This window comes from Phaseolus vulgaris, chromosome 3 (assembly GCF_051622355.1).
Source record: "Phaseolus vulgaris cultivar YP4 chromosome 3, ASM5162235v1, whole genome shotgun sequence".
Lineage (NCBI taxonomy): Eukaryota > Viridiplantae > Streptophyta > Magnoliopsida > Fabales > Fabaceae > Phaseolus > Phaseolus vulgaris.
The window spans coordinates 50,802,266-50,874,354 of NC_143500.1; the positions used below are offsets into that span (position 1 = coordinate 50,802,266).

Consider the following 72,089-nt stretch of genomic DNA (forward strand, 5'->3'; position numbering starts at 1 on the left):
TTTGTAAAACGTATCTCCCTATTGTACCTGAAAATATGTATTATTCAAGGTTAGCAATAACACTTGTCAACTTGTTGAGCTGTTGAAACGTTGAATTCAAGGATCTGTAATGCGTACCTGGAGAATCGATAAGGGTTTTTTTAAATAGTAGAACATAGATCAGCAAATAATATAGTGGTCTGTTAAAAGATATTGTATCGCATAAAGTCCTTAGCATTGTTGATGACAACTACTCACGGTTGGTTATATGAATTCACTGATTCATCGTTAATGGTTTACAACATGGTCAAGAAATTCTTTGTTGAATTTTTTTTATTTGAGTTCTATAGTGACAAAAATTAACTATTTTTATTGTTGAGGTTATAAAGATTTCACACCAGTTAACTATTTATCTTCCTAATTTGTTAATATTATGAGCATGATAAAGTTATACATTTGCATCCTTGGTTAATTTAGTATGATATTATATATATGTTTACAAAGATATAATAAATACAAGAATAAGTATAAATGCATTTATTTATTTGTTTTAATGAACTAAATATAAAATGTCTTTATTTAACCATGAAATACATTTTAGTTTATGATCAATTATAGTTCTTTATTATTATACTAACTAATTTTGTAACTTCATTTAATATTACTACTTTCTTATTTAATTCTTGATCATTGCATGAAGATGTGAAGTTAATATCAATGCTTGTGTTTATGGTTCTTTGTTTTTTTCTCCTTGTAAACATATAAGTTCTTTTCTCTGTGATTTTGAGACTTGTAGTTAAGTTATGTTTCAACAATAATGTAAACTAGATTATATTGTGAATAGTGTTAAAGATATACATTGTTTCCAGGAGTTGTTGTCCACTCTCAAACCGCGTGCTCTGCACTAAAGGATGTTGATGCTGCGTCGCGCTACTAGTCCTTCGCAGTGATGGTTATGCTCCCTCATTTCACCACTCACCTGCGCCACTTTTCTTGCCAGTGTTTGAATATTCTTTATTTTATTTTTATTTTTTTTTATTTTATTTTAATTTTTTTAATAAATTTATGAATGCAACGTGTTGATTCTGAGTCTGAGGGTGTCCGATCCTCGACAATTTGGATTTTATTTTATGATGAATTAGATAATATTTGTATACATTAAACGTATTGCATGTATCTATGTGTTGATAGTTAGTAGTTTAGGATTTGAGGAAAGTTCATTTAGTGAATATTTGATGGAGAAGTCATGCATTGAAGAGAAGAGAGATAAATTTGGACTTGGCCAATAGCCAAAGGAAATTGGGGTCCACCAAAATTCCAAAAATCCACCATTAACTATTATTTAGGTATTTTGACGTTTTAGTTCTCATACTTACACTTGTCAAAAAATTCAGAAATTTTGCATGATGCTTCCTAGTATAAATTAGAGATTTATCAAACCATGATGATTATATTACATTCACAAATTTATGACTCATACATTACATTATATAATGTTATGTGTGTTCTAACATAAAATCTTATTATTTCAGTGTTTATTCTGGATATAACATGTTGAGTGGGAGGAGAAGTGCAAGTGCAAGTGCACAAAGAAACTCACTTGGATGCACCTTAAGGTAACCCATGTATAACACTTTACAATGACATAAAACTTTTTCATATATTTATAGAACTTTGTAGACGACTTTCATATTTAAATTATGATATTACATGTATTATTGTTATGGAAATTTGATAGTTTATGCAGGATTAGAGTATATATATAATAATATTTTTAAAAAATATATACTTCTAACAATGGTCCCCACTAGAACCGTCTTTAAAAAGAATTTATAACGACGGTTACCCACTAGAACTGTCTTTAAAAATGTATTTTTTTTTCATAATTATATTGGTAGAATAACGACAATTTTTAACACGTGTCGTTAATGTGATTTTATAATAACAACGGTTTTATATGGTTTTTTTAACCGTTGTTAATGAATTTTTCTGTACTAGTGTAAATCTTATAATTAAATAAGAGGTTATTCTTGTGAAGACATATTAAAGCTTATTTGTTACACATAAATAAAATTGATAGTTTCATTTAATTTTCAGTTCCTAAACTCTTATAATGTATTTGGATAGAGAATTTTAAGAGAGTAATTCATTTTTTCTAGAGAATTTGAAATGTTTTATAACAAAAATGTGTTGTTTGGGTAATGAATTTCAAAAGAAATTAAAATTTTATAATTTTATTAGAGTAATTGGATTGCTTAAAATTAGACAATTTCAAATTTCATCTAAAAAGTAAGAATTCATATTTTCAAATTCATGTTTTGATTTTCATAGTTTCTCGTTCGATTTTGGTTGGAGTGTTATTTATTTAACTAAGACCGAGACATTGTCAAAAATATTACTTTTTCAGTTGATGTTAATGAAGATTTTAATATTTAAATAATTTTTAGAATTTGGTTATGATTGAAACACTTTATCTAAATAAGAAAATTAAAATTCACCAAATTTAAATTTCCTTATCCGAATAAAATATTAGAAAATAAAACAATTTAAAATAAGATCCGTTTAAATTAAATGTATTTGAATCTCTTAAAAATGATAAAATTTTCATTCCAGATACAAGGTTAACATATTACTAACATACAACAATGACAAAAGGTTTCAATGAAAATATATATATATATATATATATATATATATTTTGACCCATTCTTTGTTTCTTTGCTAAAAACTTAGAATTTGTTTACACATTTGCTTATGCTCTATAGCTCCTTTCTATAACTTCTCTTCTATTTATAACACATTGATCACATTACACATGTAAGGAAAGTATAGCAAATTCTTAATTATATATTATGATGTATTATACAACACAAAATACTTTGAGTAATAACTTAATTTAATTTACCAAACAGTCAAATATTCAAAGTTATAATTTACTTATTTGTCTTTTTTTTTTAACCTTGCTGTCTCTCAACATGAATCAACGGGTGCATCTTAAGTTATTGATATATGTTTTGAAGTAATCAATTCAGAACTACACGGTTATCAGTTATCTATAAAATTGTAACGGTGTTGTATTTTGTCAGTCTTCAAATAACTTGTCAGAAACGCAAGGATACATAATTTTGTTTCTCTGACAGAAGAATCCATCCATTATTTTGTTTTAGAAAAATGAATTTACTTCGACAGAATGGGAGAATGCATCCTAATTCCATCCATATTGTTTTGGATTTTTTGAAAAATGGGGGCACCCAACAAAAGAAAAAGTGGGTAGTACGCAAGGGATCACTCAATGAATTAGGCAGTGTAGCAAAGTACTTGAGGGTTAATTAAAAACGAAGAAACTTAGTGATTTAGTAGCTTTTAGCATAATTAGTCCACATAATGGAGAGGCCCGTACAGTAGAATTAAGAATAATAAATGAAAAGATAAAGAAATGGTCTTTTAAGGTGCATAGTATATGCACAGTGGTTTAAGACCACCTTTGACCAAAAGGTTAGACCTCCTTAGAGGAGACAATTAGAGGTTACAGTTTGTAGGCTGAGATGTTATGATACTGACAACAACTCAACTTTCTTAGGGTAGCATGACTTAATAGGGGTTTCTCTTACAATACAATCTCCTTTTCTAAACGTTGGTCCACAGCCTCCACCCTCGTTTTACCACTTTATTTCTCTTCCTCTCATCCTTTTCCTTCTCCATATTCCATTTCTTCAATCTTGGTACTTTCAGGCCTTACCTGCCACTGCCAACACAAGATCCCGTCAACAACAAGATCACTAGACCAATCCCAATCCCCCTACCCATTCAAACTCTCTCTCTCTCTCTATGGATCACATTTCAACCAAAAATATATACTATAAGAAAGTGAATTGTCCCTAACCCCCAAGTCAGAGAAAGACAGACATTCCAGTTGTATCTTGTTGCTTTTTAGGAATGCAATTTTATGTGTTCCCAAAGTTTATCATGCCAATTATTCTCTTTTTTATTTAATCTTCCTCACTATAACTATACTCCTCTGTAATATCTACTACATGCTACTCCTAGTACTATAATAATTATACTAACAATAATAATATAATTTTTTTTGGCTAACCTGCGTTATTTAACACATTTGCATGCATGCATGCAACCAAATCCCTCCCACGATACCCACGTGGCATCTAGATTCACGATATTATTTTGTTAATATTATATTAATAGTTGGCAGTAAATCACATTTAGGATTTTCGTCGAATTAGGTGTTAGATAGATACGATTTGGTAATTATTATTAGTATTTTTATTTCTTTTTTTATCACACTCACATTGGGAAAGTGAAACACTGTGACAGATGGGTCCCATGAAATCCAACAATCATGATTAGGGAGAGCATTACATGTAAGACCGTGTAGAACTGCGGTTGTGAGGCGGTGACCATTACTTGCACCACTCGCATGCACGTACACTCTCCTCTTCAACCCATACACTATTACACAGTATTATACATAAAAACAGTAACGCTCAAAATACCATCATAAATATCATTAATTTATTTAGGAAATTACATTATACTCCATTAAATTTTAAACAATTTCTATAAAGTATGCAGTTCTCAAAATATATATAAATATTTCTCCTGGTTCGAGGTTCTCTCTGATAATGATTAATAGCAACTTTATTTGTTTAGGATAAACAATAGTATGCGAGAGATAGATACATACATTCCTTCACACGTCACATGCGAAGCAGACAGAGCAGAAGAGGAAAGGCTCAAACTTCGAAGTGAAAAAATGGTAGCATATGGTGAAGATAATGTATAAAACCATTTTAGAATACTGTTAAAAAATGATAATGTAAAAAGTTAAGAGGGTGGTGAAGTATGGTTATTAGATTAGATTAATGGAAGGATTTTAAAAAAGAGTAAGTATTCAAGATTTGATAAAACTGTATGAAAGAGAGAGAGAGTGGTAGAGTATGATCCACGTAAGATGAGGTTGCGTGAGGATGTAGAAAATGTGTGTAAATGAAAACATAAGCCTTGTCTTGGGCTAATCGTAGTTTACAAAGCGAATAGAGAGAGCATCTTTTGGAAAGCGGTGGTCGTCCCCGTTTGTCGAACTATGGTTCATCAATCTCTAGATGATCTGATTCTCTCTCCTTCTCTTTCTCTCTCTCCGTGAATGTTTTTTGAATCTTTTGATCGAATGGGGTCGATATTCCAGAGGAGGGTGTGTTGGGTTTGGCCATGATGAATGTGGGGTCCCTTATGCGTTTTTTTATTCATTTTGAAGACATTTTTGGTTGGTTTTAGTAATTTATTTGGATTTGATTTTTAAATTTTTGCGAGCCTTTATTTCTTTTTGGTATAGGAGTTTCTATCTTTGACCCATAGAAATGTGTTGTTGTCTAGTGGACTAGACACATAAGAAGCCAAGTAAGAAGCCAGGCAGAGTTGCTTTGATGATTGCAGGGTATCTCATTTGGGATACCTTTATCTCTTTCTCTCTCTTGGCTTACTTTTTCCCAGTGTGATCCAAAAACCAATCCAAATCTCAGGATCTTCTCTTCTTGATCAGTTTTTCTTCTTCTTCTTCTTCTATCTACGGCTACTAATACTGTTGCCCCCATCAGCAACTGCTCCTAAAAAGCAATGTTGGTGTGATGGGGGTTTGGATTCGGGGCATGAGGTTACTATCATGACAATTGACGAACTTAGCTTTGTGTTTGGATTCACGTGATTCCTACAGTACGGATGGAAATAACTGGTCGTTGTGTTGTTGTTCCTGCAGATTTGACGGATTGAACGGCCTATAACAACTAACGGAGATGTTATCTACTTATCTATCCTACAATGCTCATTCCTCTCTTCAACTTCAAATCATAATAATAATAACTCTTTGCTTGCACACATATGTCCACTATTACTAACCCCATCAAACAACGTCACCATCAAAAATAAAACCAAACTAAAACTTTTATTCATTTGTTAAGCCATCAATATATCAGTTTACACCATCTGCATCTTCTATGCCTATAATTACATCACGTTATATTTTGAACTGATTCTGCTAAAGACTCAACACATTTTAATTTGACTCGGTCAAACTACCAATACAACTAATGAAGCAAAATAAAAGGTAAATTGAAATACAGACATTTTATCATCTAAGTTATAGATGATCAGGGTAGTATGTAGTGAATTTATTAATTTTGATAATAAGAATAATATTAAAGGGTTGTTATGAAATGAATATTTGTTTTGATTTGAAAGAAATGAAAAGATGAAAAGAGTGGAGAATATGAAAGGTTTGGTAATTAATATATGGTATTTAGGAAGAAGGAGAGAGGAGAGAGTAGAGTAGGGGTATGTGGTTAATTAGGAGTATTGGGATTAGAGCGTGTTTGGGAAGAGAAGAGAGCGTGGGAGTGGGAAGGTAGATACACTCAACGCTATACTAACACACTACTATTCCATTTTCCTTGGGGGATGGCAGTGGCAGAGATACGGATACAGACAGAGGTTTTGATGTATTGGGTTTGCGACTAATAAAGCCTCGTGATCGGAGAAGGCAGATCCGTGGAAGAATACTGTTTCCACTGTCACGTGCCCACTTTTGACTACCCAATGACCAAACCAAACCAAACACTCCCTCACCACATCACACTTCCTATGCTACCCCTCTCTCTGCTATAAATTAACATGATGCATGAGAAATTTTTATGCAGAGTCACAAACAGTGCCGCAGATAGAAACTCTCAAACGCTTCCTTCCACTCACTCCCTGACTACTCACTCAGTACCACTCTTCACCCTTTCTCTTTCTTTCCCCCCCAACACATCCCCAGCCACTGGGTCCCTCTCTGTTTTTCCATGTCTTTATAGTTTTCATTCATGCCCCACTATATATATATTATTATACATTTGTGCATCTCTCTATTCGCAGTTAACGACAACGTGGACTGCACCTGCTGACTCGTATTTCGCCATTTTATTAGCTTATAAAGCTACCTGACAACACCCACTTCTCATTTCTCCCGTACCATTTTAACTCTTTCTTCCCACTGCTTCCTACCCTCTTTACATTTCAAACGTTTTATCATTGCATTTCGCACCCACACTCCACTTTCCCCCTTCTACTCTTCCTAATCCCTTTCACTCTCTCTCGCTCTCTCTTTTCCCTTCTTAAACCCCAACACTCGCATCATCGCATCGTCTCCCCGACCCTCGCCTACCATAGCAGAGGACCAGTCCAATTACAATGATGCATCGTTGTTGCGGGAACTCCCAGGGTCACGTGATGGGCACCTGCACATGCAGCATGTTTCACAGTGAAACAAACTCCTACTCGATGCTCTTTTCTATGCCCAACACCCACGGTCCCTATGATGATTACGAACACGACATGTATTCCTCCTACACGCCCTCTCCTTCTTCCGTGGACTGCACGCTCTCCCTCGGAACCCCTTCCACGCGTTTCACTGAAGGCGAGGAGCTACGAAACCGTCACGAACCTCGCTCTTCCGTCACCAACTTCTGCTGGGACTTGCTGCAATCCAAACACACCACGCAATCTCAAACCAATAAATCCACCAGAGCAACCAATAATGGCGGCTCCAACAACGACCCTCTCCTCGCTCGTCGTTGCGCCAACTGTGATACCACTTCCACTCCCCTCTGGAGAAACGGTCCTCGTGGCCCAAAGGTATATCCATTGCTTCATTACCCCAACTCACTTCTCTTCACCTTAAATTCTTCATAACAACTCTTAACTTCACATTCTTTATTTTGTTAATAACTCTTATTTAAGAAACTTCATTTTATTTTATCATTTTTAATTAGCAATAGAAAATGTTACAAATGAATAATATATAACACTACCACTTTTTATGTTAATTGTTTATATGAAAGTTGTGCCTTGGTAAATGGAACTGGACATATTTTATAAAAGTAACATCAAAAGCTTCTACTTGGTAACCAGGTTTAAAATTACGCTATTTTTAATTGTTGTAAAGAAACATCAAAAAAATAAGTTGGTGTGTATATATATACATATATGTATATATATATTTAAATCATTGAATTTGCAAAAATATTTTTAGTACTAGTATTGATTAACTAATAGTGTTATGATACATTGATAAGCCCTTTATTTGATGTAGTTTGAATCCGATTTTGTTAACGTTTTGTTTGAATTGAATTGATGCAGTCACTATGCAATGCTTGCGGGATCAGATATAAAAAGGAAGAGAGAAGGGCAAGCGCTGCAGCCGCCACGTCTGCGACAGTTCCCAGCAGCGTAATGGAATCGTCGCGCTCTTACGGCAACCAAAGCAGTTCGTGGTACGCACACTCGCAGATGGGTAACGAGTTACGTTTCATGGAGGATTCTGACGATAGAGATTCGGACAATGGCATTCCGTTCTTCTCATGGAACCTTAACGTTCCAGACCGAACGAGCCTCGTGCACGACTTCACGAGATGATGAACGATTGCGATATCCTTAATACGTTAATAATCATATGGAGAAAAAAAAATGACAAAAGCGAGTAGCAGCTACCTTGACGTTGGAAGACCACACAGATGTACGTCGACGTTTTACGATGGTGATGTAGATGTTTTTGATTGCGATGGTTGCATTATGGTCTCGTCAATGTGATGTTTTTTTTTTGACCTTTTCCTTTTTGTTTGGTTCCTTTTCTCCGTCTTGCTGCGAAAGATGGAGTGAGAAGGGGATAATTCTATGTTCTTAGTTTGCTTTTTCTTTGGTCTTGGTTCTTTAACTTTCTCTTTCAGTTACTTGTTAATCCTACCTTTCTGTTGCTTCACTTTCCCTCTCGAACTCTCCGTTATATACTATATTATTCTATTCTGTAGTGATGATGACCATGACACTGTTGGCATGTGGACCGTTTTATTTGCTTGATGCAAAGCCATTATATCTTTATGGTCCATTTTGTTGTGTTCTAAGACGAAGTGGTTCCCCCCTCTATCACCTTCTCGTTTTTTGAGTTTTCTATATCAACAGCCATGGAAAATAATTGCTTAACAGGGAAGACAAGTAAATATTAATATAAAAGTCGTATCAATTTAATAAAAAAATATATAAAGTAGTTTTACTATTCATTCTTCTTGTTTTAAGATAATAACAGTATTATTTCTATGAATTAATTTAGTTATCCATGTGGAGAGAATTTGAACGGCCATTCACTAGTTGATTTTGAAACACTTTGGGAAAGAGAGAGAGAGAGAGATGTTAGTGCATTTAATCGGGTTTTGTAATTCTGACGGTTGGATATGTATGTTGGATCACTGTTCTCTCTGAACCGGACACCCTGCGGTTCAGAACAGTAAACTGAAATGTCTTTTTGAGCACTTCATCGAATCCGTCCGGTTAGAGTTGCATTATATCTGACTGCTAACTATGACTACTTTTTTTCATCATCAAAACAACCATCATTGAGATACTATTTCATCTGCGATGCCACGGACTCATGAAAATGGTCTTTTCTGATAATAACAAAATCAATATTTGCTTTTCTAGCCATTTTCTTTTCAAATATCGAATAACAAATAGTCTATTTTTAAGGAAAAGTTTTAACGGATGCTGAAGTGAAAGTACCAATGTAATGGTATTTCAGAATGGCGTTATTTCCAGTTACAACAAAAATATATAATGGCATCCTTCATGAGGGTGCAATATGGCAACATTAATATCTAATGCAGCACTAGAAAAAAGAGTGGTGGAATGATACAATCTACCAAACAAAGGTAACCATGTTAACATGCCGCGCAATTATTGTATCAATGCCCAAATAGAAATGCTATGGTATGATTAATGCAATCGTTTCCGCTGCACATGTGCTCGAGGAAAAAGGGTACTGGCACATGTAATAAATTTTGATGTTAACCTTTCAGCATCCCACTTTGCTATGTGGTTTTGTTGTACCAAAATTTCATTCACGACAACGGTTGAACCCCAAAATTAAACTACAAGAATTTCACTTTTATTATCACTTATTATAAGTCTTAATCTTAATCTCAAATTAATCATGTTTCAACTGCTAAAGTGCTAAAGAAAATGAGTGTCTTTACTACCTAATTTCTTCCACAACAGGACAAGATAAGCCTATGTAAGTAAGGATCAAATCATAGTTACATTTTTTTTTTGAACATTTAAGAAATACTACTTGAAGATAAAAAGTTCAATATATATATATATATATATATATATATATATCTTAATTGATATACTATCATACATTTTATAACCTTACACACAAAATATTAACTAAAACCCATTATTTAATATGATGAGTCATCTAGACACCCTCCATCTTAACCTCAATTGCATAAAAATATTTCTCCTTAAAAATTATACATTTATGTAACCTTATTGAGATTATGAAATTCCAATATCTCTTCAATAGTGTGTGTGATTTGATTGCTGACTGGGCAATTATCCTCCAAATTAGATCCTGTAAGATATTAATATTAATATTGTACCGTGGTATTGGGTAATGAAAAAGATTTCTTTGATATCGAAAAAATAAAATTGACAACCTATTATAATAATAATATTTTAAATTAAAAATCATAAAGATATTAATTTATTAGATTGTTAAGTATATGTTTTTTATCATTTGTGTGTCAATCTATCATCACTTTTGGGTAATTGTTCCACCTGATGCAGAGAACACACCTGCTACAATAATTAACATAAACCTATTTCTGTTTAGAGGCAACGATTAGGGTATAACAATTAATTCCAAAAGAAGAAAACATAGCACGCAATTTATATTTTACCTACAACTAGGCTTTTAACTATACCATGTGTACCAGTTCTTCTTCATCAAACTTACCATTTCTAAACGCCACTACATTTCTATGATTTTTATTTTTTTTTATAAAATTTTTGTGTTAGATCATTATGCAACTTGACATCTCAGCTAAGCTGACACCTCAAGTAACAACAATCATTTGTTATCACATGAAAAAAAATATTACTAAAAAAAAAAAAAATACAAAAATATGGGGGGACTAGATCAAAACCCATATGTTAACACAAACATATTATACCTATTCATAAAGAATTCTAAGAACAGACTAGCTAAGAGTCTATTATACCTATGAAAAGATTCTCTATGAATAAATCCTAAATTAGCCAACTTATCAGCACACGCATTCTCACGAAAAATATGAGTTACCCTAAACCTGATTGTCCCACAAAATTAAGAAGACAAGTATTTAATGATTTTTTTTTAAATTGTATTACATTTCTATGATTTATGAATACTAATCACATGATTTTTCAGACTTGATTATGTTTGTTTTACATTGTATTTTATCGATAAAAGATTGACATGTAAATAAACAACTATTTTTATTTTTTCTCCTATTTAACAATTAAATTTTTACATTATTAACCATTATATAACTAATATATTTTTTGTTTTCAGAAAATAATGAAGTAAAAAAGTTAGAAGTGAGAGGTTTTCTGTGTGCCTCGTTTAACATGCGTAGTCAATCCTATGGCGGTCAGAAAATAAACTCAAGAAAAACATGAAATGACACGGAATGGGTAAAGGTCCATGCATGTATTGAATGGAAGTGTTTTATGCACAAACCTTGGATACTGGACTTTCTTTTTATTTTTTATTTTTTCGAGTATAATTTATAAATTAAAAATTATTATTATTATTTTAATTCAAATGAGCCTTATATTTAACATAGTTTTTAAGGTATAATTAATAATTAATTTAATTGATTAAACTATAAAAAATAAATGAACATATATAAAATTAAGGATCAGACCAAATTACATTTTTTTTAAATGAAGAATAAAATAATAAAAATCAGGGAGAACAAAATTATATATAAAAAATAATAAAGAGAAATCAAACTTATAATTTAGCTTATTTATTTTGTCTTACAGCTAATGATGAAAAGTATCTCTAAATGCATCGACATGTTTATGAAAAGAAAAGCCTATATTGCAAAAGCCGAAGATGAAAATGAAACGTTAGAAAGAAAAGAAAGAGTATATATGGAGGAGGATGAACATTGAAACAACACAACACATCTACTATAGCATTGACAATCATCCTCCAAGTAGTCAAATTTTGTAAAGTGCATCTCATTTGATAATGGTTTAGACCCTCTTTCTGATATGAATGTTTCGGTTGTGATTTTTGTCTTCAAAAAACATCATTAGAAATTTTTTTTATTGATTTGACTGTTAAACATATATATATATATATATATATATTATTATTAAGAAGAAGTAAATTTTAAATTTATTTTTATAAAATAAAGTTTATACTAATAAATATATTATTAAATATTTTTATTTCGGATCGATGAGGATTACACTCATAAATATGCTAATAAATTTAAAATCCACTTAATTTTGTTTTTTTGTTTTGAAATAGCTTAACTCAATGTTGAGACATTGTATAAGAGTCCTGTGTATTATGCCTACACTATATAAATATTTAAGATATATATACACATATATGATATCGCATATAATAATCAAATAAAAAGTCTATTGTACTTTTTTAAGTTTTATTAAAACTATATTGTTTGTTTAATATAATAAAATTATTTATTTATTTGTGTTTTTTTATTAGTAAAAAACAATAAATAAATATAGATCACTTTAAAAGGTGATACAACCTTTATATATAAAAAAATAGGACCTCACATTCCAACTAATTTCAAGCTCCCAACAAAAACTACCAATTAATCCTTATCCCAAAAGTTGGAATACCCCAAGTATTCTCATTTATATTATTCTTTATTGCTGATTAAAAAAAAAAAAAAATCCTTATCCCAAAAAAAATCATATCTACAAACACCCACCATTAGTAACATCCAAGATGTACCATCCCAACAAACTCCAAAAACACATAAAACATAAACAAATCACCAAACATAAATCATCAACAATTAGAGACTCATAAAAGTCCTCTTTACAAATAATCCACTATCTTAACAAAAACCAAAAATAACCTTTTTACATCACAAATTTTCCACCTTAAAATCTCTTTATCCTAAAATAAGAGACAAAAACTCCTAATGAAAGCAATTCTCTTATCCCACTTAAGAAGACAAACTGCTTAATGCCCTTTGATCCTGCCTGTTGACCGGAACGCTGGAAACTGCCTCGTCAAAGGATCGACATGCGCACCGCTTCTCACCTCCGTTCCTCTTCGAGATCCACCTCAAGAACCTGCAAAGAAACAGAGCGGCGCCGCTGCGGCCGATCGCACTCCAACGCTCAAGTCAGTGACCGAATCACCAAATACTAAGAGAACAAGAACCGTGCAAATCCTCTCTCACAGTCAGCTCTACAACTCGCAAGCGTAAAGAGTACATACTGAACGTGCGTACCTCAGAAAGTTTGTTGAGAACTCTTATATACCTGGTTGTTTTCTCTCTCCTGGCAGTTACAGACCTGGACACGTGGCTTGCATCCAGTCGTACACGTGCCATCATCTGGAGCCTCCTTGACTTGGCGCTGCTTCTACTCTCATTTTGGCTAAGTTACTTATGCATGGTACTGCCCAGTGCATAGCTAACTTGGGAGTGCGATCTCTACTGGAGTTGGCGAGTTAGGGTGTCCTCATACACCTTCCCTGTGGTCTCGCCGGTCGCCCTCATAATTTGCTTCTCCTTCATCTTCGGCGATGTGCTTTCTCCGGCGATCTCCAACTGCTTGGTCGCCCGAGTTCACATCTGGCGACTTCGTATTTAACCCGGTGATCGCCTATTCTGATATGCTGGAGATCGGAACACGCCAACTTAAGTACTGGCGGCTTCACGAGCCCCCCGACTTCCTTCCCTTCTGCCAGCCTGGCACCTTGCCAACACGCCTATACTGTAGCAGGATGCCACGTCATCACTCCCGACTACCAGGGCGGTACACAAGCCCCCAGTCTTAAGCGAAGACTTGTCTAGCGAAAAGATTGAAAGAGTCACGTCAACACCGGTCTACGTGGCACTGACGCAGAATTCCAAACGGTTGTACCTTCTGCTTTTCTGACGCTCCACCAAACCCCTCACTCATCGCTCGACACGTGGCTTCATCAACGGCTCTCTTCAGCTGCCGTTTGCGCTTCCTAAACCCATTTCGAAAAAACCCTTAAACCTATTTTCACTCAACACTGTTCCATCACTTTCCCTCGCATTCACGAACGCTCTAACTTTCTTCTGCGGAAAACTCTCAGCGCTCTCCAGCATTCTGAATCACCATCAACCTTCATCGTTTTCCTGATCATCAAAAGGTACCTACTTTCCTTCTTCTGCTGGTTTTCCTTGCATTTTAACCGATTCGCATCATCCTGTAACTTCCTGGTGCATACGCTGTGGGTTGCTTTTCCATTTCTCCTTCTGCGTAACTTAGGGCTTCGTCAATCGTCGCAACGAACCTACATTCGTTCGTTTTTCACCTTCCTTCTATGATCGAGTCAGCCTCTGTAACCCCTGATCATTTTTCCTTTTCTTCTTCCCGTGCAGCTGCAACCATGACTCGCACAAAGATCACCCCGAATCCTCCTCCTTCATCAAGAAACCCCCCTTCACAAGCACACGATCCACCACGAGTTCGTGGCGCTTCATCTTCCCAGGCTGAGAGGCATGCGTCTTCCCGTCCTGTCCTGGCCCAGGCGACTCCACCTACCGCCGGAGGAGCCCCCGTTCCCCTGCCAGACTTCAAAACCTTGTATCCCTGGGCCAACTCGACCCTTCTGAGGGAGACATCCTCTGTGAACACTGCGGGAGCAGTTTTGCGGCTGACTAAGGGGGATGAGCTTCATCAATCATTTCACAAGGAGCACGACGAGAAGATGATGGTGCTGCCTTGCCCCCCCGATCGGCCTGTTTGTGCCGATGACAAGGTGAGCGCCGACGGGCCCTTCTGCTTCGTCTACACGACCTTATTCAAGAAGGTGAAGCTCAAGTTCCCTTTCACCCGATTCGAGAGGGAACTCCTTACCGAGCTCAACATTGCCGCCGCCCAGCTTCACCCCGACAGCTGGGCGTTTGTTCGAGCTTTTCAAGTGATGTGCGACCACCTGGGGTTGCCCGCATCCGTGGATGTATTCCTGTTTCTCTTTGAAGCCAAGCACCCAGGAGACCGCCTGTGGGTTAGCTTGAACGCGATTGCTGGGAGGTCCATCTTTGTTATCTTCCAGCAATCCTACAAGGACTGGAAGGGGAAGTTCGTCCAAGTGCGCGCTAATGACAAGGATGCCTCCCTTCTCGACGGCTTCCCCTTGTACTGGGTGGACAAGGGGAAGAAAGAGTCCAAGAGCTGTTTCAGGAGACCCAGAAGTCCTGACAGCATGGGAGCATTGGACAGAGATCTCTGTCTCTTCTGGAAAAGGGTGGCGGACGCCAACATTACTTTCCTTACCACCACCTTGATCTGCTTCGAATTTTACGAAGACCAGCTAGAAATTCGAATAGGTTAGAACATTAAAAACTGTTGTTTTAATACTGCTTCTGTTTAGCTGTTTCTGGGCGTCTTGTGCGTTATGCGCAAGACTTTGGTTTTATCTTTCCTGCACGTATCATCTGCTTTGCTGTGTACTACCTTATGCACTTATTTTTTCCTTGAGTTAACCCATGCATTTTCGTTCCATGCAGATAACATGTTGGGCAAAGGCATGCTCGCTGAACTGAAGGCGCTCGCCCGAAACCACGGGTTGGCGACGGGTTCTCAAACGGTGCCCAACTCGGTGGTGGAGACAGCCATCGTCCAAGGGCGATCACCACCCAAGGAACCTGCCCAACGCAAGAAATTGGTCCTCAAGAGACCTAAAAGGAAAGCCCCTCAGGTGATCCACGAGGAAGAGGAAGAAGATGACGAGGCCACCGAAGACGGTTTGGTCTCAAAGAGGAAAAGGGTGGCACCTTCTTCACCGCCTGCTCCACCCCCTCTTCCAACCTCAACACCTCCATCGACGCTTGCTCCTCCTCCATCATCGCCACTCCCACGGGCTCCTGCCTCACCAGTCCAAGCGGTCCCACTGGCCACTGCGCCACCTGCAGTTGAGGCCCAAGAGCCAAACTTCATGGAGGACCCCCCAAGCGCCTCTACACCATATGTGTCAGCTGGAGGGGGTCTCCCTTCAAACGCCTCAGCTGCAGAAGTTGCTCCAATCGGGGATGAGGTTGCTCACACCTCTCCGATTCTGATCACCGAATCCCCGATTCCGTCGCCACGCCAGGAAGCGCCTACTGAAGAACCCGCTAAGGAAGGTGGCGACGAGAACCAACAACAGGCTCACCTGGTACCTCTACAAGCAGCAAACATCCCTTTGGAGGTCACAAGGATGTGGGAGCCTCTAACTGCCAAACTGAAGACCATAACAGAAGATATCCCAGCGATCATAACCAGAGCTGTGGAGAGCTCAACCAGGAGGCTCCAAGACGACCTCTTCAACCTCAAAACCGAAAACAGCACTATGAGGGTCGAGGTGGAGAAGTTGTCTTTCAACCTGACGCTCGCAGAAATCGAACACTCCCGAGTGGAGGATGCCATGAACACCGAGCTCAGGCTGGCGCGCAAGGAGGCCGCTGACCTTCGCCACAAGGTGCATCAACTTGCTCAAGAGAAGGTTGAACTGGAGAGCAAGATTGTGCCCCTTCGCGTCAGAGTGGTTGACCTGGAGGCCCTCATGAAGGCTGACGCCGTCAAGGTGCAAAAACTAGAGAAAAGGTCAGCTGACCGAGAGACCCTCCTTGGGCAGGTGGAAAAGGCGAGGGACGACGCCATAGCTGATCTTGCCAAAGCCAACGAAGAGAAAGGAAAGGCAGTTGCTGAACTGGCCCAAGCGCAAGCGGAATCCAAAAAGGTTACTAAAGACCTTCTCCAGGCTCAAGAGATCAATGAACAACTCAAGAAACAGGTTGAAGAGCTGGAGCAACAGAATAAAGAGCTGAAAGAGCAAACTGAAGACCTCAAGAAGCGGATTGAGGAACTTCAGAAGCAAATTGAAGAACTCAAGCTGAACTCCGCTCAAATTCTGGCTGCTGGATTCGAAGCTGCGCGGGAACAATTTGCTTGCCTGTTCCCCGACCTGGATCTCAGCATGGTGTCGCTGAACAATGAAGTGGTGGATGGAAAAGTCGTTCCTGCTGAAGACTAATCAATTCTTCTTCATCTGCTACCTTTGTGCTTTCCCTTGTATTATAACTTGTAATAAACTTTATGTCCCTTCGTGTATATGCTCTAAACTGTTAACTGTTAATGACAAAGGCTACGTTTTCCCTTTTATAACTTCTTCACTCGCTTCAACTTTCCTTGCTTGTTTAATTTCAAAGAAATGACTTAGGAAAACTGTAGGTACAACCTTTGGCTTAACTGCTTCGGATCACTTCAGCCTTAAGCAACAAACACTTAACAATTCGTAACCTTAAGGCAATTAACCTTATCGTAAAAATATCCCTCAAGCAATGAACTGTAACCCAGTCACTGGCTTAAACACCGCTCCACTCGACCTGCTTCACCAAACAGGTCTTTTAACCTTCTCGCCGCTGTTTGAACTCTTCCCGATCGCCAAAGACTCTTGGTGATATCAGCTTCTTTCTAGCCTCATGCTTTGGCCATTGTTTCTTTGTCTGGGGGTAGAAACGCCTTTTGGGATCCTTCTTTACCTCCCTGAACTTCAGAACAAAAGACCGGTTGACTAGGCGTTCTCTTCGAACCTACCTTAGCCACCTTCCAAACTTCTTCCACCCTCTGCACCATACCTGAACTCGTTCGAGACGAGAAAGATTTTATCTTGCCTAAGCTCGCATGTAGGCGAGAAGGTCTTTAACTCGCCTGAACTCGCTCATCGGCGAGAAGGTCTTTAACTCGCCTCTACATTGCCCCAGGGGTTACATCTTCTCGCCCCCAGAAACACGGAGGACTTTTTACTGGCGCCTCTACATTGCCCCAGGGGTTACATCTTCTCGCCCCCAGAAACAGGGAGGACTTTTCACTGGCGCCTCTACATTGCCCCAGGAGTTACATCTTCTCGCCCCCAGAAACACTGAGGACTTTTTACTCTTCATCGCCTGCACTCGCTCGACGGCGAGGAGGTCTTTATCTTGCCTCAGAACGCGCGAGGGCGTTGAGGTCTTTCATCTGGTGCCTCCGATCGCCGAAAGACGATGAGGACTTTAAAACTTTAACTGGTGCCTCCAATCGCCGAAAAACGATGAGGACTTAAAAACTTTAACTGGTGCCTCCAATCGCCGAAAAACGATGAGGACTTAAAACTTTAACTGGTGCCTCCAATCGCCGAAAAACGATGAGGACTTAAAAAACTTTAACTGGTGCCTCCAATCGCCGAAAAACGATGAGGACTTAAAACCTTTTTAGAAAACATGCGATATATCTTTACTTGCCTTAAATCATGTACAAGCGACAAGGTCTTTCTTCAAAACTTTTGGGAAAAAGCAAACATGCAATCTGAAAACGCCTTATACTTCGAAAACTCTTCTTTTATTGGGTGGCCTCATTAAAAACCCTCCTTAGGGAAAAAAGAGTGCCCCCTTCAAACTGTTTCATCAGAGACATTGTAATATGACCTTTGTGTTTGTCTTTACTTACAAAGCTCTTAACTATAGTACAACTTCAGGTGCGTGGCGTTCCAGGTGCGAGGAATCGCCCCTCCTTCCAGCGTCTCTAAGCGGTAGGCGCCGTTCCCGAACACCTCGGTTATTCTGAACGGTCCAGTCCACTTGGGCGACAGTTTATTCTCCATCTCGTACTGGTGGGCCTTCCTCATCACCAGATCGCCCTCTCTAAACTGCCTTGGCATCACCTTCGAGTTGTATCTTCGTTCGATCCTCCTCTTCACCGCCTCAACTTTCAGTCTCGCCTCTTCCCTGACCTCGTCCAGTAGATCCAGGTTCAGCCTTCTCTCTTCATTCGAGTCTTCCTCTACGAAGTTCTGGAATCTCGGCGAGCTCTCCTGGATCTCTACTGGGATCATGGCATCACACCCATAGACCAAGCTGAACGGGGTCTTATGGGTTCCTGACTGCTCGGTGGTGTGGTACGCCCAGACTATACGGGGTACCTCCTCAGCCCAACTTCCCTTGGCTTTCTCAAGCCTTCTCTTCAAACCTCTCAACAACACCCGATTAGCTGACTCCACCTGGCCGTTTGTCTGAGGGTGCTCGACGGATGCAAACACTTGTTGAATTCCCACCCATTCGTAGAGCTTCTTCAGCAGGTGGCTTGCAAACTGAGTTCCATTATCCGACACCAGGCGTTTAGGCACTCCAAACCGGCACACGATGTTCTTCCACACGAAACCTTCGATCTTGTGTGCGGTGATCTGGGCCACTGGTTCTGCTTCGATCCACTTGGTGAAATATTCAATCGCCACCACCAAGTAGTTCATCTGCCTGATCGCCAGCGGGAAAGGTCCCAGGATGTCGATTCCCTAGGTATGAAATGGCCAAGGGCTATAAATCGACTTCAACTCCTCGGGAGGCGCCTTATGCCAATCGGCGTGCTGCTGGCATTGTTTACAACATTGGGCATACTTCTTGCAATCTTCTCTCATGGATGGCCAGTAGTATCCTGCACGGAGAGTCCTCGCGGCCAGAGCTCGACCCCCGACGTGGCTTCCGCATATACCTTCGTGGAGCTCCGCCATGATTCTCGTGCACTTCTCGCCGTATATACATTCCAGGAGCGGGTGAGTGAACCCAAACCTGTACAGATCGCCATCAATCAGGGTGTACTTGCTAGAATTCTTCTTTACCTTCCTAGCCTCAGTCGGATCCAGCGGGAGAAGGCCATCTGCCAGGCACCGCTTGTACTGTGTTATCCAAGTGTCTGGCTCATGGGTAGCGCAGACCTGTATCACATTCACCTTCTCTCCTCGGCATGCTCTAATTCTCGGCGATCTCAGAGTTTCTTGCGTCAGGGACTTATGGCTTCTCACGGCGTTCTCCGTCGACTTGCTGATCTGAAGGACCAGGTGATCTGCCACAAATGCTCTTGGCGTCTTCAGAGTTTCTTGAATCACCGTCCTCTGCCTACCCCCCTTGCCTGAGCTGGCGAGCTTAGCTACAAAGTCAGCTCGAGCATTCTGCTCTCTGGGTACATGTACTACTTCAAAGGAGGCAAAGGAACTCTTCAATTCCTGCACGTACGCCAAGTAAGCCGCCATTTGTGGATCTTTAGCCTGTAACTCGCCTGTTACTTGCCCCGTGACTAGCAGTGAGTCACTCTTAGCCATCAGCACCCTAGCTCCCATCTCCTTGGCCAGCAGAATCCCGGCGATCAGCGCCTCATACTCTGCTTGATTTTTGCTGGCTTTGAAGGCGAACCTCAGAGATTGTTCGATCAGCACGCCGTTGGGTCCTTCCAATATGACTCCAGCATCGCTGCCCTGCTGGTTCGACGATCCATCCACTGAAAGTACCCAACGAAAATCGTATCCTTCAACCCGCGTCGCCTCTGATGAGAGCTCAACCACGAAATCTGCAAAGATTTGCCCCTTGATCGGGCCTCGGGGCTCATATTTAATATCAAACTCTGACAACTCTACTGCCCACTTCACCATCCTTCCCGCAACGTCGGGTTTCTTCAAGACCTTCTGGATGGGCAGGTCAGTCATCACCAGTATTGTGAAACTATGGAAGTAGTAGCGCAACCTCCTCGCCGAAAACACCACAGTCAGCGCAGCCTTCTCCAGGGCCTGATATCTCGTTTCGGGGCCCTGCAACACCTTGCTCACAAAATAGATAGGCTTCTGAGCCAGATCTTGATCCTGAGCGAGCACCGCACTCACCGCCCTCTCAGTTACAACAAAATACAACCTGAGAGGGATTCCCACCAGCGGTTTGCACAGAACCGGCGGGCTCGCCAGATACTCCTTCAGTTTGACGAAAGCTTCCTCACACTCTTTCGTCCAAACAAACTTATTATTGCGCCGCAGACACTGAAAATAGGGATGCCCCTTTTCTCCGCTAGCTGACACGAAGCGAGATAGGGCTGTCATCCGACCCGTTAGCTGTTGGACTTCTTTTACCGTAGCTGGGCTCCTCATCGCCAAGATGGCGGCACACTTGTCTGGGTTGGCTTCTATTCCTCTTTCAGTCAAGAGGAAACCCAAAAACTTTCCAGCCTCCACGCCGAAAATGCATTTCTCCGGATTGAGCTTTAACTTGAACTTGGCGATCGTCGTGAACAATTCTTCCAAGTCTGCAACGTGCTTGCTTTTTTCCTGCGAGGTCACGACCATGTCATCGACGTACGCTTGCACGTTCCTTCCCAGCATTGGTGCAAGTACTCGATCCATCAGCCTCTGGTATGTGGCCCCCGCGTTCTTTAGCCCAAACGGCATCACCTTATAGCAATAGCACGATCTCTCCGTCATGAAGGCTGTCTTCTCTTCATCCATGGGATGCATCTTGATCTGATTATATCCTGAGAAGGCATCCAGGAAACTCAGCAACTTACACCCTGCAGCACTATCGACCAGGGCATCTATGCTTGGTAAAGGATACGAATCCTTTGGGCAAGCTTTGTTCAGGTCGGTGAAGTCGACGCACATGCGCCATTTCCCGTTACTCTTCTTTACCAGCACGACATTTGCCAGCCATTCAGGGTATTGGACTTCTCTGATGTGGCCTGCAGCGAGGAGTTTCTGTGTTTCGTCCCTGATCGCCTGCCTCCTCTCCTCGTTGAATTTTCTTCTCCTTTGTCGCACTGGTCTCACCAAATTGTCCATCGCCAGATGATGGCACAAGAAGTCGGGATCAATCCCGGGCATGTCTGAAGCGGACCATGCAAACGCGTCCAGATGCCGCTCAATCACCTCGGCGATCTGGTCCTGGAGCTCGACCTCCAGAGATCTTCCCAGCTTGAAGATCTTTCCTCCGATCTCCTTTTCGAGCCACTGCTCGACAGGTTTTGGCCTGGATTCTCTGGCGATCACCGCCCTGGCGATTCCCTGCTCCCTCGCTTCCTCAGGGCGATTCCGCTCCTCTTCCTCCTCCAGACCAACATCCTTCTCCCCCAGTTCAGCGTCCACCATCTCCACATCTCTTCCGGCGGCCTCCTCTGTTACCGTCGATCTGGGCTTCACACCGGGAGGTGGGGTGGTTGTTACATAACTCACCGATCTCTTATTTTTCAGGCTATTCTCATAGCACTTTTTCGCTTCTTTCTGATCAGACTTGATCGTGATCACCACCCCTTCCATGGACGGCAACTTTACCTTCATGTGCCGAGTCGACGGGATGGCGCCTATCCTGTTAAGCGTGGGCCTTCCCAACAGGATGTTGTATGCTGAAGGAGCGTTTACGATGAGGTACTTGATTTTCTCCGTCCTCGACCCAGCCTCATCTGTAAACGTGGTTCTCAGCTCAATGTACCCCCTGACCTCCACCTGGTCACCAGCGAACCCATATAGACACCCTCCATAGGGCCTTAGCTGGTCAAGGGGCAACTCCAGCTGTGTGAAAGTCGGCCAGAACATCACGTCTGCCGAGCTTCCTTGGTCCACCAGAACTCTGTGGACCTTCCTTCCCGCTGTAACCAACGAAATGACTATGGGATCGTTGTCATGGGGCACAACGTCCCGAAGATCCTGTTTGGTGAACGTAATGTCCACTTCCGGCGAGTGATCTTCAAACATACCCACTGTCATCACCGATCGCGCGTACTTCTTCCTCTGCGATGCGGTGCATCCACCACCTGAGAAGCCCACTGCAATGGTGTGGATCTCCCCGTGGATAGGCATCTCGTGTTGCTGGGTTTCTCCACCTGCTGGCTGGGAACTCGACGCTCCCCCCGTCCTCCTGTCCAGCAGATAGTCATTTAGGAACCCGCTCTTAACCAGATCGTCGAGCTGATATCCCAAAGACAAACACGAGTCCAAAGTGTGGCCAAAACCTTGGTGAAACTCACACTAGGCATCCGGCTTTGACCCCAGCACCTTGTCGCCCACCTTCTCAGGCGCTTTCAACCTAGCAGATATATTAGGAATGGCGATTAGATCCGCTAGTCCCATGACAAACTTGTGCTTAGGCGGGCGATTGTATTCCCGGCGTGCTGGTTGCTGGCGCCCCTGGCTCCTTCCCTTGTTCCTCCTGTCGTAAGGATGGCGAGTCCTCTGGTCCTTCCTGGCCGCCGCTGTTTCCAGCACCCTCTGCGGCTAGATCCTGGTCTGGGCGCGTGGCCTGGCGGGAGCCACGCTTCCTCTCTTCTCAGCGACTTCACTCTCGTCGGCGATGTGAGCCACCGCAAGTCGCCTGACTTCAGCAAACGTCGCGGGGTGAGCCCTGATCAAGGCCTCGCAGAATGGTCCTGGCTGCACGCCCTTCTTGAAGGCATAGACCAGCATTTCTTCATCCTTGGCCGGCGATCTGACCATCTGCGCTCCAAAGCGATTCAGGTAATCTCTGAGGGACTCTCCATGGTACTGCCTTATATCAAACAGATCATAAGACACCCTGGGCGGTGCCTTATTCACGATGTACTGCTCGACAAAAATCTTCGAGAACTGTTGAAAATTGGTTATGTGGCCGTTAGGCAGGCTCACAAACCACTCCATCGCCGTTCCCTGGAGCGTACTCACGAACATCTTGCAGTAGACGGCGTCTGACCCTCCCGACAACATCATCTGCGTATGGAACGTGGTTAGATGAGCCTCTGGATCCTCCACGCCGGTAAAGACAGCCTTAACCGGAACCACGCTCGTGGGAATAGGCGTGTCAGTAATCGCCTGAACAAAAGGCATAGGGAAAACACGAGGTGGCGTCGACGGCGCCACCTCTTCAGCAGAAGAACGCCCTTGCTGCTCCTGAAGAGCTTGACGCAGCTCCTCAGTCACCTTGCTAAGCTCCTCGTTCCTGGCTCGAGCGGCGACCAGGTCCTCATGTATTCTCGCCTGCTCTACGCGTGAGGCTTCCACAGTTGCCTGCAACGAACGCATCATCTCTGCCATCTGCGCCATGGTCATGGCGGCGACGCCTTCGGCAGCAACGGGCGCAACTGAACTTGAACGATTGCTTCTCATTTTTCTCATGAACTCAGCGAATCTCAGAATGCAGCGAACGACACTTCAACCACGATCGAGTCAGCGATCAATCGGAGAAAACAGTGCGAAACTGCGCAAGAGAACTCAAGAACACCGTAAACCTTCAAAGAAAACCACAACTTCACCAGAAACCACCGCTTCCCCACGGACAACCAAACGAGCGAAAGAACTCGAACTTCCACCAAACAAATTTCGTGTAAACAGCAGGAAACCTCACTCCACCGATCGAAAAGCCAAACGAACGGTATAAAACGCGAATTCACCGAACGAAACTCAAGCAAACAGCGAACGATGGTTGCACCAGCACACAACCATGCAAAAAACTTCGAAAACTTCCAAGAAATCACGCTGTGGATGGGAGCAAGTTTTACACGGCCCCACGGTGGGTGCCTGATGATCCTGCCTGTTGACCGGAATGCTGGAAACTGCCTCGTCAAAGGATCGACATGCGCACCGCTTCTCACCTCCGTTCCTCTTCGAGATCCACCTCAAGAACCTGCAAAGAAACAGAGCGGCGCCGCTGCGGCCGATCGCACTCCAACGCTCAAGTCAGTGACCGAATCACCAAATACTAAGAGAACAAGAACCGTGCAAATCCTCTCTCACAGTCAGCTCTACAACTCGCAAGCGTAAAGAGTACATACTGAACGTGCGTACCTCAGAAAGTTTGTTGAGAACTCTTATATACCTGGTTGTTTTCTCTCTCCTGGCAGTTACAGACCTGGACACGTGGCTTGCATCCAGTCGTACACGTGCCATCATCTGGAGCCTCCTTGACTTGGCGCTGCTTCTACTCTCATTTTGGCTAAGTTACTTATGCATGGTACTGCCTAGTGCATAGCTAACTTGGGAGTGCGATCTCTACTGGAGTTGGCGAGTTAGGGTGTCCTCATACACCTTCCCTGTGGTCTCGCCGGTCGCCCTCATAATTTGCTTCTCCTTCATCTTCGGCGATGTGCTTTCTCCGGCGATCTCCAACTGCTTGGTCGCCCGAGTTCACATCTGGCGACTTCGTATTTAACCTGGTGATCGCCTATTCTGATATGCTGGAGATCGGAACACGCCAACTTAAGTACTGGCGGCTTCACGAGCCCCCCGACTTCCTTCCCTTTTGCCAGCCTGGCGCCTTGCCAACACGCCTATACTGTAGCAGGATGCCACGTCATCACTCCCGACTACCAGGGCGGTACACCCTTCTACAAAATACATTACTTCTTCCTTCTTAAAAAGGGAGTTAGAAAAACATACCAAGATAAATGAAACAAAATTATTTCCAGAGAAGCCATCCCCAGAAACAAAGCCCGCTCCAACACTATTGTCACCTCCGTTGCTGTCAATAGCTCCATCACCGTCTGCATATTAAATTTGTAAATATTTACAGGCCTACCTGCTATATTATTTTTGTCATGGTCTCATAATTTAGAAGCGACCCTAATATAAGTATATATATATATATATATATATATATATATATATATATATATATATATATATATATATATATATATATATATATATATATATATATATATATATATATATATATATATACACGAAAAAGCAAGCATGTACTTATTCTCTGGTAGAGGGGCATGAGGTACTTGGATCAACCCTACTCTTAAAGACCCAAAATTGATATAACAATATGGACAAATTCAAATAGAAAAATGGAGATGTTGCTTTTAAGATAATCTTGGGAAAAATCTATGGTAATATGTGGATTGAACTATTTGAGAGATTTTTTCACAATACTGATGTGATTTTGTTTTGACCAAGATAGACTGATGCAGGCGTGCCAAATCCAATTGAGCATGAAATCGGCAAGTCTTGGTTGATTGTGGCATTGGCTTGGCAAAGATGCAGTTGGAGGCAAGTATGGAGCAATATATAAAGTCACAGATCCCTCTCATAGCTCCATATATAAGCCCAGAACATGGTGTGGTCCAACTCCTCTAGATCACTTTTGCCAAAGATATGGTTATAATTAAGAACAGGTGCTAAAGTGGAGATAGCAAATGGGCCTTGCATTACAATACAACGTGGACTGTTTCTTCCTGCACCTCCATATATTTTTCTCTCACCTTCATAAAATTTTATATTTCTAAAAATACCTCACTTTAATATTCTGGATTACGTAATCTGGAACTCTTTTTTCAAATTTGTAATTAGCTTCCAAATTACATAATCTAGAAGCATTTTTTCTAAGCATGGTTAGTTTCTGGATTATGTAATCCAAAAATCTTTTTAGCTTCCGGATTATGTAATCCAAAAGTTTTTTTTTTAAATATGTGTCCGGTTTACATCTAGAAGCTATTCTATGGGGTGACACAAGAAGGATAAAAAAAATATTTTTACATATTGTATGGAGTGACAAAAGAAGCTATGGAGGTGCAGTGTACAACGTGTTAGCCCTTTTATATCATGCATGGCACTAACATCTCATGTTGCCCATGCCAAGGCTATATGATCAAGATAGCATATTTTTGGATTCATCATTTTTTTTTTGGCTCTTCTATAAAATAAAGTCATGAGTCACAACTTTTAAAAAAAATAATAATTGAGGAACACTACTTTTTCATTAAGAAGTTGCATCGTGAAGTGAACTTGTTCATTACAATACACAATCTTATAAGGTTCACTTGGTAGCATCTCCTTCAAATGTTCTACAAAGTGAAATATTTATTACTTCCTTATTCAAATTCACAAGACATAAAATTAATGACAGAAGTGTGAATCTTGTGCACTCAAAATACCATGGTGTCTTTGAATCACTCTTCAATCTATCATATACGAGAATATGTGAAAACTCTCTTTTCACACATTATGAAACATATTTATTCGATCTTCCATATAATTTTTTTTAAAAGCAATTTTTTTTAATAAATATGAATTATTTCAGGGGTGATCCAATCCTTGATTCGATCTTTCATATTAACATTCTCTCCTTAGTGTGAGATACTTTTGTAATATCATTTCAGTGTATCATATCCATGTCGTTTATTTCTTCAAGAACCATCACTCACAAATAAGATATATTATATTTCAATATTATTGAAATAACAATAATGATGTTTTTAAGAAAAGATGATGATTAATTATTATAGTTTCTCTTTGATAATAATTTCCTTTTATGTTTTCTTATCATGAAAGATTTAACTTTAACATGTTTATTTTATGTAGATGTTAATTTTATGTTTATTTAGCTTTTTAAAAATTTTACTGTCAATGATAAATTCATGTGATACATGAAAGATGTGAAATATTAAAATAAAATTATTCTTTCAATATATGCTTGATTCTCTTTTAAGAGTGGGTCGGCTTGTCTAATATGATTTTTTTAACCAAGTCAGAATATAAAGTGAATCCAGATTGTCATCCCTAGAAAAAAAGATAGTTTGACGAAAAAGATAGTTTCAAATGTAAAATATGATGAAAATTGTATTGATATAAGGATTATCTTATAATAATTATTGCATTGTCTTGGAAATACTCACTAATAATATTCGAAAGGTCAAGAGAGTGAGAGACCATTATCTTACAGAAACCAAGTGTAATTAGAAAAAGATAAAAGAATAAAACAACTTTGATATTGTATCAAAGTCTAACGGATAAATCCAAAATATTAAAAATATACTAAGCAAATATAAGGTACAGAAAGTAAAAGCCTAAAAAACAGTATGAATATGTGACTTATTAACGGCTCACTAGAGTGTTTTTTAGATATTACAACTTAATCTAATTGATCTTGACTTTATCATCGGAATAGCTTGTAGGTACATCCACCTGAATGAGAGAAGATGACACCCACCTGACTAAGAAAGCTTAAACCTACCTGTCTAAGAGAACTTAGACCCAGTTGTCTGAGAGAGTTTGTTTGAGATAACCATATATGAAAACATATAAAGACATTTACTAGAAGAAACCGGAAGGCCGCGAGGAGGGGAAAATCAAAGTAGTTATTTTAGTTTTATGTTAATCCCTCTAAGAACAATTATATTAAAGTACCCATCAGCATCCTTTCAAATATGAAAGTCAAATTAGAAGATGGAGAGATGGTTTAAAGTCCACAAGTAATTTCTCACCAAAATGGATGGGCAAGGGTCCACAAAAGCAAAACGTTGGACTATTAGGCGATGTGGTGGTTCATCAAAACTAAACAAAGTTGTTGTATGTTCTACAACAAAACTTTGTTAAGCGAACATATATATATATATGCATAACCGAGATTGCGTGTAAGAAAGCTGTACAAATCCTTTGATTAGATTTTATTCATGTGAACGGTGCTGTGGTGTGGGATCATATTCATTTTTATAAAAACTCTGCCTAGCTAATAGATTGAAGCAACACATAGCTTGATATCTTGGACAAATAAACACATTTCTTAACACCTAACTCAGAGACTTATATTCTATATCGACTTATGAAAGACTTCATGTATGAAAAGAAGTATTACAAAAAGATAGCTATTGCCGATAAAAAAAAACAAAAAGATAGCTATTTCTTTTTTCAGAGTCCAAATTCAAAATAATTTACGTTTAATTCATCAAAACCAACAAGACCTTCAAAAATATTGGTGTACGCAATTGTTACATTTACAATTTTTGTAGTTGGCAAAAATTAAAAAAAATGCAGTTAGCTACCAATATCTTGAAATTTGTCCTTTCGTAAAAAGTAATAATATATTGAAAATTCCAATTTTTTATATAATTACATTATAACTTTTTAATGTTATTATTTTAAATTTTTTATATCATTTAATTAAAAATTTACTCGTTGTCAAATTATCATTAGTATCTTTCCTCTGTGTGTGGCAAGTAATAACAACCCAGCACCAAACCTCACTAATCTAAGTTAACCTTTCTCCAATATAATAAACCTTTCTCCATTCTCAACAATTTCACAGCTTAACGTAGAGTGATCACAGAGAGAGAGAGAGAGTAGAGAGCATGGTGAACCTTGTGGCAGCGCAGAGGCCATTGCTGCATGGGCTAATGAAGATGGCGGGAATCAGGCCGTACACGGTGGAGATTGAGCCCGGGACCGTGATGAGTTTCTGGGTCCCTTCTGAGACCATAACGAAGCCCAAGAAAAAGGAGGAAAAGCCCAAAATTATAGCGAAGCCCAGCAAGCCCACGGTGGTTCTGGTGCACGGTTTCGCGGCGGAAGGAATCGTGACGTGGCAGTTCCAAGTGGGGGCGTTGACGAAAAAGTACGCTGTTTATGTTCCTGATCTTCTCTTCTTCGGAGGGTCTGCCACCGATAAGGCGGACAGGTCCCCAAGGTTTCAAGCGGAGTGTTTGGTGACGGCGTTAAGGAAACTTGGGGTGGAGAAATGCATAGTGGTTGGGTTCAGTTATGGGGGAATGGTGGCGTTTAAGATGGCTGAGATGTGGCCTGAAATGGTTGAAGGCATGGTTATTTCTGGTTCCATTTTGGCCATGACGGACTCAGTGAGCAGCACCTCGCTGCAAGAGCTTGGGTTCTCTTCTTCTTCGGATCTCTTGCTGCCTAACTCTGTTAAGGGTCTTAAGGCTCTTCTGTCCCTCGCTGCTCACAAAAAACTCTGGTTTCCCAATCGTTTGCACAAAGATTTTCTCCAGGTATCTCTCTATCTATACCTTATTTTCCCACTGCTTCTACTTTCACACTTCAAAACCTAAACATCTTTATTATTTAATAATTCAATAAATTAATATTTAGTCTTAATCATTTTCACACTTTTTTATACCTTATATTTCTTGCTTTTGAAAAAAAAAACAATTCTCTCCATATAACTCTATCCATTTCTTCATAAACATATGGCATAATTGATTTTGCATAATCATTTATACAAGCTTAACACTTATAAGACCATGTCAGCACCAAGGAAGAGAGTGCCATTAATTTGAATATAGAAATGGAGAACACAGAGAGTGGGGATGTTTGGTGTTTCTGAGCGACTGGAAATCACCAAAGGAGATATATAACTCCATAAACAGTAGTACGTGAGCCATATTAAAATAGCCTCAAAATAGTACATGTACTTTAAAAAGGGTCAGCAAATTTTATTACAAAGCCATTTGATAAAGGAAACAACACAGGTACCATGATTTTATGGCGACAAAGACGAAAAGAAGAAGGTCGATTAGTTCAACCACCTTCACCTAATAAGCAGTTACATACCAAAGTTTGAAAATAAGGATTTTGATTATCACCTTACATCAGTATATTTATTAGTTTGTGTAAAGAAATACATACAAATTCACTAAACTCTACACAAATGGTTCACGATAATAAAATAAGGTAAATATTAAAATTAAATGAAGAATCAGACAGAAAAATTTAAATTTGATATATTTTTACGGTCAGAAATTCACTAGAAAAGAATATGAAATTACAATAGAACATAATGAACTTTTGATTTTAAGTTAAAGATAATTATTCATTATAAGATCTTATTTATATAGTTAAAGTTTGCTAATTAACTTCCAAAAGAGTAGACGGTCTAGCTTGAAGCTTTGGTCAAGACAAATTATAAACACTCTAACCACTCACAAAATGTCAAGGCACGTGCAGACCATAAGATATATATAACAGAACCAATGAGAGTAGCATTTGGAAGATGTCTCATTTTTTTTTTCTACAAAGTTGATGGAATTATTCCAAAGAATGAAGGAGAGTGAGTCCCGGGTGGAAAGTGAAGTTAAAAAACAGTTTCTGTGCGTAAAACATACATGTTTGAAAGCTTGATGGTAAAGATGGTTGAAGTTTTGTTGTGGGATTATTATTTGCAGGCGATGTTTACGAATAGAAAGGAACGGGGTGAATTATTGGAGGGCTTAGTAGTTGACAACAAAGATATCGTCATCCACAATTTTCCACAGGTAGTAAAAAATTGACAGTAATTTGCACTGCTAGCTCTAGATGCATGACCTTCGTGCTTACTTTGCAGAGAATACATCTCTTATGGGGCAAGAATGATCAAATTTTCAAAGTGGAGCTTGCAGAAAATATGAAAGAGTAAGGGAAGAAGCCTAGTTATTGTTGTTTGTTAGAGTAGTTGCAGTGAATATTATTAACATGAGTGATGTATGGAATGACAGAGAACTGGGGGATGGCACAACATTTGAATGCATAGAGAAAGCTGGTCACCTGGTTCACCTGGAGCGACCCTGTGTCTACAATAGATGCCTCAAGCACTTTCTTGCTTCCTTCTTTCCCAATAATCATTAACGTATTCAATCTATTACATCTTCTTCTTTACCCTAAGATGGAGGAGATATCTAATACCTACGCTGTCTCTCATATTCATTATATTCTAAACACCTATACACTACTTTTCCTATGTATCTTCCTTCCTTTTTCAATTATTGTTTTACTTTAAATTTTGAAATGAAAGTATTGCTTTTCTTAAATTTTTGAAATATTAAAAGGTTGTTAAGCACTTGAATGAAACAAAATTTATTAAAAAATATTATTAACTATAACTCAACTTTATAAAATCAACTTATAAATTAAATTTTATATATCCATTATATATTATCTATTAAATATTATCTCCAATAAAACTATAGAAATTAATATAATGATATTTTTCTTAATTTATTATTTAGGATAAATTATAAATTTAACTACAAGTTATTGCAATAAATGTTAGGTTTTAAAGGAGTAAAAAGAGAGAGAATAAAGTTTCTTTACACTCTAACTGAAAAAAAATAACCATTCAACTATCACTTTTTAAAATAAAATATTATATTTATAATAAAATAATAATTTTTAAGAGCCAATTGAACGAGACTCGTGTACTAGATAATTCAAAATAAAATACATTATACAAAATAATTGTGTCCTAGATAATGTACAGAACCGTGATAAATTAACACTCTATTTTCACTTGATAGAGTGAAAACAACCACAATCATTGTATTTCTTAATTTGATTAGACGCACATAGGAGAAGCAGCCAAAACTACGCAATAAGAATATTATTAGGTAGTAATTCAAGTCATCCAGGTGAATAACAGAGTTACTGCTTTAATTTATGACCCCATGTTTACCGTAGGCACCTATTCCCTGGCAAAATACACAATTCGTAATAGGAAATACACTATGACTAGGAAGGTTTTTCCCTCATTCTTTTGCTACAATATTATTTAAAAAAAATTATCAGTAGCTTGTACAGTAAAGGAACACTTGCACAGATTTTTCACCCCCTTCATTTGTTACACAAAATTTGATACATAATAAATACAAAGACCTAAAAAACACATGATATCGGACTCCTCATTTAAGTTTAAACGAGACAGACTACCTGTGTGCTCTCCCAAAACATATCTATCTGAAGGAAAACTGAATTTCTTCCAATGTTCTTCCCTTGGTCTCTGGGACAAATTTCGCTATAAAAGCAATAGTCATGGCAGCTATTACTGCGTAGATTGTAAATGTCCCTGTAGACAGTAAAGTCAGCATTGCATTGATATTGATATAAGCATACAAGAAAGACATTATACACACACTCACCTCCACTGCTCCAATTTAAAAGTATGTTAGCTGTCATCGTGACCACCCACGCAATCAGCCAATTTCCCATTGTTGCTATACTGCCAGCAAGCCCCTTTATATTCACAGGAAGTATCTGAAATGCATTATTAAACAATTAACTCGAGACCTGCAATCATGATTCAATATCCAAAAGTGGCATGGTGGCTCAGATCAAAAGAAAAACGAGAAAACCTATCAGAATTAACTAAATAGTAAATAATGTAACAATTACTGGATTCTTCCTCCTTTTGATTATTTGTTTTGAATGCTGAAAGTATTTCATACCTCAGACATTATCAGCCAAGGGATGGGTCCAAGACCTAGAGAGAACCCAATCACCATAACCTACAACATTCGTGATCGTCAATCAGACGAATGCTAAAAACTTAAATTGCAAATTGTACAAAGAAACTCCAACCAAATCCAAGAAACATACCACAAGTCCAACAGCAGAAAGTGTTCCTAAAATGCTGATTAGATGTGAATCCTCTGATACAACCCCCTGGTATCAATCAATAAAATAGTTAAAAGCATAGGTAGTCTTATGAAATTGAATTAAGACTGTTAGATATTATTAGATATAATTAGATATTATTTGATATTATGAGATATTATAGATATTATTTGATATTATGAGATATTATAGATATTGTTAGATATCTCATATTTATGTAATGGGCTTAGCCCATATGTATTTTTTTCCTATATAAACATAACCCTATGTGTTCAATATACACAAGGGATTTACCCTATTCTTTTCTTTTCCTTTAATATGGTATCTAGAGCATAAGGTTAGAGTTAAGGGTTTAGGGTTCAATTTTTATTGGTGAATCCACTATTCACTGGAATTTTTCAGCCACCACCCCCACTGTCTCGCCGGACCTTCACCGGACCTTCGCCGGACCTTCGCCGGAGACGCCGCCGGAATCGCTGTCGGAGCCTTCATCTTTGTTGCTCCCGCCAATTAACCGGTGACTGGATTTGTCCTTATCTTTTATGGCTTCTTCCGCTTCCGCTGCCACTATGGCTTCTTCTTCAGTCATTATGTCGGATTCATCTATTTATACTAATTACGTCAATGTTCATCTTTCCATTGACAAATTGGATGGAACCAATTATGACACTTGGGCATCAGATATTAAATTATGGCTTAAGAGTCAAGGTTATGTTGATCATCTTACTCATCCTACTCTTCCTGAAAATGAGGTTGTTCGTTGGTCGAAAATTGATGCTCAATTATGCATTGTTATCAAATCGACCATTCACTCATCTTTAAAACAAATTTTTCGTACCTATGAAACATGTTCAGAAGTTTGGGAACAAGCAAAATTATTATATACCAATGATACTCAACGTCTTTATGGTGTGTGTCAAAATCTTCTCACAATTGTTGCTCCCAAACGTCTTGATGGTACAATGGCAGAATATCTAGGTAAACTTCATGCTCTTCTTCATGATTTTAATGAGTTATTACCTCCTGCCTCTACTCCTTCTCAAGAACTAGAACAAAGATCCAAGTTCTTCATGTTATTGGGTTTACATGGTCTTCCTGATGATTATTCTCAGGTTCGTGATCAAATTTTGGGATCTCCTATTGTGCCCAATTTTACTTCCACTTGTTCTACCCTTTTGCGCGTGCCAGGTAAACACACCGCTGATATAACGTCTCATGTTGATGACTCTTCTGCTTTAGTATCTCAGCATAATGATCGTACTCGCCCTCACAAGTCGGGCAAAGGGCGTCACAAGTGTGACCATTGTGGCAAACTTGGCCACAAAATTGACAGATGTTATGCCTTACATGGTCGTCCTCCTAGATCTGTTGCGGTTGCTCAAATTGCCCCTGTGCAACCTTCTACCATGGACCATACTTCAATTGATACCCCAAGTCAGCCTGCTATTTTCAATGAAATTCTTAAATGGTATGAGGATCGTCAGAACCCTAGTTCCACGGTTTCTGTTGCACATTCAGGTACATCTTTTGTTGGCCTCACTCACTCCACTTCCCATGGCCCTTGGGTTCTAGATTCAGGTGCCACTGATCACATTACTGGTAATAAATCTTTTTTCTCTTCCCTATCTACTACGGGTTATTTACCTTCAGTTACCATGGCCAATGGATATAGGGTACCATCACATGGTGTTGGTACTATTAATCTTTTTTCATCTTTATCTATTGATAATGTTCTTTATGTCCCTGGGTCTCCATTTAACTTATTATCCATTAGTCGTCTCACTCGTTCCCTTGACTGTGTTATTTCTTTTACCAAAGATTTTGTTACTTTACAGGACCGGAGTTCGGGACGGATGATTGGCACCGGATGTGAGTCTCATGGACTTTATCAACTACAGATCTCTGCACATGTTGGCGCAATTATGGATTCTCCATCACTCATTCATGCTCGGTTGGGTCATCCTAGTCTTGCCAAGATGCAACAGCTTGTTCCAAGTTTGTCTAATGTGTCTACTTTATCGTGTGAGTCGTGTCAGTTAGGGAAACACATTCGTAGTTCTTTTCCTCGTAGTGTCTCACAACGTGCTTCATCTCCTTTTGCCTTAGTTCACTCTGACATTTGGGGACCAAGTCGTATTAAGTCTAATTTAGGATTTCAGTATTTTGTTACTTTTATTGATGATTATTCAAGATGTACTTGGGTATTTTTAATGAAAAACCGTTCTGAGTTGTTTTCTATATTTCAAATATTTTACAATGAAATTAAAAATCAATTTGGAATTTCCATCCGAATTTTGCGCAGTGATAATGGACGTGAGTATCTTTCTCATTCTTTTAAAAATTTTATGGCTTCTCATGGTATTCTTCATCAAACTTCATGTGCTTATACACCTCAACAAAATGGGGTAGCTGAGCGCAAGAATAGACATCTTGTTGAAACAACTCGTACTATTTTAATCCATGGTGATGTTCCTCAGCGTTTTTGGGGTGATGCTGTTCTTAGTGCATGTTATCTCATTAATCGCATGCCATCTTCAGTTTTAGATAACAAAATTCCTCATTCTATTTTATTTCCACATGACCCTCTCCACTCTTTACCTCCCAAAGTTTTTGGGTCCACATGTTTTGTTCATAATTTTAGTCCTGGTCTTGATAAATTATCTCCTAAGTCACACAAATGTGTCTTTTTAGGGTTCACTAGATCACAAAAAGGATATAAATGTTTCTCACCGTCTTTAAACCGTTATTTTATTTCAGCAGATGTCACCTTCAGTGAATCTTCCCTTTACTTTAAGTCTTGTCCTTCTCCTTCAATTTCTTCATCTAATCAAGTTAATATTCCTCTTGTTGTGCCTAGTGCACCTAACAATTCACCACCGCCGCCAACTCTTCAGGTGTATAGTCGTCGTCAACCGTCTCATCGTCCATCAGCAGACTCTATTCTGGTGCCAACACCTCATCCCCCTCCGGCTCCTATAGTTGAACCTCCGACTGTTGAACCTGATCTTCCTATTGCTATCCGTAAAGGTATACGTTCTACTCGTAATCCCTCTCCACATTATACTGCTTTGAGTTACCATAGACTATCTCAACCCTTTTATACCTGCCTTTCGTCTATTTCTTCTGTATCCATTCCAAAATCTGTAGGTGATGCCTTAGCCCATCCTGGTTGGCGTCAGGCCATGCTTGATGAAATGAAAGGCCATGCTTGATGAAATGAATGCGCTTCAGAATAATGGAACTTGGGAACTTGTTCCTTTACCATCTAGGAAATCTGTTGTTGGTTGCAGGTGGATTTTTGCTATCAAAGTTGGTCCTGATGGTACTATTGATCGTCTCAAAGCTCGTCTTGTGGCTAAGGGTTATACCCAAATTTTTGGTTTAGACTATGGTGATACTTTTTCTCCAGTAGCAAAGATGGCCTCTGTTCGCTTATTCATAGCTATGGCTGCTCTTCAACAATGGCCTCTTTATCAACTGGATGTTAAAAATGCTTTTCTTAATGGGGATTTGCAGGAAGAAATTTATATGGAGCAACCTCCCGGTTTTGTTGCTCAGGGGGAGTCTTCTGGATTGGTATGTTGTCTTCGCAAATCCTTATATGGCCTCAAGCAGTCTCCTAGGGCTTGGTTTGGAAAATTTAGCAATGTTGTTCAACAATTTGGTATGACTCGCAGTGAAGGCGATCATTCAGTTTTTTATCGTCACTCGAGTGCTGGGTGTATCTATCTTGTAGTATATGTTGATGACATTGTTCTTACAGGCAGTGATCACCATGGCATCTCACAAGTAAAACAACACCTTTGTCAACACTTTCAGACCAAAGATCTTGGCAAACTCAGATATTTCTTGGGGATTGAGGTAGCACAATCCAATACTGGTATTGTTATCTCTCAAAGAAAATACGCATTAGATATTTTGGAGGAAATTGGGTTGATGAATTCGAAATTTGTTGATACTCCCATGGATCCCAACGTCAAGCTTCTACCCAATCAGGGGGAGCCTCTTTCAGATCCTGAGAAGTACAGGAGATTAGTTGGAAGATTGAACTATCTCACTGTTACTCGTCCTGATATTTCCTTTGCAGTCAGTGTGGTGAGTCAATTTCTTAATTCTCCATGTGAAGATCATTGGAATGCAGTCATTCGTATAGTGAAGTACATTAAAGGCTCTCCTGGAAAAGGTTTGTTATATGGTCATAATAACCATACTAAAGTCGTTTGTTATTCAGATGCTGATTGGGCAGGATCTCCATCTGATAGAAGGTCAACTTCTGGTTATTGTGTCTCCATTGGTGATAACTTGATCTCTTGGAAGAGCAAGAAACAAAGTGTTGTGGCAAGATCTAGTGCAGAAGCAGAATATAGAGCTATGGCCTCGGCTACTTGTGAGCTTATTTGGCTTAAACAGTTACTTAAAGAATTGCAATTTGGAGAGGTTACTCAAATGACACTGATATGTGATAATCAGGTTGCTCTTCATATTAGCTCAAATCCAGTTTTTCATGAAAGGACAAAACATATTGAGATTGATTGTCATTTCATTCGAGAAAAGATTATATCAGGAGATATCAAGACTGAGTTTGTTAATTCAAATAATCAATTAGCAGATATTTTTACTAAACCCTTACGAGGACCTAGGATTGATTACATTTGTAACAAGCTGGGTACATATGATCTATATGCACCAGCTTGAGGGGGAGTGTTAGATATTATTAGATATAATTAGATATTATTTGATATTATGAGATATTATAGATATTGTTAGATATCTCATATTTATGTAATGGGCTTAGCCCATATGTTTTTTCCTATATAAACATAACCCTATGTGTTCAATATACACAAGGGATTTACCCTATTCTTTCTTTTCCTTTAATAAAGACAATACCATTACTATTACTAACCTCTAGATAGAATGCTGTTGAAACAATGACAAGGCTAACTGTCATTATACATGATGAAATCTGCAGAAGTAATAAGAGATCAAATTTCTTTTAACTTAATAACCATATTTTAGTGTAGTAGATATTAGAAAACGATTATGACAGAATGAAGTTTGCTTCATACTCACTATTAAAAGCAGCCTCCGACCACTTTTGTCCACCAGCCACGTGGAAATTCCAGTTGCTATGACCTGAAAAAAGAAAGCTGATAATAAGAGCTGAATTCACATTCATTATATTCGCATTAAACATGATATGCAGCCTAGGCTTTATTATGCAACCTGAATGGCACCAAGTCCAACTGTAGCAGCATCGCTTGACGAAATTCCTGTTACAACACAGAAATTAAACACCATATCAGGAGCAATTGAAATCCGGGAGGCAATAAAACTGTCATCTAAATCCAAAAATCAGTTTTTGTTACCAAGTGTGTGAACACTCAAACCAAAAAAAATAAATTCTAAAGTAGATCAGAATTAGCCATCTTTACTTTCCTTTCAGTCAAACACATCATTAGGACATTCAAATCAGCTGAGTAAGTTTAATGAACTAATGAAGCGGATTTTATGCCATTCAGATACAATTTTCAACATATATCTAACATCTCAAACCATGCTATACTTCATGTAAAGGAATTTTGAGTATTTGAAGGTTAAAAACTCCCTTCACCCTACAGATCATTGAACACCAATCACTCACCCTCCTCTCACCTTGGTGCACATCCCCACCCCCAACCAATAAAATTGTCAGCCAAAATTAAATATAATTCAACAGTTTATAGGTAGATCTAAACCTGCGTTTGCAAAGATGGTAGTTGAATAGAACAAAACTCCATTGATGCCAGATAATTGCTGAAGAACAAGTAATCCAATACCAATCTGCAGGAGCTCAATTAGCAAAGAATGCTCGACATTTTTTATAAATGACAATAAGTCATGCTTGGGAAGAAAGGATTTAAAAAATAACTTATACAGCATCATATTATACCATTAAGGGAAACCAATATCTTTTCCTCTTGAGATCTGCAAATCGGATTGCAGCTCTTTTTCCTGTTGAAGCCACAGATCTCTAGAAAAGCAAAATGGTTAGCAGTGCATTTCAGAAACAAAAATTAAGCTGCACCTGGAAAAATTTAGCCACACAAATTACCCAAAAAATACCTTAATTTCATAAACTTCCACAGATATGTCGGTGTCAAATCCTCTTAATACTTGCAAAGAAGTCTCAAACTCATCTGTCATCCCCATCTTGGCCTATACTTCCCCACCAATCAGGAAAGATAAATAAAATGAAAGAAAAGCAGAAAGATAATCAGCAAGAGTATAAAATGCCTTGCCATCCTTTTTCAGGAAGGAACAAGTATTTTAGCAAAGATTAAAAGTACAGAAATTTGATCAGCATGATGCATAACTTATCCATACCAACCATCTGGGGGATTCTGGTATGAAAAATAACCCAGGTATTAATACTGTACAAGGCAAAACTCCTGCAGCAGAACATAAAATATTTTTTGTTATTATTTAGATTTCAGAAACCAAGTAAACCTCTCGTAACTTCCTAAGAACATCATGTAGCAGACACTTCAAAATTGTAGTCATCTATGTGTCATACCCATGTTGGACATGTGTGACAATTTGGGTTTGAATACTTCTAACTGCATGTTACATTTTGTTTACATTCATTTATAAAAATATTAAACTGAGATAAAATATCAATTAGAAAAATTACAGCATTTATCATGTCAACAACAACTCATGCTCACTCTTCAAATAAGATTCCCTCGTTTGATTTAAAATTTGTATTTTATGCTAATTTTATACGTTTAAAATTATTATGTCATATCTATGCTTTCTATCCCAATCAAATTGTACTCCCCTATCCCATGGTGAACCATATTTTATTTTATAAATGTTGCTCGTCCCCTACACACACAAATTCCTTATATTCCCGTTTTCTGTAAAAACTTTATGGAACTAATTTGTAACCAAGGTACCTAAGAGTTCCATTCATCCATCCACAAAATCCGAGCCAAGTAAATAACTACAAATTTACCTAAAATTGCAAGCACTCTCCAGTTGACAAAAAGGCCCAACAGATAAGCCAGCAGAATGCCAATTGTAACAGAGAGCTGAGCCAGAAAAATTACAAAAATAGTGAATATTAAACTTCACATAAAACAAAAATAAATAAATAAAACTATGAGAATTGTTGTGCAACAATGGATATCAACCTGGTTCACTGATCCAAGGCTACCTCTCATGTTTTGAGGAGCAATCTCAGCTATATATACAGGAACCTATTAAAAACAAAAACCAGAAGCCAGACCACGTTCACTCAGCATTCTAACCAATAAGCCAAACCAAAAGAAATGATTAAGAAAGTCGATCCAATTTACCACATAAGAGATGATCCCAACGCCGAAACCTTCCAACAACCTCCCCATAAACAAAAACGAGGAATCCTAAAAAAGCAACAAAACATCACTGATTTACACAGCCATGGCCGCTTGCTGATTAAAAAAAACACAGCCATAACCACAGCATCAAAACCAAACCACTCGTACTTACTTTGGCAAAAGAAATAGAAAGCCACCCTATTATATTGGGAATTGCAGCAATCATCAACGACTGCAATGTTAAAAAACATGCCAATAATCACCAATCACTCTTCACATTAATAGATTTTCCTTGAAAAATGTTGTCCTCAAAACAAACACAAAATAAATAAACCAATAAAATACCCCTTTGCGCCCTATGTATTCAGCTATCTGACCACTTGCTATAGCCCCCACCATCGCTCCCACATTCGACAAAGATCCAAACAAAGAGAACTACAAAAAACTCAACATATTAAGCATCAAAACTTTAAAACTTAACCACGGAAAATATAATCAAAAGAACAGACATATACATAGTAGCACCTCCGAAACTGAGAGCTTTAGATCGCGTACTATAGCCCCTTGCGTTGGAGAAGAATACCCACACTGTACCAAAAAAATTCAAAATAATTAAAAAAAAAAAAAGACCTTTTTCTATCCAACTCCTTTACCAATAATAACAAACATTAACAAAAATCTTATCCATCAATAGATGAGGTGGACTACATGAAACACGCGATTCGTGCTACATTGAATCTAAATTCTGTATCCTACTCCTTTTACTGATAGATACATACACTAGAGCCAATCATAACGCCTGCGGGCAAAGTTCTACTTCCAGATGTTTTTCGCAGTTGTATATCATGTTGGAACTCAAGATAATTGTTTAAGCTATCTAACACCTTTAAACTAACGAGAAATGTCTATTCCATGAAAAAGCACAGCAATAAATCTGATGATTTTAATAAAATCAAGTACATGCATAACAAATTGTAAAAGTGAGATAAAATCAAGTATATGCACACTCCTCGGTGTTTTCTTACTGTGAAGCCGAATTGGATAGGACCCAAAGCGACGATGAGGACGCAGAAGAGGACAGAGACAGCGCCATCGCGGATGACCTGAGTAGAGGATCCCATGATGCTGGACTGCCTCGAACCCATCTTGTACCAACTCCCCGTGTGGAGAAACGGTTTCTGAAGATCCCTTGCATCTCCACCCTCTTCCCTGAAACTCATCCTCAAAATCCAACCAACCACTTCCAACCAGTGGCTCTCGAAACCTGAAACAAATTATACTCGCAGGTACAAGATGTTTGCGAAAATGTCCCACGTGGGGTGAGGATTTGGAACGCTGCTTTGCTGTGCTGAGCTGTGACGAGTAGTGTCGCTTGTGATGTTAGTGAGAGACTAGAAGCGTCACGTTTCGATGCTTAATTAAAACTGTGAATTCGGTCCACCAAACAGGGAATTATGATTGATTTATGAAGGAAGGGCAAAGTGGAGTGTTGCTCTGGTTTGCCTTGGGTTTGCTTTGGTGGTTTCAAAATATCTGGTGAGTGACGTGGTGATCTCAATCGCGCTGTTGTTTTGGATTTTTGCTCCTACTTACGGAACTCAATTATTCGTTAATGTGTGCTGCATATAGTAACAAATCTAAAAACCTAATCCTCGTCACCAACTTATATATGCTGAAAAATTGACTGGCAGCTGAAAAGTTTAATCCATTTTTACAAAAATTAATACAAAATTAAAAAATAAATTATTTTTACATGGAAAATATTAAATGCAATGATTTTTTTTTCAATCCTTTTATATAAGTTTGAAAAATACTTTTTTATCCATCTGATCTAAATGCAATTGAATATTTTTTTGTGCTTTTAGCCATTCTAAATTGTTTATATGATCCCTTATTATTAATTTTACATTATTAACATGTTTATTTTCTTTCAAATTGCTGGTTTTAATGATGTTTAAGTATAAGACGTTTAGATAGAAATTAAAACAAACTTTTTTTTTTAAATTACATGCTAAAGTTATTTAATTTTAATTTAAATAACTATAAATAAACTTAACTAAAATTAAAGGAGTTAAAAACGTTTTCAAATTCTGTTGTGTAAAACAATTTTGAGATATTATATGCAGATTTTATTGTTAGTCTATTCGTTACTCGCTACAATAAATTAATACTTATCTCTCTTCTCTTATCAATCATATTTTTTATAAATTTATTGCTTTTTTATTTTCACTTTCTTGAGTGATCGAACTTTGCTTTAATAAACCATTATTTAATATTTAATACAGGTTATCTTTGACACGTCATTTCATTTATTTTCTAATCTTTTTATCAGTTAGAAAACTTGTATGACTATATTAGCAATATTTAATAAACAAGTTTTATTTAATAGTTTGTAACTTTTTTTAAACCTACTATATATAAGTGGCAATTTTTTAAATGTTGTCATTAATATTTATTTTTATTTTGTTTTTAAAATATTTATCAATTATACTTTTCACAGAGGATGTGATTTTGTTATTATTTTCTTCATTATTCATAAGGCGTTATTTTATTTTATTTATTTTATTGGTATGAGATTGACTTTAATAAATTTTAAACTCTAATATTTACCACTTTGATACAAATATAACTTTGATGAGTAATATTCTATGCAAAGTGATATCCAGAAGAAATTCATTAATTATGCTTTAAATGAAACTATTCACATGCATTTAATGCTCGTAAAAGAAACATATATGAAATCTTTCATAAGATATACTTATTATTATTATTATTATTATTATTATTAATATATGAAAAAAAGACTTTTCATACAAATAATGTGGTCCAAATAATAGATGAAGACTAATAATTATTTATATAAATTAAAATTTAATTAGAGTCAAATCATCCTAAATCTAACATGATCATCTTAATATCTAACAATAAATATAATTAAAAAAAGTATTTGTACATAAATTATTAATTATAAGAGTTTAAATTATTTTAAAATACCTTCAAAATATATTTTATGAATAAAGATAAAATTTCTATAAACATAACTAATTTTGTCATTTATATTTGTCAGATACTTAAATTGGTAATCATATTATATATCAATAATTTAATAAGTTAGTTTAACATCTTTTTCATACCATTACTAGAGTATGCATGTTGAATTAATTATTATTGGCTTAGTTATCGTGTCCTTTAGGAGGTGGAAGCCTTATCCACTATCTACTACTTAATCAAATGCTATAATTTAAACCATTTGCATTATAGAAGTTTTATATACAATTATACATTTAATTTTTATACGAAATTCTTATTCTAATATGTTGGTATGACATAAAATTTAAGAGATTAAATTTAAAAAAAATGAGTTTTATAAATGCATATTTTTTTTGTCAATAACCAAATAAAAATATTTCTTTTGGAGTCTGAGTTTTATAAATTCTTAGTTATCCTGTTGTAAGGGTCATTTTATGAGGTCTAATTTTATTTTATTTTTTTGGATTTCATTATTTTATATCATTTTTATGGCTCTCTAACAGCTTTATTCCAATGTAAGGATCTTATAAGACTAACACTATAATTCATGTTTTATTTTGTTGTTGGCAAAAAGATATGTCCCTATAATTGTTTTTTTTTTTTTTTTTTACTCAAGGTCTTATTTAAAACTTTCATTAATATCTTATAAGACTTATTTTTTAAACTTATGACCTGTCTCTTACACATGCAATTGGAGACGTCCTTATAAAAAACTCTTGCATTGTAGTAAAAACTACAAATATGTATTAAAGCATTTTCCTTTTTAATTTAAAATTCTAATTCATACTGTATTATTAAAATGAGTTCTAAAATGAGTGTATTGTTTTAGGGTGTAAAAGTATTATTTTCCAAAAATAAATTGAAATATGTCTTATTTAGGATCCAACTTTTTCCCTTTTTCCTACCTAAGATGATGCAATAACTCAAATGCCATTAAACAATTATAATTTTGTCCATCTAACCATCCACACAGCATGATTTATGATTTATATTTATGATTTAGGATTTAGAATTTATTCTTATTTTTTTTATAGTTTATAGTTTAAGGTTTATAGTGTCATCAAAACTTGTTGTGATGATTAATATACACTGTCCAACCATCTATGTCCGAGACAATAGCTTTGGTAGAATTCATTACAAAACAACTAATACAACTGTATTTTGGGTTTGTAAAAAATGTGAATTAGGTTTTTGTCTTACATTATGGGTTTCCATGTCAATATGAATAAATAAAAAATAAATGAAATCATTTTACATTTAAAATATTAGGAGACTAATCATAAATATTTAATATTTTACATTTTTACACTTATATTTTTCAATAAAATCCATATGATTAGTAAGCTGAATAAAACATTTATTAATTGATGCTTATTTAATGAGTTAAGTGGGCCTCATCATCCTTAAGTTGTGGATTATAAAGGATAAACCTAAGCAGACACATGAAAATTTCCAACTCCCATGCTTTTTCTAGAGGATTATGGTATGCCAATTAATGAGATGTATTCCCATTATTGATTTGGTGAAGCATTAAGAGAAGTGGTACCAAAACTCAGGTAGGTCTTGAGATGCAATCACAACAATTCAATAACCTCTCATTCTTACTCCTAATTCCTCTATAAGATCACCATTTAAATTATCTAAAAAAATCCTCTCTTTTTTTGTGAGCTAGAATGTTTTTGAGAATTGCTTTTAAAAATGTGAATGTTTTTAAAACCAAGAAACTTATCATATGCATTTATTTTTTATTTAATACAAGTAGAAAGTTGACTTGAAGAAGGAATTGAAAAATAGATCAAATTTTATGATAATGATAATAATAGAATTGTTTTAAATAACGTTTTAGTATATCCAACACTTATATGAATGAGTACAATTCCGATCTTAAGTTAGAGAGATAATATTGTTAAAGTCAATCACTGTACTCAGAGTATTGTCTGTTTTGGAGGTCGATGCTCCGTCATAATTTTATCCTTAAAAAACGGTTCGGTGAATTGAAGGAGGAATTATACTTCAACATGTTTCACAGACTATTTAGCATAATATATATATATATATATATATATATATCACGGAATTGATTTTTGTTTCTAGTCCAAATCGAGGTTCTTATAGTATAAAATTAATCTGGTGTTATTTTGTATGTGAAATTGGTTCAATTTGAGATTTCACTTCATCAACACATTGAAAATATTTTTTAGTGAACATGAGTCTGCAATCAAAACAATAACGAATTTTGAAAAAAAATTAATAATCTTTGAAAAAAAAATAACAATAATTTTACTGAAAGACTCATTCCAATCATTTTCATACTACAAATACTTAAATGGTCTAAAATTTGGATAAAAACAAAAACTATTTTCATATTATGATAAAAGCACAAAAAAAAAACATATTTAACTCATATACATATAAGTGCGTTAAATGGTACACTAATATCATAATATTTTTTAATACTTAATATTTTAAATTTTAAAAGGATAGCATTTTGTGAAAAAAAAATAACATCACAAAATATTCATGAGCCTAAGTAAAAAGTTCGAACTTTTTCACTTGTGAAAGTATATACTAATTTAAATAAAAATTATAAAATCGGAGACATCTAATTTAGGAAAGTCACGGGACTTAAATCTTTTATAGAGAAAGAAGAGAAGTTTGGAGACAACGTAGAGAGTTTGAGAAGTAGTGAGAAAGTGTTCCTACTTGGCAAGGTGATTATAGATCACTCAAATGATTGTATGAATTTAGGAGGTGAGAAGGTAAATTATAAATTTCTTGATCAGAATTTCTCAAACTTGAACTAGAGTAGACCTTGTTTCTTGATTGATATATACTTGTTTTGTTAGCAAATCAAACAACATTGGACAATGACCTTGGTGTCACTCTATAAGCCTAACCAAAAGAAGAAGTGTAAATCCTCTCCCCTTAGAATATAATAATTCATTACTGAAGAAAAGATGAGATGTGTTTGGATGGAGCTATCAACTTTACATTTTAAATTAATTCTTTGCCTTTTGTGGTTGTTTAGTACAACTAGCAAGTATACAAAAAAGCTGTGTAACTAAGGAGGTGGATACAAAGATTGGTTCGAAAAATTGGCCAGATAGTGCATTGCTAAAAGTACTTCTCACGACGATTAAAAACAATAACTGAAAACAGTTCTACGATAGTAGTAGTATGAGATGTCCTACAAATTAACGATAACAAACAATTTTTTGTTATTACTAAAACTCATATATATATATATATATATATATATATATATATATATATATGATTTCAAAGACAGTTTAGCATTTAGATGTCTAGATCGTTCAGCAACTTCACAGTTGTTAGTATTGAATATTTAGGTACAAGTTTAATGGTGTATTTGGATTTGGGAGGAGATTTAAGGGAGTGGATTTGGAGTTATTTGAGAGGGAAGTGTGGTAGTTTGAATTGGGACTGCTAGGAGATATCATGGTCTTACTTGTGGAGGTATTTTTTGTTGGAGTATGAAGAAGTTATTGGTTCTTTGTGTTTCTTGAAGTTTAGACTACTATTGTTGTTGAGTTTTATGGAATTATATATGTTATGAAGGAAGCTCAAAAGATGAAGTTGACTAATGTATGACTTGAATATAATTATGTCTTGGTTTGTGTTGCGTTTACTGCTAGGACTAATGTTTCGTGGATGTTTCGTAATCGATGAAATATTTGTCTTAATTACGGTGAGAAAATCAGGTTTAGAGTTACTCATATTTTTCATGAAGGGACTGAGTGTGTTGATAAGTTGACTAATTTAGGATTTATTCATAGAGAATCATTTCGTTGGTATAATAGACTTTCATCTAGTCTCTTTTTAGAATTCTTACCTATATATGGGTTTTGGTCTAGTCCCCTCATATTTTTTGTATTTTTTTTCTTTTTACTTTTTTCATGTAAAAAAATGATTCTTGTTACTTGAGGTGTCAACCTATCTGAGATGTCAAGTTGCATAGTAATGCCTAACATGAAAGCTTTTATAAAAAAAATAAAAATGAGATATCTTAAAATAGGTTTGAGAGAAAAGTTGATTGAAGTCTCCGAGTAATTTAATAGTTGTGTGAAAAATTTTAATTTTTTTAAAAGGTATAAAATATAAGTTTACAAATTTACCTTTATATTTAAAAATATTTAAATAATAATAAAATAATTAATTAATTTATATATTTATTTTTTATAATTAATAATAATAATATTATTATATAAATAACTATATTATTTTTATTATTATTATTTATTTATATTAATAATATTATTAAATATTTAATGCAAATAAAATTTCGTAAATTTTTAATAATTATAAAAAATATATTTAATAATATATATTTAACTGTAATTTCCACACAAATCTTTCATATTTGCAAAGAAAGAAGAATAAAAAAATCTTTATTTTTAATATTTTAGTTAATATTTTATTTCTTGATTTTTGCCCTTTTTATTATGTTTTTCTTCGTTTGCAAAAAGTCCACCCTCAAAAACAAACAAGATGTAAATGTGTGGAGGTGTAGGAATGCACAAATTTTGTGAGCATTTCCTACCATTACAAAAAAAGGTTAAATAAGCATCACATGAAGCTTGAAGGATATCATGATGAGTATTCATTGTGTTGTTAGATTTGATGGTCATTATCTCATAGATAATTTGAGATCGTTGTTGTCTTTAGAATATAATTTACTAGCATGGAAGTACTATTAATCTAAGAAAGGTAATTAAGAAAATAAATAAAAAATAATAAAAGGAATTTTTCATCACATCATAATTTTGAGATGATAATTTCAAAGAACCATATATTTTATAAAAGCCGTATAGCACACATGTTTCATAAAATAATAATTAACTATATGAATTTGGGAACATTTTGCCTTTCTTATTAGGCCCATTGGTTTGTTTGTGTTTCTGAGCCACTACAATTTTGTTTGTTTAGCATATAGTTTCGAACTGTTTCTTCCTGCACCTTCGTACCTTCTTCTCTCACCTCCATATATTTTCAAATTTCCAAAAATAACCCTCTATACTATTTCGGATTACGTAATTCGAAAATCATTTTTCAAATTTATAATTAGCTTTTGGATTACATAATTTGGAAGCCTTTTGTCATATACATGATTAATTTTTGGATTACATAATCCAAAAGTCTTATTTAGCTTCCGGATTATATAATCCAAAAGTCTTTTTTCAAATGAGTTTCCGGATTACATAATCCAGAAATTATTATATGAAGGTAACATAAGAAGGATAAAAATGTATTTGCATGTTGTGTATAGAGGTGGCAGAAAAAGATATGGAGGTGCAGGAAGAAACAGTCATAGCTTCGTAGGATTTTCGTTATTATAAATGTGGCAACTTCTTCCTGCACCTCTACAAATTTCTTCCTCCACCCCATCGTTTTGAGAGAAGATTGTTTTGCCCCTTTAAAAAATGACTTTTGAATTATTCTTTTTGAAATATTTCTGAAACATTTTTTCCGAAACATGTTTTATGAATTCCAGATTTATCAATCCGGAAATAAAATAAATGTGTTCTAGAAAAATGTTTCGGAATATTTTTTTGTCTTCTGAATTTTCTATTTCAAAAATACTCTTTGCTTCTTGAATCACTTTTCTAGAAAACCTAAAACTGTAAAGGATAATTTCAGTATCTTTTGAAAAATGTAGGAATGCAGGAAGAAAAATGATGAGGTGCAAGAAGAAATTACCTATAAATGGTTCTTTACTTGAGAACTAGATGTAATAGAGTGGGTTTGCGTTACCTCTGCTTGTCTTGTGCACATGGTGAAAAGTCCTTTTATATTCTTATTGGTGTATTCGGTAGATAGGGAAAAAAAAGTTAAGAATATTCCATCTTCATGTTCCTCATAAACTCAAAACTTTCCTACAAAATTTGTACCCAACACTTTCCTATGGTCGTGCCACAAGAACCAATAAACTAGGGAATTAAAGGGTGATTATCATGCTCAGATTTTCTGGAGGAAAAAAAGTTTATTCCATTCTATCAAGCATCACATCACATCTCAGAAAGAAAAAAGAAAAAAAAGAGAGAAGAACCTCTATGTAATTGTTTGCTTTAACTTTTGCAGAAAGCTACAAAGAGGTTTTTTATTCTTTGAAATACATAAATTCAAACATGTCTAAAGCATTTATAGTATTATTGACACTCTTTCTGGCAATTTTTGGAAGAAAGAAAAAGGGTAAAAAGGAATTCTTAATCGCATATGCTTAGGGTTTTGTACGTTATTTGTAGGACATAAACATGGTGCTATCATATTGAGGGTACACGATCAACAGAATGATGGGAAAGTATTATGTGAAGTATGAACACAATCTGATTTGGTCTCTCAGTCATTTTCCAGTATCAATGAGAGTTGAAGCTTGCATAAGGTGCTTGAATTGACTTGGAGAAATCAGTGCAATCTATTAATGACTGATTGGAATCCAGATATTTCTCTGTCATCAAATTTTTAAGCTAATGACATTCCAAAAAATCTCTGTTTTCCTTTTCAAAAAGTGGGATTATTAAGTAAATATTCAAAATTCAAATAATAAACATCAATATAAATATAAGATTAAGACACAACCCTGAATCCAAATCTTAAAACAATACATTTGTGGATCTTATTTCTTATATAGTACTCAGCTTGCTAATTCTTATTCAATATGATATTAAAGTCATATTTAAAATTTTAACAAATATATTTAAAGTTAAGTACCAATTAGTACAGATTATTATAAAATTAATTACCAACTAATACAGTATTAGGTGATTAGGTAAAAAAATTCATATATACATAAAAAAATAAGATGGCACATGCTTCTACCCTTTATTTTTGTTAGGCTATGCGTGATTAAAATGTAGTTTATCATGTTATTTATCACTCTTACAAAAAGTTCTTGAAAATGTCTATAACTCATATCAATATCCATTACTAAATAATTTTAATTATCTTAAATCAATCACAATCAATTATACTATTTATAATTTTTTCCATAACTCTTTAATCTAAATACTTTTTTTTTAATGAGTATGATTCAGACCTACTTTAAATAATAATACTTATTTAAATATATTTATCTCCTATAAATATAAAAATATTTTATTATTATCAAGTTAGAATTAATACATAGTCTACAAATATGAAGGATAAAGTAATAAAACTTAATACAACTAATTAGATCAACTAATCATTAATTAAAGAAATAAACATTTACATGAGATAGAAAATTATGGATGTGGATCTTAATTTCGGCAAAAAGAACTATAAGCTCAAGAAAATATTCAACTGTAATTAAGATTATTAGAATTAGCATAGGAATAATATCATCTTCAACAACGAAGTGGTGGATCATTCTGAAATTTTTTCTTTAACCCAATTGAAGACTTGGTTTTGGGTTACATCTAAAGTTCTTTTTGCTTGCTTCTCCTTCTCTGACGGGTGTATTGTTGCCTAACTTGTCTGAATTTGATTTAAGTGGTATGCTTCTGTTTTAGGTTGGCGGGTTGTTGTCTATCTGTTGGGTGTTTTATTTGGGTTGTGTGTTGGTTGTCCGTGAAGTTGGAATGAGTTTTACGTTTTGGTACTCTTTATTGTGTTTGTTTGGATTGTTAGTTCTGTTGGTTTAAGTTGAGGTAACTTGTGTTAGTGTTTTGGTTTCTTTTGTTAGGTGGTGACTTTTCTCCCTCTGTTGGGGTGGGTTGCTAGATGGGGTGTGCTTTATTTTCATGATTTGTATAAGGGTTAGATCACCCCTGAAATGGTTCTATTTATTAATTATTCTTTGCTGATGAAAAAAAAAACATAAAACAATACATTGGATGCTCTTGTAAAGAATCAAAGCATAGAGTAATGAACAATAATGCACATCATCATAAGGATCTTACAAACTATGGTTCTCACATTCCATATATAAATTATAATAGAGATAGGTATTTACCTTGATCTATGAGAGTCTCTATGTGAGTGGTTTCCTTTTATCTCTTTTCTCAATCTATATATATATATATATATATATATATATATATATATATATATATATATATATATATATATATATATATATATATATATAACTTCTTCCATTAATCAATTGTCCTTTTATTTTATTAAATCATATTCAGACTTAAAGTCCGAAATCTATTTTATATGAATCACATTATAAAATTAATTTACATAATTTTCTAACATCATCCCACTTGACTCATATGAACTATAATACTTTCATGATTTAATAATTACATAAATCATAATTCACATTGAAAGGCCTTACGTAAATTGGTTTTATCATCAATCAAAATCAAGAATACAAAAATAATAATAATAATAATAATAAGAGTCATGACGATTACATGTCATTTAATCTCCTTCCATGTACTACTGTATCATCATTACTCCCTAATATGACTTTATAATGAAAAGTCCATAATGGGTTCAAACATAATGTCATTTTCATCAACAATAACATAATTTGTTTTCTACACCATTATTTGCATGCTTATACATAAAGTAGAAAACATATATTTTATAAACTTTTATACATCAATGAGCTCAGAACGTCAAATAAGCATTAATAACAACATTCATCATTCACTAGTAGACATAATGTTCATATTCTCAACATGACCAATAAATGTTTTGGGTGCTAACCCTTTTGTTAAAGGGTCAACAATCATAAGATCAGTGTTAATATGTTCTATTGACACTCTATGTTTCTGAACTTCCTCTTTAACGACAAAATATTTCAATTCCATATATTTAACACCTTCCGAATACTTGTCATTTGTATAAAAGAAGACAATTACGAAAGTATCACTATAAATTCTCAGCGGCTTGACAATACTATAAAACTTTCCAAGTCTTGAAATAAAATTTCGCAACCAATTAGCCTAAATTGTGGCCTCAAAACATACCACAAATTCAGTCTCCATGGTGGATGCAACAATGCCTGACTGCTTTACACTTTTCCATGAAATCAATCCTCCGACTAAAAGATACACGTAACCAAAAGTGAACTTTTTTTGCATCCATACCACCAGCAAAATCTGAATCTGTATATCCAATCACTTCAAGATGATAAGATTTTCTATACGTAAGCATGTGATTCTTTGTCCCTTGTAAGTATCTTAAAACTTTCTTTACAGCTTTCCAATTATCCAATCCTGGATCACTCTGATATTTACCAAGAATACCAACTGCAAAACTAACATCTAGTTTTTGTACATGTTTGAGCATACATCAAATTTCTAACAACAGATGCATAAAAAATATTCTTCTATTGTTTTCGTTCCAAATCATTCTTTGGACAAATTTATATACAAATATATATTTATGCCATTACTTTTATTTATCGTAATTCTTTTTCTCTTACATCCAAATAAAACAAAAAAATCATGATTTATGATGTAATACAAAACTTGAAATTTTATTATTTTAATTTGAAAATCAATTCATAATGCAAAGAAAATAAATAAACAAATGAAACCTTAAAATTTATTTTTTATGATATAACGGAGGAAAAAGACTTGAGATTTCATTATTTTAATTTAATTTTTTTTTTTTTAATTATTAAAATATTTTAAAAATTAAAATAAATTTAAATTACTGACACATTTCAATAAATTTATTTTAGAAATTCACATTACATACTTTAATTCAAATTACCTATTTTTTTCACATTTTCACACTGATAACTCCAAATAGATCACCGGAAATTCTCTATCTAATAACTCGAAATAGATGATTGGAAATTCTCTTTAAAATCTTTCTCTAGTCCAGTTACACCACAGGTTAAAAATATATGAAAAAATATGTAAAGATGAAAGGGTTGCAGGTAGTATTTGAGAGTGTGATTGATGGATGGATGGATGGGATAGGATGTGCAGAAGTGCAGGAAATGGTCGTGAGAATCCACGCCACACTGCGTGAAGATTTAACAGTGGAAAGTGAAAATTCCACCACCATTCTTTTCTATTCTTTTCTACTATTCCACTTTTATTTGCATTACGTTACCCGCGTGCGATACCTGATGTGACCCACCACCCCTGCATCTTAGATTTCCCTCTCTTTCCCAACTAATTAATTAACCTTCTTTTCATTTACCATTTTCACTTCATCATTTCTTAACAAATTATTCCACTCAATTTTATAAAACTCACTCTTCAAAAATTAGATTTATATACTTATTTATATTGAAATATTTATCTTTAATTGATTATGATCTCCAATACTTTATATGTTTTCTTTAACTTAAAAAACCATTTTTTAGAAAAAAAATAACTCTTGTAATGCACTTATCAGTTAGTATTTCGTCATTAATAAATTACATTATTATTATTATTATTAACTCAATTAATTAAACAGAAGTATTTTGTATCACATCATTCAAGGTTTCAAACACTTGTCGGTTGGGTTAGAATTCTTTATTGGATTTGGTGACCGAATAAATTGTCTGAGTCTCTCGGGATTTTGATTTGTGCTTGTGTGGGGGGCAACCAATTACAACACCCAGTCCTCGTTGCAGCTAACTTTACTGCCTCTGTATTTAAATAAATAAAAATAATTAATTTCATACCAAGGAAAAATATAATTAAGTTGAGTTAATATTTATATCATAAAAGTATTTTTTAAAATTAATTTTAGTCATATTTATTGGAAAACTTACTTAAGTTAGCCTGTATATTTTTTAAATAATATTTTAAATACAATTTTTATAATAATACTACACCATTTTTAAATACATCTACCATGTCATATATCACAACATGTGTTGATGTTTGTAATAATTAAAGAAAAATTTATAAATATTTTTGTCATAAGATTTAACTTAAACCATCACAAATATAGCCTTTACAAACAATAACACTACAACATTCCTATTTTATTCATATTAAATAATATGCATGAAATAATCAATTAACATATAAACATATATTATTACTTCGTATTATATCTCAAAATATATCCTTTTCTCATAAAGATTTTAATATATACACAAAGGAATTAAAGCAAAACATTTAAAATAAAATAAAAACATTTCATCCTTCAAGTGTACTCTAAGGAGCCATATCACCTGCAACTTTATCTGTTCCCATGTAAATTAACAGATCATCACAGATTAAAGAAAACAAACACAAAACAGAGCATAGGGTAACCTGACTATAAAATAATTCTATATAATTTCAATTTAACAAACATAAGTCATCAAGTCTCATAAAATTTCTCAAATCATCAAGTGTCTATCATAATCATCATTCACATTTCTCATGTCAGATTTCTACTAACCAACATACTCAGATACTTGACTATACTTCCGGAAGACTTGTGCATTGACTTAGACTCAGAGATGTGCATCTGTCATATTATCTCACTGTGAAATCCATACAGTTATGCGCATAAATAATCTCAATATCATCTCTTCTAGTATGACAAGGTTAACTCATATAATAGGTCAAGTTAGTTATCTTTCAAACAACTTACCCATTCATATGAACCTCCTTCGACTCTCACCACCTGAACAACTTCATCTATATGATTCCATTATCTCAGAGAGTCAGGATATTTCCTTCTAGACGAATCCCTAATCAATGCACATCCTAAACAATCTTAACACAGTATCTTTCCTGAAAATACTATGTCTTGATTAGATTCATATTCCAAATCTCACAATATCCAAAATCACACAATCAAGTCATACCAAAACTTAGAATTTCAAAACACACAAAATTTCATCTAATACTCACATAAATATCTAATTAAAGAATTTTTCAATTAAATATAAATAATTTTGTATATAACTTATAATTAACAATTATGAAGTAGAAATAACCAACTTTTTAAAAGCAAGTACAAAATTTTAGTTTAAGTTTAAGTTTTTTTTTTTAAATTTAGGTTGAGTGAAAAAATTTTGTTTGAACAAAATTGCACCCATGAGCAACCCATAAATTTTGGCTCGAGTGAATTTTAATTTTTTAATGAAAATTAACCAACGAACACTCTAGAATTTTTTCCATTTTTGCTTGAACGAAATTCCATCTCGTTTAAGCGGAAATGGATCAGAAAGTACCTCAGAATTTAACCTATTTTCGTTTGAACGAGATCCCTTATTGTTTGAGCGAAAATGGACCCTAGAGCACTTGATATTTTCATTCAATTTTTTTTATCAAATATACTAAACCAAAGTAACGAAGTCCCTACTAGAGTTGAATAGTTACTCTAAATCAAAATCAAACAACCACTACTCAACAACATTATCCTTTAAGTGCTTCATCAAATTATTTAAATACATTCATTTACTTATTCAAATAAAAAACAATATAATTTTATAATATCTACCATATATAAAATCTCACATTCAAATCTCAATCAACTTCTAATATACTTAAAACAAACAATATTGCAAGAAATTTTGAGACTGGTGACCACGTCACCTCCACATCCAGATCTTTTAGCCTAGAGTTCTATTGAAAATTTAAAACTAACTTCCCTTACTTCTCTTACCTGAACTTAAGCATATGCTCATTAAGAGCTTCAAACCTATCAAAAGTTTAAGGGTAGCTTAATCTGTACCACAAAGTCTTGATAACAAATCTAACTATGTCACTAGGACCCTGAGCTAATAGAGATTAATCTTGAAGCTAAAAGAGTCACATGCAAAGCCTAGCGAGAGACAAAACTAACAAGTTCGAAATTTGACTCGATGAAAATAACAAAAATGAAATTAGTCTATCAAAGATTTTGATCAAACAGTCTTGTAGTATTTACTGCCAATAGTCTATTGACAGACTCTGATTGTCAAACTGATGATCGAGGAAGTCAGAATCTTAATTAGAGAGAAGGGAGAGAAAAGAAAAATAGAAGTTTTTAGAGAGATAGTGGTTCTTTTAAAATGAAACTTGAATAATTGAATTTTCTATTTATAACTCATTTTATTTTAATAATAAAATATGCATGTCATTTAAATTATATCACTTCTACTCTAAGGTTATTTTCTACATCTTTATCAACACCACACTACAATTTTATATCACAATTATTATTAATATTATTAATATAATTTATATTATTATTATTAATATATGTATAAATTATATTAATAATAATAAGTATAATAAAAATAATAATATAACTAAAGAATTTGTCTGATCTAGTAGTTACCACTTCTTAGTATTTTATTACTTTATTATCAAGTATTAAAATTGTTTATATTAAATTTTACTATTCTAAATTTCCTATTTTAGAAGGTAAAATCTGTTTGCATGATGAATAGCAAATGAGCTGTCACAGATAAAAAAAAAAAAAAAGGTTGAAATTAGTGATGATGTGTGTCTGGTCCTGTGCATCTTTGATAAGCTATTTATTATTAAGTATAAATGAATTTCCATAAATTATAGAGAGAAAGAGTCAAACATTGCAGTAGTTATGATATGAGACGTTTGCCATTGTGTAGTGGACATTAACGTGTGATACCCATTTTGAGAAATAGAACATAACCAAAAGAGCACAAACACAAGTTGAAGCGTGAAAGTGAAATCAAAACCAAATTGCATCAATTGTTTGTAGCGTGAAACAAGTCAGGTGGTAAAGTAAAATGAATTGTCCAACCAAAAGAGTGTGTTGCAGATATTGCTGCACACGCACAAAGCCACAAACATAAACACAAAACAGCCTTGAGTAGAGAGAGACTCAGTTTCTGACAAACTCTAACAACAAGACAAAACTCTCCACTGCTCCAACAATCCTTCACTCACTTTCTCACTTTAATTTAATCATCCCACACCTAAAAAAAGTTAATGATATATTGAAACTTATTTTTCTTAAACATTTATTACGATAACTTCCAAATGCATTTTATTAAACAATTTCATAGAAGATACATCTCAACTAAATATAAACATATATTGTAATTCATATATATATATATATATATTAATATTATGTTTAAATTTAAAATTTAGTATTATTATTTAACTTTCTCACTTATTTAATATTTGTAGTTAAAACATTGGACTTTATTATTATTATTATTATTTTATGTGAATAAATCTTTATTAGTTTGATGTCCCAGGTGTCTGTCATGTACTTCCTTAAAGTGTCCAAGGCATGTACGAATTACGGAGAAAACATGACGAAAAGAACATATCACTTTCTTATATTCAGACGAAAAAAAATTATTTTATCACATTATATCTGTATATGTAATTTAAAAAATAGTTTGTGTAATATTTTTAAAACTTAACTTAAACAATGTATGAAAAAGGGACAATGTACTATTTTTAAAATAAATAAAAATTTGGATAAAATTTTATTTTAATATAGCAATAAATAATTTTTTTTTTAAGTACTAATAATTCTTTTTTTTTTTCATTTTAACATTCTCCTCTTTACGTCCAAACAAAAACTCTAAGATATAAATTGTTGTTTTTTTCTTAATATTTTTTTCTAAACGAAAACTATAACAAATTCATTTAAAGTATATATCGATGTAAAACAAATAGAACTTGAATTTATAACCTGATATAAATTTTCTAAATTCCATACTGGTTCGTCTTCAGTGTGAAAAGGTACCATCGAGTAACCATGAAACAAATTTAAGAGATTTAAATGTTCAATTTTCTTGCATAAACTAATGATAAATTTTTATCTTATAACTTTTATAAATGAAATTATTAAATTATATTTTGTTAAATCTAAAATACATGATTATATAAGTTTTATAAAAAAATCTACATAAACAATATATTATTACGTAATTATAATTTTAAACAAAAAATACTTTTTTTTTGAAAATTTGTAGTATTCTATTTATTTTTCAAAAAACTTATGTGTTTTTTATTTGAATAATTTTTTTTATTTAAACTAAATTATACTCAGTATTAATCAAATTTAATTTTTATTTATTATCATAAATTTATTTGTTTTTATTTTTAAATATAACATAATTTATAGTATTTTTTTAATTTCATTATATATAATTTTCAATTTGAACCGTATAAAAATTTAAAAAGTAATCTAATAAATACTAAAATAAAATGAATTAAAAATAATAAAAATATATTAAAATATTAATGTTAATAATAAGAAAAACTTGTAATTTATATATTAAAACTTCTAAATAAATTATTGAAATAAGTTATTTTGAAGCATGTATTAAATATATTTAGAAAAATTAAATTATTTTATAAATTAACTGAATAAGTTAATGTTCATTATAAGAAAATCATGAAATAGAAATCAATAATTAGTTGTTATAGTGACTAAATTAGATATCATTTTAGGAACTAAATAAATTTTTGGGTTCTAAATTAGTTTCTATATATTGATAAATGGTTTCTAAATTGGTATCTAATTAGCCACCAAAGTTTTTGTTACCAAATTTAAAATCTAAATAATTGATAGTTTAAAATCTTGGTAGTTAATTAGATATCAATTTAGAAACTATTTAACAATAATGTAAACTAATTTAGAAACCAAACTTTTTTAGTTTTTAAAATGTTTTGTAATTTAGTTACTATTGCAACTAATTATTTTGCTATCTAAAAATTGGTTTTTATTAAATAATTTTTTTTTAATTAGTGTTAAATTTTGTTCCACAAAACTGAAAATACATCAAAGTCACAAAAGGGATATTAATTATAATGTAGTCTTTAAAACGCTGTCTTATTTTCTGAAATACAAATAATTTTTTTTTATCTTTGTAGAGAGTTCTTTTAATCTAGAAAACCAACATTATTATGTAATTTAACATGTGTCCCGGTATACTGAAATAAAAATAAAGTATAGCAACAAATACTCAAGTATTCCTCATTAAACAATTCAAAAAAGACTAATACCACAACTAAAATTTACAAGTTTAACTAAAAGTTGTGTTAAATATTTGAAAAGAAAATAATTTTTTTACGTCTTACATCTCACTAAATATTAATATTTTAATCATTTTTAATTTTAAAAATTATTTTAACATTTTGTATTTTGCTTATATTTTCATTAAGTACATTTTTTTTAAAATTTTTTTTATTACAAATATTTTAAATGCGCAGAATATAGATTCTATGCCAAATTCAGTGTCCTTTAACACACCAAATCAAAGAGTGTGGCTTAAATGATATAGAATAAAGTGAATGTATGGTTGTAAATTCTAACATTAATTTAATTCCTACAATAAAAGAATACACCAAATCATTTTTTTTTCATAACACATAAAATTTAAGTGATCAAATTAGTATGTAATATTTTTATTAAAAAACTAACGAAAAATTTAATTTAATATACAAACTTTAAAAATAAAGTGAAATAAAACTTTTTAAATTGAAATAACTAAACTGAAAAAGAATGAGAGAAAACGAAATATATTTATAATATAACATTGTATTTTAGTAGATTTCTCTGTCCGTAATCAACATAGTGAGAATAAAAGTTTTGGGGTTTTACCTGTGTAATTTGCATGTAATAAGAATTGAAGTGCTTAATCCTAATGCAAGACTCTATCTGTAGCATTTCCCTTTTATGCTATGTATGGAGCTCACATTCAAAAATTCATTTGAAGGGTTTGTGTTAGGGTTTGAAAGAGTGGCTGAGAAAGGCAATAATTAGGAACTGGACCAGCGTGCAGGGTGTGGGAGAGATAGAGAACCAACATGACCTCTTGTCGGTTGTTCTGCAAGACAAAACTTGCAGTGTAGTCATCACTCTCCGTGAGTGCAAAACAACCCCACTGTTCTTTTTTAGGTGATTTTTGTGCTGCTTGGTGGAAGCTAGGAAACAACACCTTCTATGCCTTCTTATTCCCATCTCATAAATCAACATTCAGTTCCCACTTGTCTCTTCTATTCTATTCTATGTCAAAACTTGTTAGTCCTTAATTTCCAGCCTCTCTCTCTCTCTCTCTCTCTCTCTCTCTCTCTCTCTTCTCAAGGTTTTGCTGGTGCAATTAAGCTTCCTGCACTTCAAATCTTTGCTCTTGTTTAGCTGCCAAGTTGTGTCTTACCTGAGGCTCCCTAGGGACCCAGTTGATCTAGCTTCCTTCAATTTCCAACAGTATAACAGTTTATATTGTCCTCTCTCTCTCATTTTAAGAATTTTCTTTTTCACCAAAATTCTACTCTTACTACTTTGTTTACGCTTTTCCTGTGCTGGTGGTACTCTATACTGTTAATAGTGTTATTAATACTGACCAGTGAAATTTAATTGGTAGGTTTAGCACACAGAACGTCAATATCAAGATGAGCACAGGAAAGAAAATTGTTGTTGGTGTGCAAGTCACCCTTGATTAAGTCTGCTCTTATAATTAGAGGGGATGAATTAGGGTTGAAAACACTACAGTATGATCCACAATCACACTTAAGGAAAATTCACAAGCGAGATGATGATCATTACTAAAGGAGAGGCTTAGATTAGAGTAAAATAAGAAAGAAAAATAGAGGGGAATGAGATTAAGTTTAGATCTTGGCCTTCTTTATTAAAAGTCAGATTTGATGGACATGAGAGAGCAAGATAAGGTAATAGAGATGCCTGGCACTTTGGGTTATAACCTCCCCAATACAAATTCATCTTCTTCCAAGCTATCGTCACTAATAGGGGAAAGAAGTGACCAACCTCCTCAGTCTCACACATTGGTTTTCAGTGATCCACCCCAAACAAATTCACATCACCACCGTCGTCTCAATCCCCCTAATTCTCTTCCACCAAACCCTCTTCAACTTCCTCACCCTCACAGACCCAGAAGAGATCTAGATCCAACTGCTATTTCTCCTCCTATCGTAACCACCTCAAGAACTCAACCACACTCAACCGGAACTTTCACAGCAACAGTCAGATACCGAGAATGTCTGAAGAATCATGCTGCAATCATGGGGGGTCATGTCACAGATGGGTGTGGAGAGTTTATGCCAAGTGGAGAAGAAGGCACCCCAGAATCCTTCAAGTGTGCAGCTTGTGAGTGCCACCGCAATTTCCACAGAAAAGAACCCGAAGGCGAGTCATCACAACATGTTCTCAACTACCACCTCACTTACCCCAACAAAACCAATAGAAACATTGTTATTCATTCTCCGCAATCTCATCTTCAGTTACCTACACACCACCTTCACGGGGTGGTGGCCACCCCTTCAGGTGGGTCGGTTCAGCCCGCGGTGCTGGGCTTTGGGGGGACCCCAACTGAGTCCTCAAGCGAAGATCTCAACATGTTTCAGACCGATGAGGCAGGGCAATTGTTATCAGTGCAGCCACCCCTGTCATCGTCCAAGAAGAGGTTCAGGACCAAGTTCTCACAGCAACAAAAGGATCAGATGATGGAGTTTGCTGATAAACTTGGGTGGAAGATCCAGAAACAAGATGAACAGGAACTGCATCAGTTTTGCTCTCAGGTTGGTGTAAAAAGACAGATTTTCAAGGTTTGGATGCACAACAGCAAGCAAGCCATGAAGAAGAAGCAAATGTAAGCCTAGATTAATTAAGTCCATCTCTTTTAGATTGTTGATTTTTTTAATGTTCAATAAAGACACTCAAAAGACTTTAAAATCTTAGATGTGAATACTATTACATATAAGCAAATAGGTAAGCTGGTATGCTGCTGTGTATTCTCATCTGTTATGTTATTACTTAAATTAACCATTCAATTTCTATCGGCAATCATCTATGCTGTGTCCTTTGATTTATGTAAACACACGCATAAACGAAAATGTCATCAATTATCTTTTCTCATCTATTGCCTTTTGGAGACAAATTTTGTCTGTAGAAAATTAAGCCTAAAAAGAATAAAAAGGAGGAAGAAACAGATAATAGAAATCATGCATGAAAGTTGGATATATACAGAGTTTAGGTTATAAGCAGGAATAAGTTAAGCTGGGTGTGAGAGTGTGGATTTCATGCATTATATCCTTAGAGGTACTTAGTTGTTTGATGATCATGGAAGGCAAGGGTCGGTTCGTGAACCCATTCACTTTTCTTGCAAAATCAAAGGTATGAGGGCTTTGGAGAAAATAGGATCCCACCACCACATCCACCCAACCACACAAATTTGTCCTGTAATAGGACACCGACAGATGAATTAGGAGACAATGTCCGTTCTTTTCTCAAAATGCCTTTCTGAGGTATTCAATGTGTGTGTGGTCTACACGAATAAAATCATGGCATAACCAAAGTAAAAAAAAAAAGAAAAAAAAAGGAGCAGGGAGAGAAGAAGGACAGAGATTTCAAGCCTTTTAGATGTATATACTATGTATATATAAAAGTGCAATACGATTTTTCTCCATGACAAGGTATTGTTGCAGCAAGCACACACATAAGCACCAACTCAACAGATAAGCAGACACATGAGCACCAACTCAACACATAAGCAGACACACACATACACTCATAAGAGATTCTCCCATACAGTAGTAGTAAGATCTTTTTTTTTCCTGCAAAGAACCAATTTGTCCCAAAATTTACAAAAAAGCCAACACCTTTAACATTATTTACTATACTCGACCTATTTTTTGAACAAATAAGAATTCGATTGGTCAACGTGGTTTTGTAATTTTCAATATTTAAAAATAAACATTAAATCCTATTTATATATTATTCTATGAATAATTATATATTTATAAATATACATAAAGGATATTATATATAAATAGTATTTACAAATAACATAACAAAAAAGTTATTTATTAATACAAAATTATAGCAATTATAAATATACAAATATGATAGTTACATTTCACTTAAATAGTTTGTAAAAATATAATAATTTATATGAAAAATCAATTTTGTATTGAAATTAATTAATGATAATTTTTTTTAAATCGTTTTAATAATTTATTATTACTATTAAATTTAATTTAATACCATAGTTAAATGTGAAAAACTATTATTATTGATAAAATTTCACAATTTTTTCATTTATTTTTTTACCTTTTAATTTGAATGTATTTTAAAAAATAATTTGAAAAATAATGTTTTTGGAAAATATATTTATTTAATGAATTAATAAACTTATTATAATTATTATAAATAATATGTGAGGTTTATTCTTAGCAATAATAATAATTATTATGGATTACTGTCATTAAGAATGATTTTTATTAAAAAAAAATGTTATTATTAATAGTAATTGTTATAAAAAAGCATTATTATAAAAATTCATGGGTAAAAATAAATATTATTAATAATTTTAAATTTGTTAACATAAAATTAATAAAATGACTATACTGATTTCAAAAATATTAAAAGTTTATTTTAAAATTTTAGAGTAAAAAAGATAGGTTTAAAATATAATAGTAAATTTATTTTTATTTTAACAAATATTTGTACAAACTACTATTAGTATAAAAATTATATTCATGATTCTTAATATAATTTTTTTTATTAATATGAATTTTCTTATAGAATTTATTTAAAGAAAATTTCATTTAAATTTATTATTGTTCATAAATATATTAATTTTTATAGAAAATTATTATGGAACTAAATATATGATTCTTGATTTAAAGTTTATTTAGGTAACTTTAATTCTGTGTAGATATTGTAGTATTTATACCACTCAAACGTTAGAATTCACATGCCTAGAATCTTTGTGGAGAAGCTTGTAAATAATGCTTCAAAAGTGAAAAAAAAAACGAAGAGTTAGTCAAATAGGTAATTTGTTGTCGGTCTTATATTTTAAGTTTACTAAGGTTGTTTTTTTTCTCTAAGTAGTATTTATGTAATTGAATTTAATGATAATATTTATGCAATGAAAAACTTGCATAAAAGTAGAAAAAAATAGACTTTTATTAATAAAATAATTGAAATATGATACATGGAAGAAATTCAATTTGGCACAAAATTTATTTAAAAATTTGAAATTATGTCCGAGAATTGCTGTGATATTTTGTTTCTATTGTGACTGTATCTGTGATAATAAAAACAATTTTTTATGACCTTGTTTCCCTAAGGATTATCTTTGTTTTTATTCGGTTTAATTTAGGATAATCTTTTGAAGTTCTTCACATTTTTGAATTGAGAAACAATTGTGAACCCCACCGTGAAAGTGAATAGTCTTTATGTCTCAATTCTCTTATATCATAAACTTTTAATACTAATTTATAAATTACATTGATCGACATATTTGAATTGTGATAACTATCCATGTGAAAATGAGAAGACAAGTTTTTAGAACTTTTTACAGTCACATTAAATTTCGTCAAAACTAAATGTGAATTTTTCAACTAGTTATAACTCTCAAGAAATGATAGTCTCTTTCACTAGAAATCATGTGTTGTATCTATTAAAGTCAAACATTTGTATATGGATGATGTGTTGAAGATCTTAGATGATGTTAAAAAATGATAACAACACAAGAGCATGATTTCTTTTGTATATGAGATTCAATACACAATGGATTATGCGTTATGTTGAACCACGAAACCTGTTTCTGTTGAGTTGTGAACTTCTTGCTTCAATAGATAATAGAAACATGTATTCATCGTGTGTGTGTTTTTTTCTAAAGAAAATGTTATCAACCATTTGGGATGTCCATGGCAAAGACGGAGGTGCTAATAGCAGGCCCACCTTGTATTGGGCTGCATAGTACAGAAACAAAATTGGGTGCTAGCTCTGTAACAAACAACTAAAAGACATGTTTTTTCTATATACAATTAATAAGTTCAGTAACGTAATAAAAAAAAAGTCCTTATCATATGTTTAAATATCTTGTGTTTCACTTTTGAATCCCACTTTTTTTTTTGTGGCTGTGAAAAATAACTGGTTTGAATTAAACATTTCAAGACTATACACTAAACTGGTTTAAAATCAAATGAATTAAATTATCTTTATGAATAAGTTCAGTTCGAACCAAACTACTTTCTGAAATAAAGTTTTATACACTTTCACTTGAAACACTTTTTTTTTTCACTTACAACATTCAACTAAATAACTTCTCCCTGTTTCCATTTTCATTTTCAACACCACAATGCCACTAATTCATAATTCCATATGCAGTCTAAAAGGTGGCTTATTATATTAATATTAAAATAACTTCATTTTGAAAATTGTTTTTGGTGTTTTCTTATACAAATAGAGATTTATCAAATTTCTACATCTTAGATATTTCATACTTCCCGATTAAAAAAATTTAATTTTGTGATTTTCTAACTTTTCATATTATTATTATTTGTGATTTGTATTTAATGTATGCAGAACAAGAGTCATTGCAATTGATATTTTTCTATATTTTAGGTTTTAGTTTTAACTCAAAATCCAATAATTTTTAAACAAAAAACACTAAAAATTTACGTCAGATGTACCCAAGTTCAACGTAAATTTATATCTCCCGCTTCTTCATCGGCTTTTAACAAGCGTAAATAATCATAACTATCATACAAAATATGGTATGATAGTTAATTTTTAGAATTTTTAGAAATAAATGTATTCTTAAAAATACCTTTTTCATGAGTAAGAATTTTAATTTAAATAAATTAAAACAAAATATGAAATAAAAAAAATTGCCTAATGAATGGTAGTTTCTCTGTACTTCTATCGCATAATTTTGAGGCAATTATCATCAGGGGAGTGGTAGCAGCCACATAATTAAAGGAACCTATTTGTACAATATGTTCCATTTTCTTCTCGTACTTGGATTTTAACGTGAGTTTCACCTAATCTTTCTTTTCTTCACTTTTTAAAAAGATGATTTAAGCTTCTTTTCTATCATCTCTCCATCATTTATTCCAAAAATCACATAACACCAACACTCTCTAGGAGTCCATTTATTCTGAGAAGATGCATGGAGCTTTTATTTTTAATCACAAAATTGTTACCTTATTATAAATATGTGTCATGTTAAATATTTGTATATAGAAAATAATAAAAAACAACCTTTTCTCTTCTTCTGTAATTATTGCATATAAATAATCCAAACCAGAAAACAAAGCAAAAATAATAATATGTCAGTTTTGTATTTAAAAGCAAAATCAGAAAGTAAAGTGAAGAGCTGAATGCAAAATTCATAAAAGCGAAGCGTATACGAGAGATTGAACGCTATACTCCAAGAAACATACTGTGACATTAAAATGTGTTCTCATTGAGCACGATAGAAAAATTTTAATGTCTATAAAATTTGAACAAGTATCAATTGTCTTGATTCATTTAATAATAGGAATGGTGAAGTGTTAAAGTCTGATGAGATGATGAAAAAGTGGAAGAAAGATAAAGATGAGATGGAAGAGAAAATATGAACATAAAAAAAGTACGTTTATTATTAGAGTTGTGGCAGCCCAAGTAACAAAAGCAGTGCAACATGGGAACTAAGGTAAGAGCACAGTTGTTAGAAGAAAACCAACCACTCTTTTCCTATGCCAAGAAAAAGAAAAAGGAAAAAAACTGACTCGTTACACTGATTCTGGTGTAACGGTAGACACATTGCTAAAACTTCCATTAACAACATAATATAAGTTCTTCATAACCTATTACTTAGTCACCTTCGCATCCTCTTTCTCCTACTTAGTTTTAGTTCTTCTCATTTTGATCCATCTTTGCCTTGTCATCTCCACCTTTCTTTCCGAAACCACTGTCACAACAATTGTAAACTCATCAATAACCAAATAAACACAGATGAATCTCCAAACTAAAGCATGAGAGAGGGAAGATTACCCGGAAATTTTCGCGTAAGCCCACTGAGCAAAAGACTCAGACTTTTTGCCGGCAGCTTCGACAGTGGGAGCGGCGGCATCAACAGCGGGTGCGGCGGCGTCCTTGGCAGATTTGGCAGTTGACGAGGCGGAGTCCTTGGCGGCTTTGACCGTTGGGGTGGCGGACTCCTTGGCCTCTGCACTGGCTTTGGCGCTGCCGAGGAAATCACCCCAGGTCGTTCCAACGCACACGGCAAGCAACACCACCACGACAACCAACTTCATTTGGGTGTTCATGTTTTTATTCTTAGAATTTATTGAAAAGCTTCTGTTTTATTCTTTTTATTTTGTTTTGTTTGCTTTTGTTGCTGTGAAATTGATTTGCTGAAGGGTGTATTTATATGCCTGTAGTGAGAAATAGGTTGAGATGTTTGCCACTATAATGGTGGCGCAACTGCTTCATCAGCCACACAATAACCCAAACAAAACGCATGAAGTTGAGGATGAACACTGGTTCTTGTGGACGATAATGTTTTACGCCATGCGAGGTGGAATAACTCAAACAAAAGTAGTTAATTTTGTTTATCTTAATTAGATTCAAATTAAATAAATTAAATCAGAGAATGATTGGTTAAATTTATGATTTACTAAAAATCTAATTGAACTAAAAAATGTGATTTTTCAATAAATAATAATAATTATGAATAATAGCATACCACGACTATTATAAAAAGTAAATTTTAGAATATCATTTTACGAACGTTTATTGGACAACTAATATAAAAGAAAATAGAATAACAAATGTGTAATTATTTATACATTTTTTATTTACTTTTCTTAATAATATTACCTTCCCTTTTTTTCTTTGCCTCCGTCGTCTCAAATCTCTTTTTCGAACCCTTTCCTCCTCGACTCAATATTTATTAGGAAGTCAAGCTAAATTTAAAATAATTTCATAAAATGAAATTCACACGTAATAATATAGTCTTATATGAAGAACAATTTATATATATTTTTATTTAAAAGTAAAATTGTGATGAAACTTTAAATTTTAATAATTTAAAATATAACATTTTTTTATAAAATTAATATTTCAAACTATTTTGAGATTTTTTGGGGGTTGTATGGACTTTAATGAGAAACTAAAAAACATCTAAATCAAAATTTTCATTTTCTTACTCATATAGTTGGCTTTATAAGATTCACAGTTTCCAAGTATAAATTTCTCACCTCTGTCATCTAATTGCTAATCGGGGCTAAAATTCCACAATTAAAAAGGCCAATATACACGAATTAAACTTTATGTTATTAGAAATGTAAACAAAAAAACATATTGTCATAAAGATTAGGTTAATATTATAAAACCTACAATTAAAAAAGTTAAAAAAAATTAAAAATTTAAATAAAAATTTATTTAAAAAAGAAATAAAAGCAATCAAACAAATGAGATAAGCTTACGGTTGCAGGCCTTGCCCCTCTCCCCCTGCACCTATCTCTAAGGAACCTATATATATCCATAACAAATTTGAATTGACAAAACTAGAGTGCAAAGTAAATGAAAGTTAAAAATAACTAGTTAAATCCAAAAATGGTAGATCAAAAGAAGAGATAAAAAAAAAAAACTCTTGGTACAATTTTAGTCTATCCTCTGTAATTATTATGATTAGGAGGACAACAAATTTACCATTCTTATATTATTTTACTTATTTATTTCATGAAGTTGCTAATCTCGTCTTATTAAAATATTATATATTTTTTAGACTATAATGCTATAGTATATATTATATACTATTTAACCAATGTGAACTTAAAAATTAGAATTTCAAATGATTAATAATTATATTCTTGAAGTGAATATTATATATATATTCATATGTTACACAAAAATTTATTCATATATATATATATATATATATATATATATTAATTTAATGAATAATTTAAGAAAAACAATTCTATTTAATTTTTAAAAATAAAATTAATAGTAGGGTAAATTCCCTATCTAGCACCATTTAGACTTTTATTTCCCTAATTAGCACTCTTTTGTTTTTATTTCCCTATCTAGCACCCTTTTGTTTTTATTTCCCTATCCAGCACCCTTTTATTTTTTATTTCCCTATCTAGCACCATTTCAAAAATAAATAAATAAATAATAATTTATTTATTTTTTGATAATTTTAATTTTGAATGCATTAAAAAATAAATATTTTTAATGTTTAAAATAGTTAGAAATATAATTAATGAATAAAGAAATGAGTTTTTATAAAATAAAATAAAAAAATTAAAATGTTTAGTTTAAAATTATTTTTGTTAAGAATGAAGAAAATAAAAAATTAAACCCTACAACAACATAAAAGTTGAATCTATAAACATAAATTACTATTTATTTTTATTATTATTGATGATGTAATCATGTTAATTTCAAATAAAAAATACATGACATAATTAAAAAAAATCAAAGTCAATTAGTATTAATTAACAGTGGATACACAAGTAATATTGAAGTGTCTATCCTAAATGCAAAATCTTAAAAAAAAAAACTAATGCAAATGTTACGCTTAATACTTAAAAATGAGAAGCAAAAAATGAAAAAAAAGTCTAGAAAATAAAAAAGCAACAATAAAAAAAAAGAATGGTAGAAAAATAATAATTAAAAACATAAAAGATATAAAACAAGGCAAAACAAATTAAAATAAAGATAAAAGATATAAAAATAAATCCAAATAAGACAAATATCAGAGATATAAGGCGATACTAAATAAGTATATGTTGATCACAAAAATGAAAATAAATGAAAGATGATAATTCATTTAATATTTTCTTCAATGGTACATTAAATAGTTTGTGCGAAATGAAACATAATTAATGACGAGAAGTGCACAATCCAATAATGTTGAGACATATTATTTTATGTGTTTTGGTGTTTGACAATATGAACATTCTTTTTTGGATCATGTTGTTTTTTTATGTTCATATCAGTCCTTATTTAACTTTGTTTTTTTATAATTATGTCCTGTATTTTTTACTTGAAATTAACATAATTACATCATCAATAATGATAAAAATAAGTACTAATTTATGTTTATATATTCAACTTTTATGTTGTTGTAGAGTTTAATTTTTTATTTTATTCATTCTTAGAAAAATAATTTTTAAACTAAACATTTTTATTTTTATTTTTTTTTGTAAAAACACATTTCTTTATTCATTAATTATATTTCTAACTATTTTAAACATTAAAATATTTATTTTTTAATGCATTCAAAATTAAAATTATCAAAAAAAAATTAATTTATTATTTTTTAATTTATTTTTGAAATGGTGCTAGATAGGGAAATAAAAAATAAAAGGGTGCTAAATAGGGAAATAAAAACAAAAGAATGCTAGATAGGGAAATAAAAACAAAAGAGTGCTAGTTAAGGAAATAAAAGTATAAATGGTGCTAGATAGGGAATTTACCCTTAATAGTATGTCTACTCAAATTTAAATTAATTTGTTGATGGAGGTTTAATTTTGGAGATTTAAAAGAAAAAAATAAAATAATATTATGAAATTGATGAGTCTCGTTTATGAATATTCAGTACAAAAATAATTTACGCTTATCCTTTTAAAATAAAATAAAAATACGCGTGTTATTTTATTTCGTATTATATTTAGTATTTTTATATGATATTTGTTTTTGTTTTCTTTATAGTTTTATTTATTTTCTTATTGAAAATAATAAAAAAAGTGTTGTTGTTTATTTGTATGTATACACACATATATCGTCACACATGAACAAGTGACTTTCGCATATATCGAACAATTCTTTGGCATAATCAAGCTATACGTAACCCAGAATAATATAATGACTTTATTTTAAAATGTTAAATAAGGAATTAAAGTGGTATACTTTATTTTAAGGATACTATCATTTATAAAGTTAAATAATTAAATTAATAAAAAATTAACAAAATTAGTAACAAAAAATATATAAAGATAACGTTACGCAAGTTAGCTTGGTTAATTGAAGTATATTGCAAGTTGTGTAGTGTAATTTGTGCTTTGTTCATATTTTTTTTTCCTTGAGGGTGGATGTGATTCTTTAAATGAGGTTTTTTTATGGTCTTTTACCTCAATCTTGTGGGTTTATAGAATGCGACAGTTTGTCAATAAATACCATGCATTTTTTTTTGGGTAAAGAATAAAATAAATTAAAATAAAACATTTTAGGGACAAATACCATACATTATTAGCCCATTTTATGCATGCATCACTAATTTTTCATTTGAGTATAATATTTTATGTTATTTTAAAAAGTCTATAACAGATCGTTTTAAAGAACGTTTCTTTTAATTTTATTATTGTTATAAGTAATTTCAGACAACAAATTTTAGTTTATACATACAAATCCTAAGATATTTATTAGCGTAAATAGTTTTTATTCCCTTTATTTAATTGTAATAATTACATATTCTATGGATATAATGAGGGTGTAATAGTTGTATATCCATCTAACACAAAAATAATATACGGTTGTTATCAATTGATTTTTTTTTCTAAGTAGTATTAAAATTTATTGTAGTAATGTTTATTGGGTTTATCCTCTCATTCATTTTAGGCCTCTATCCAACCAGTTATATATATAGAAATATTAAATAATATAACTAAATTATAATATATATTTTTAATTAGAATCAATAAAATGGGAGCTCTATGATTTCTTCAACCCATTTGTAATATATAAGTGAGGGAAATGTATATTATAATTTCTATATAAATGTACTTGAGAATTGTTTTGATTCTTGAGAATAAGAATTCATTACTTAAATCAAGGTGTGCCATTATAGGTTGTTAAAAGTTGATTTAGTGGAAGAATTGTTCTTTTGTAAGAACCTATTCTGAAAACTAAGATAATATTGATTACATAATTTACTGAAAAAGAGAAAAATTACTGAATGAAACGGAATGCGCAAACATAATCATCAACCCGAAACAACTTAAGCAATAAGGAAAAACTAAACCAAGAATGTAATGTCATTCTCCACAGTGAGGAAATCCAAAGATGATCCATTGAAGCCTACTATGAGAATGAAGATTTTCAATTTTTGATTTGCTCGTATTTGAGAAGATTTATCACGTAAAAAA

The 72,089-nt window shown here is 33.8% G+C and overlaps 5 protein-coding genes across 7 annotated transcripts; 3 read left to right on the forward strand and 2 right to left on the reverse strand.

Moving 5' to 3' along the window:
* Positions 1-6,680: 6,680 nt before the first annotated feature.
* Positions 6,681-8,785, forward strand: LOC137808392 (GATA transcription factor 18). The gene is made up of 2 exons (XM_090299743.1): positions 6,681-7,662; positions 8,167-8,785. Exons 1-2 carry the CDS (start codon positions 7,219-7,221, stop codon positions 8,440-8,442), a joined length of 720 nt encoding a protein of 239 aa, XP_090155869.1. The 5' UTR covers positions 6,681-7,218; the 3' UTR covers positions 8,443-8,785.
* A 19,915-nt stretch (positions 8,786-28,700) lies between these two features.
* Positions 28,701-31,413, forward strand: LOC137808393 (uncharacterized). Its single transcript, XM_068609472.1, has 4 exons — positions 28,701-29,619; positions 30,793-30,882; positions 30,951-31,018; positions 31,102-31,413. Exons 1-4 carry the CDS (start codon positions 28,966-28,968, stop codon positions 31,229-31,231), a joined length of 942 nt encoding a protein of 313 aa, XP_068465573.1. The 5' UTR covers positions 28,701-28,965; the 3' UTR covers positions 31,232-31,413.
* A 706-nt stretch (positions 31,414-32,119) lies between these two features.
* LOC137808394 (sugar transporter ERD6-like 6) lies at positions 32,120-41,971 on the reverse strand. 3 transcript variants are annotated; one of them, XR_016519286.1, is made up of 18 exons: positions 41,358-41,971; positions 40,858-40,920; positions 40,678-40,767; positions 40,505-40,564; positions 40,333-40,398; positions 40,168-40,233; positions 39,990-40,065; positions 39,359-39,423; positions 39,098-39,190; positions 38,925-39,005; positions 38,731-38,815; positions 38,219-38,265; positions 38,066-38,142; positions 37,899-37,958; positions 32,975-33,040; positions 32,824-32,883; positions 32,518-32,632; positions 32,120-32,444 (listed from the first exon to the last, which is right to left on the reverse strand). XR_016519286.1 is itself a non-coding variant. In XM_068609473.1 (18 exons), exons 1-18 carry the CDS (start codon positions 41,550-41,552, stop codon positions 32,332-32,334), a joined length of 1,464 nt encoding a protein of 487 aa, XP_068465574.1. In that variant the 5' UTR covers positions 41,553-41,971; the 3' UTR covers positions 32,120-32,331. The 3 variants fall into 3 exon arrangements, 2 of the variants coding, with proteins under 2 accessions (XP_068465574.1, XP_090155872.1); XM_068609473.1 differs by having other exon boundaries at positions 38,066-38,128; XM_090299746.1 differs by having other exon boundaries at positions 38,066-38,128; positions 39,349-39,423; positions 41,358-41,877.
* A 17,961-nt stretch (positions 41,972-59,932) lies between these two features.
* LOC137808395 (zinc-finger homeodomain protein 2) lies at positions 59,933-62,004 on the forward strand. Its single transcript, XM_068609474.2, has 2 exons — positions 59,933-60,408; positions 60,566-62,004. The coding sequence occupies exon 2, from the start codon at positions 60,846-60,848 to the stop codon at positions 61,809-61,811; it is 966 nt and encodes a 321-aa protein (XP_068465575.1). The 5' UTR covers positions 59,933-60,408; positions 60,566-60,845; the 3' UTR covers positions 61,812-62,004.
* A 4,562-nt stretch (positions 62,005-66,566) lies between these two features.
* On the reverse strand, positions 66,567-67,334 carry LOC137805972 (uncharacterized). Its single transcript, XM_068605847.2, has 2 exons — positions 66,985-67,334; positions 66,567-66,901 (listed from the first exon to the last, which is right to left on the reverse strand). The coding sequence occupies exons 1-2, from the start codon at positions 67,257-67,259 to the stop codon at positions 66,841-66,843; spliced, it is 336 nt and encodes a 111-aa protein (XP_068461948.1). The 5' UTR covers positions 67,260-67,334; the 3' UTR covers positions 66,567-66,840.
* Between the last annotated feature and the right edge of the window lie 4,755 nt (positions 67,335-72,089).

What these genes read in the sequence shown, in the direction of transcription:
- LOC137808394 (XM_068609473.1), bottom strand. Translation starts at nt 41,552, where the DNA reads ATGAGTTTCAGGGAAGAGGGTGGAGATGCAAGGGATCTTCAGAAACCG. An exon ending in TTGGGATCATCTCTTATGTG is followed by an intron (nt 40,234 to 40,332) that starts GTAAATTGGATC and finishes TGTTTTTAATAG; the next exon opens with GTTCCTGTATATATAGCTGA. An exon ending in GATATTGGTTTCCCTTAATG is followed by an intron (nt 38,816 to 38,924) that starts GTATAATATGAT and finishes GAGCTCCTGCAG; the next exon opens with ATTGGTATTGGATTACTTGT.
- LOC137808393 (XM_068609472.1), top strand. Translation starts at nt 28,966, where the DNA reads ATGGTGAACCTTGTGGCAGCGCAGAGGCCATTGCTGCATGGGCTAATG. An exon ending in TGCACAAAGATTTTCTCCAG is followed by an intron (nt 29,620 to 30,792) that starts GTATCTCTCTAT and finishes TATTATTTGCAG; the next exon opens with GCGATGTTTACGAATAGAAA. An exon ending in TCATCCACAATTTTCCACAG is followed by an intron (nt 30,883 to 30,950) that starts GTAGTAAAAAAT and finishes CTTACTTTGCAG; the next exon opens with AGAATACATCTCTTATGGGG.
- LOC137805972 (XM_068605847.2), bottom strand. Translation starts at nt 67,259, where the DNA reads ATGAACACCCAAATGAAGTTGGTTGTCGTGGTGGTGTTGCTTGCCGTG. An exon ending in GCTTACGCGAAAATTTCCGG is followed by an intron (nt 66,902 to 66,984) that starts GTAATCTTCCCT and finishes TTGTTGTGACAG; the next exon opens with TGGTTTCGGAAAGAAAGGTG.
- LOC137808395 (XM_068609474.2), top strand. Translation starts at nt 60,846, where the DNA reads ATGGACATGAGAGAGCAAGATAAGGTAATAGAGATGCCTGGCACTTTG.
- LOC137808392 (XM_090299743.1), top strand. Translation starts at nt 7,219, where the DNA reads ATGATGCATCGTTGTTGCGGGAACTCCCAGGGTCACGTGATGGGCACC. An exon ending in ACGGTCCTCGTGGCCCAAAG is followed by an intron (nt 7,663 to 8,166) that starts GTATATCCATTG and finishes GAATTGATGCAG; the next exon opens with TCACTATGCAATGCTTGCGG.